This window comes from Girardinichthys multiradiatus, chromosome 15 (genome assembly GCF_021462225.1).
Source record: "Girardinichthys multiradiatus isolate DD_20200921_A chromosome 15, DD_fGirMul_XY1, whole genome shotgun sequence".
Lineage (NCBI taxonomy): Eukaryota > Metazoa > Chordata > Actinopteri > Cyprinodontiformes > Goodeidae > Girardinichthys > Girardinichthys multiradiatus.
In genome coordinates, this window is record NC_061808.1 from 20250239 (window position 1) to 20322327 (window position 72089).

Consider the following 72089-nt stretch of genomic DNA (forward strand, 5'->3'; position numbering starts at 1 on the left):
ACTGTGACTGCTTCCTTCCCAGCTCCACCTTTGATCCTTGCCTGCAAACAAACTCATCACATCCTTACTCACACATACAGGGGTTGGACAATGAAACACCTGTCATTTTAGTGTGGGAGGTTTCATGGCTAAATCGGACCAGCCTGGTAGCCAGTCTTCATTGATTGCACATTGCACCAGTAAGAGCAGAGTGTGAAGGTTCAATTAGCAGGGTAAGAGCACAGTTTTGCTCAAAATATTGAAATGCACACAACTTTATGGGTGACATACCAGAGTTCAAAAGAGGACAAATTGTTGGTGCACGTCTTGCTACGTCTTGCTGGCGCATCTGTGACCAAGACAGCAAGTCTTTGTGATGTATCAAGAGCCACGGTATCCAAGGTTATGTCAGCATACCACCAAGAAGGACGAACCACATCTAACAGGATTAACTGTGGATGCAAGAGGAAGCTGTCTGAAAGGGATGTTCGGGTGCTAACCCGGATTGTATCCAAAAAACATAAAACCACGGCTGCTCAAATCACGGCAGAATTAAATGTGCACCTCAATTCTCGTGTTTCCACCAGAACTGTCCGTCGGGAGCTCCACAGGGTCAATATACACTGCCGGGCTGCTATAGCCAAACCTTTGGTCACTCATGCCAATGCCAAACGTCGGTTTCAATGGTGCAAGGAGCGCAAGTCTTGGGCTGTGGACATTGTGAAACATGTATTGTTCTCTGATGAGTCCACCTTTACTGTTTTCCCCACATCCCGGAGAGTTACGGTGTGAAGAAGCCCCAAAGAAGCGTACCACCCAGACTATTGCATGCCCAGAGTGAAGCATGGGGCTGGATCAGTGATGGTTTGGGCTGCCATATCATGGCATTCCCTTGGCCCAATACTTGTGCTAGATGGACGCGTCACTGCCAAGGACTACCGAACCATTCTTGAGGACCATGTGCATCCAATGGTTCAAACATTGTATCCTGAAGGCGGTGCCGTGTATCAGGATGACAATGCACCAATACACACAGCAAGACTGGTGAAAGATTGGTTTGATGAGCATGAAAGTGAAGTTGAACATCTCACATGGCCTGCACAGTCACCAGATCTAAATATTATTGAGCCACTTTGGGGTGTTTTGGACGAGCGAGTCAGGAAACGTTTTCCTCCACCAGTATCACGTAGTGACCTGGCCACTATCCTGCAAGAAGAATGGCTTAAAATCCCTCTGACCACTGTGCAGGACTTGTATATGTCATTCCCAAGACGAATTGACGCTGTATTGGCCACAAAAGGAGGCCCTACACCATACTAATAAATTATTGTGGTCTAAAACCAGATGTTTCTGTTTCATTGTCCAACCCCTGTACAGCATGAAAGGTTATAAAGATCAAATAGTAAAGTTAAAGAAAAGGAAAAATATAAGATGAAAGGAAAAATATAAAAATAAAGATATAAAGATAAAGATAAAACTATATACAATTATTCCAACAATTTCTATTCAAGCAAGAAGTTTGTTTCTGATAGGAAATCAGACAGACACCACTTTGTTTTTATCCTCTTGCTCTCGGTGGAAGACACACGCGTTTTCTCTCCCTCTCTCCCTGCTGATTCCTGCTTCTGCTTTTGTCTGTATTTTTCTCAGAGCCTCACTTTGCATATCCTCCAAACTTGTAAATTATGGATTTGGACAGCTGGACTCTCAAGGTAATTAATAGATTAATTTTTTTTCAACGGGAAGACAGGGTAAAGGAGACCCTCTTGTCCAGACAGGACGTTCTTCTCTGGATACACAATGGATTCTTGGCAGCAGTGGAAGATTGTGTGCCTGACTATGATGTCGATCGCGGACATAGAAAATGTGTACATATTTGGACATTTGATAACAGGATTTCTGCTTTTTGGAGTTGGTGGTTACCTGGCTTATTGAGTGATTTGCAAAACGTGGGCAGCTGCTCAAAGCTTTCCAAAGCTGCCTGCGATGTTGGATGGAGTCTGTAGAGCGATCAACACTCAGACTGAAATGTTAAGAGAGCAGAATCGCAAGCTGGAAACAATTCTTGAACAGAATCGCAGCCTGGCAGTGGTTGGACTCAGAGGTTAAAGGATATAATTTTGGAGAAGTTGTACGCTCGAGATCTGCGGAAAGTACCAGAAATTTAGCTATTTGGATTCACAATTGAGACATACCAGTAAATCTCTTAAGGTAGTTGGAAATTCACAACTGCCTGAACCAACATTTATTGTTTTCTAAATCTTGCTCCCCAACGTGGCCTTGGCAACTTCTGCTAACTGGCTAAATGTCTCCTGGATGTTATATAAACACGACACTCTTCCTCAGCACTCCCCTACCAGCTGTGTGCTGATAGGACTATGCGGCCGATTGATAAAACTTCCACCTCTCTTCTCAAGGACAATGGCGCTTCTATCAGTGTTGACAGTCTAATTCTTGCAAACACACTCAGACTTACATTCGCACCCTTAAGCTTCCACCGTAGCCTTGCTAAATCTTTACTTATGTGTGTGTTGCTTACCCCTGCTGAGGTTTTTTGTACTATTTCAGACTCTATTCTGCTAAGAATAAACAAAACAAATGTGTGATTGCATTGCTTTTCATAGATTTTCAGATTTCTCAGGATTACCAGCAAAAGCCAAATATTATTAGTATTTGAAAATTTAAATGCAGCTGTTTTTACACCAATGACCAGAGATTTTTAGATTTCTTAGGATTGTATTACAACAATTTCATACCAGTGAAAGCCAAACATTATTAGTTTTTAAAACGTTTGGACCTACCAGTGACTCAGCTTCTCTACTTAGACTTCAGTGACGGTTACTATTTGAATAATGGGACCACAGCTGCCTCATACCAGCGACCTCAAAGATTAATATAAAAATTTTTCTTCAAGCACAGGAGGAATTCCTTACCACAGAGGACTTAATGAGCTAATTACCTCTATTAGAAAGATTGGTTTAGAACCAGCTCTTACTAGTAAACCCCCAAGGATTATTAATGTCATTTGATTTGTTTTTCTGTGTTTGATTTTCTGCATCATTGTAATGTTTTTCCTCGTGTACAGCACTTTGAGTGCCTTGTTGCTGAAAAGCGCTATATAAATAAACTTGACTTAAAAACATGATACACTAATTTAAAAGGAGTACTAATTTTGAAAAAAACATTTTTTAACTTACCGTTTATGTCAAAATGGACTGCTGGAAATTAATTGTACCCTTATAAAAAAAAATTGTTATAAGCAGGTATGCCATCAAATGTTTCTTGTAATTGCTTCTTACATGTGTCCACTGTGGGCTGCACGGTGGTGCAGTTGATAGCACTGTTGCAGCAAGAAGGTCCTGGGTTTGATTCCCGGCCGGGTGTCTTTCTGCATGGTGTTTGCATGTTCTCCCCGTGCATGCGTGGGTTCTCACCGGGTACTCCGGCTTCCTCCCACAGTCCAAAGACATGCCTGTTAGGTTAATTGGTCACTCTAAATTGCCCTTAGGTGTATAAATGAGTGTGCGCATGGTTGTTTGTGTGTTGCTCTGCGATGGACTGGCGACCTGTAAATCTTGCCCATAGACTACTGGTGATAGGCACCATCTCCCCTGTGAACCACTATGGAATAAGCGGTAGAAAATGACTCACTGAAGTGTCCACTGTTTTTTGGACTATTTATCTTTAATTATACAGTACAGACCAAATGTTTGGACACACCTTCTCATTCAAAGAGTTTTCTTTATTTTCATGACTATAAATATTGTTGCTTCACACTGAAGGCATCAAAACTATGAATTAACACATGTGGAATTATATACTGAACAGAAAAGTGTGAAACAACTGAAAATATGTCTTATATTCTAGGTTCTTCAAAGTAGTCACCTTTTGCTTTGATTACTGCTCCGCACACTTTTGGCATTCTGTTGATGAGCTTCAACAGGTAGTCACCTGAAATGGTTTTCCAACAGTCTTGAAGGAGTTCCCAGAGATGCTTAGCACTTGTTGGCCCTTTTGCCTTCACTCTGCGGTCCAGCTCACCCCAGACCATCTCAATTGGGTTCAGGTCCGGTGACTGTGGAGGCCAGGTCATCTGGCGCAGCACCCCATCACTCTCCTTCTTGGTCAAATAGCCCTTACACAGCCTGGAGGTGTGTTTGGGGTCATTGTCCTGTTGAAAAATAAATGATGGTCCAACTAAACGCAAACCGGATGGAATAGCATGCCACTGCAAGATGCTGTGGTAGCCATGCTGGTTCAGTATGCCTTCAATTTTGAATAAATCCCCAACAGTGTCACCAGCAAAGCACTACCACACCATCACACCTCCTCCTCCATGCTTCATGGTGGGAACCAGGCATGTAGAGTCCATCCGTTCACCTCTTCTGCGCCGCACAAAGACACGGTGGTTGGAACCCAAGATCTCAAACTTGGACTCATCAGACCAAAGCACAGATTTCCACTGGTCTAATTTCCATTCCTTGTGTTCTTTAGTCCAAACAAGTCTCTTCTGCTTGTTGCTTGTCCTCAGCAGTGGTTTCCTAGCAGCTATTTTACCATGAAGGCCTGATTCACACAGTCTCCTCTTAACAGTTGTTCTAGAGATGTGTCTGCTGCTAGAACTCTGTGTGGCATTGACCTGTTCTCTAATCTGAGCTGCTGTTAACCTGCGATTTCTGAGGCTGGTGACTCGGATGAACTTATCGTCTGCAGCAGAGGTGACTCTTGGTCTTCCTTTCCTGGGGCGGTCCTCATGTGAGCCAGTTTCTTTGTAGCACTTGATGGTTTTTGCAACTGCACTTGGGGACACTTTCAAAGTTTTCCCAATTGTTCGGACTGACTGACCTTCATTTCTTAAAGTAATGATGGCCACTCGTTTTTCTTTACTTAGTTACTTTATTCTTGCCATAATACAAATTCTAAAAGTCTATTCAGTAGGACTATCAGCTGTGTTCTGTATCCACCTCCTGCACAACACAACTGATGGTCCCAACCCCATTTATAAGGCTTGAAATCCCACTTATTAAACCTGACAGGGCACACCTGTGAAGTGAAAACCATTTCATGTGACTACCTCTTGAAGCTCATCAACAGAATGCCAAGAGTGTGCAGAGCAGTAATCAAAGCAAAAGGTGGCTACTTCGAAGAACCTAGAATATAAGACATATTTTCAGTTGTTTCACACTTTTTTGTTCAGTATATAATTCCACATGTGTTAATTCATAGTTTTGATGCCTTCAGTGTGAAGCTACAATATTCATAGCCATAGGTGATAGGCTCTGGAGACTGCATTTCGGCCATTTCTAATGGAAAATATAGTCATTTATGTCCTCCTTCACAATCAACTGAAAATGTTTTATATCCTGTACTTGCAGACCAAGAGTGGGACAAACAAGAAGACAAGAAACAGATAATTAGGAATATTGTAATTTTATTTACCTTGAAAATTTGTAGGCTAATGAATAATGCCTTCTGGGTGTTGTTAGTGATGGCTCTAAAGAAAGGTCTTTTTTTTTTATTAACCTTATTTTTACATCATATTTTTATGTACTGAACAGATGCACTGAAATTATTCTGTATTGTTACTAGTTTCCAGTAAATTCAGCTTTTTTAATCAAAACACAAACAATAAGCAGTGGATGCAGAGTTCATTTCACATTTTTTGTTTTCAACTAAAATACTTCAACTTCCAAATGAGGTAAAAATAAAAAACTTTTTAATTTGCTGTTTTACTTTTATTTTCATTTAAAGAAGCATCTGAATTATTTTCTGCCTTCTTTTTTAAAGTAGATAACCCTTTTTTGTTTACCAAACTAAAAAGCATTCATGCAGTTCACCACCCTCAAACCCTGGGCAGACTTAAAATGCAAATATAGTTTTTAGCAAAAGAAACATTCTTTTCCACTGATTCCAAACGTACAAGGTTTTCAAGCTTTAGATTCATTTTTGAAAAAAAAAAAAAAACAGCTGCTGTAAACTGAATAATTTTTAAATACAAAGAAATTAATTTTGACTTGTTCATGAAGTTAAATAAAGCAGAGGGCCACATCAGTCAGGATTAATGATCAGCTGCAGCTTCTTCAATGTGAATCCCTGTAGTAGGATTGTTTTATTAAAGTCTAATTACTGTATTAACTTTATTAGCAATGGGCTTGCTGGGTGAAGTTAGTGTTGATCGTGATGGTCAACACCAGGGACACCTGGTTGGAAAAAAATGGTGCTCTGACTCATTGAGTGGCATCTCTTGGAAGAACTCCTCGGTGTCTCTGGCTGCAAACGTGTTGCCGAGCATGATCCGAAATGCTCTTTGTTCGTGAAAATGACCTTCATTCTTTGATCTGCGGTGAAGAGAAAATCAAAAGGAAACAAAATGGAAATATTAGAATGCAATCTGAGATATGCAAGATATAAACGGTTAATTAAAACAAACAGTCCAGGGATAGTTATACGTTTAGTTGCACCTTACCTCTGTGACAACACCTGCAGCGATGGTGGAGCCAACATATCTCAGCATGAAGCGCCCCAGTTCTTTGTAGTCCTTGTATAGCTCTAATGACACCGGCCTCTGGGTCTGAATCTCCACAATGGCGTTCATACCCTTACTCAAACACCTGAACAAGAAACATAAGCACGAGGTAAACAAAACAAAGCCACGCTCATGAAATAATTAGGACACCCCTCTAGAGTCAGTTGGTGTCTTTTTCTATTTGGAAATGTGGGTATTTAACATCAGTTTTAACAATACTGAAAAATTAACCAGATAACCAAAACAAGACATTTTTCCTACAAATGTAACAACTTAGTGCAGCCCCACATTTATTACCACTTAAAATGGCTAAAAATCAAAAGCAGACGTATCACAGCACAGGCACATGATGAAAACATTGTTACTCAGCATTTTTAAGGACGTTTGCCCTGTTTCAATATCAGACATTTAGTTTAGTTTGCTCCTGACTAGAGAATCATGGTAAGAACAAAAGAGCTGTTTGAGGACTTCAGAAAGACAACAGCAGCAGTTTATGAGTCTCGTAATGGAGTTAAAGAGAACTTAATATAAGCCGAAATGGGACATGGTATGGGACGTTCAAAACATCCAGAACCTTGCAAACATGCAAGGTTCTGGATGTCTAAGCAGGTCCACCCTGAAAGCACAGCAAAGTGCTAGAATAAGTCTTCAAAAGCCTTAAAATGTCATCATGGGACCTACAGCAGGCTATTGCTGCTGCTCATATAAAAGTATGAAGAAATGGAAAGTCCTGGAGAGTCAGTTAAAATACACTTTTTTGTTAAAATCTTTTGTTAAATGAGTGAAACCAGATAAAATGTTGATGTTTCCCTCAAATGAGACCATGTTCTTTATCAGATACATAAAAAAATGATTAGACATCAACATGTGAACATTTGTTTGAAGGAACTGAATATTTAATAAAAAACAATTTTTATGTACATCCAGTTTAATGTTTTATACAAATATCTGATATTTACTCCAGAATTTGAAATACATATCAAACATAATTTAAGAACTAAAAGACAATTAGCTGACCAATTTTTCTACCAACACTAATTTACCTTAACACACACTAACACACACTGCTGCATTGTGGTTTTAAATGAGGAAAAACACCATCAGAGTAATTCTGAGCAACAGAGGGTTACATTTATAAACGTAAATGAAATGCAGTGACACTCACTTTGGCTTCCTCTTGAGGATTTCACCACTACTCTTGTGTAGAACGCTGATTAGCTTCGTAATGGTGGCCGGCTCGCTCACTGTCTGGTAATGCAACAGCATCTGCGCAACAAAACACACACAAACATGATCGTTTTTAGGAAGCTCACGCAAACTCGGGTCAGAAACAGCTTGAACATGATGGAGAACTGTGTTTTACTTTACTTGTTGTATCAAACAAAACAAAAGCTCAGACGCCTGGTGGAAAACTTCACATTTCTAAAGATAAAGAGACCACAGCGTAATTAAATGTTCAATTTAATTTCGTAATTGTCAAGGATTTTTCAGGTGCAGTTGTTTTGTTGTTTTTTTAATGGGAGAGAATCAGAGAAAGACACAGGGCAAAGTGCAAGATTACCGCACTTTGTGTCATATCATAATTACAGGCTTTACAAAACTCAAATTTCCAGTTTCCTCGATCCATTTGTTGAGAGCATTTACAGCATGACAGCTAAGCCTCTCAAATTTGTCATTTTTTTTTTTCTTTGTTCTTTTATTATAATTTTATATTTTATATTAATTAACAAAACATACATCCATGTAGTTTCATGTTGGATTTTATTCATTGTTTTGTTATTCAATTTCATATTGATTTACTTTTAGACGATGGAGCAGGTGAAGATAGGAAATAAAAACATTTTTTTCAATCCTTATTTAGGCCTAAATGTTTTTCCAGGACAAATCCTAAACCTTCTACAACAATACAAATAAATTAGAATGTCTTAAAAAAGTTTATTTCAGTAATTGTTTTTAAAAAGTGAATTTTATATAATATAGACTTACATTACACACAGGATGTCAGTTTTTAGGTGTTTATTTCTGTTAACTTCGGTGATTATGGCTTATAGCTCATGATAACCTTTAATATTTGGAGTATAAACTTAAGAAAAAACTAAAGGATTTTAAGCTTATAAATCATCTTTTAAAACAAACGTATATCCATGTACTGTACTGTACTGGTTGGGGCTCTTTTTGCATGAATTACTGCATCAATGCGGAGTGTCATGGAAGCAATCAGTCTGTAGCATTGCTGAGGTGTAATGGAAGCCCAGGTTGGTTTAACAGCAGCCTTCAGTTTGTCTGCATTGTTGAGCAACAATGCATAGATTCTCTATGAGGTTCAGACAGGTAAGACATGTGATTTTGCTGGCCAATCAAGCACAGTGGTCATTAAAGCAGGTATTTGTACTTTTGACAGTGTGAGCAGGTGCCAAGTCCTGCTGGGGAATGAAATCATCATCTCCATAAAGCTTGTCAACATAGATTATGTGCCTCGCCACTCTTTCTCCAGACTCTATAACTGATTTCCAAATGAATGCTTAATTTTATTTAATTTTAAAAGAGGACTTTGGACCAGCATTAGTCTCGACAATTTATTTCTTATCCCGGATAAGACAGTTCTCATGTTTTCTCTAGTTCAGGAGAGACTGTTAAAGCTCAGGTCCTGGAGACGTCGGTGGGCTGTGGCTCTTGAAGCTCCACATCTAGCCTCACGCCACAATATCTGAATGTCCCCCAAACACTTCAATTAGTTTTCCTTCGCAATATTTTCATGGTTTAAGTTTCTGCAGTTGTGCATCTCTTTTTACTCCCAGTAAACTTCTCATTAAAATGCTTGGACGAAGCACTCTGAACAGCCATCTTCTTTAGCAATGACCTTTAGCAATGACCTTTAGAGGCTCATTTTCTTTGTGGTTGGAGTCTGTCTAAGTGTCTGCTGAACAACTGCAGTCTTCCTCATTACTGCACAGACCACAACATAACCTTACTGTACTAAAAACCCTCATTTTTATTGGTGTAGTCTAACATTCACATTTTCAGAGAAACTACCTTTTAGGTTTTCATGAGGTGCAAGTCATATTAATTTCTTTGCATTATGAATCGCTACAAGAGTTTAACTTTTTGAATTGATTCACTGAAATAGGTAAACATCATAAAAAACAGTTTGAGAGCTTAAACGTTAGATTTTTCTTTGTAAATGATCAACCTGAAAGAAATGCCTGTTAACTCCAGCACACTCAGTGTTACCAGACTAAGAACAAGTTGCGATTGTTTGGGGGCACTTACTGGAAAGCCTTGTGTGATGGGAACCTCAATATTGAAGAGCAAAATTCTGGCTCTGAATCGAGTACAGACTCGAATCGGATCTTTGAGATCACAGAACACACAGCCAACACTGGAAGGAAGCAGAATTACAGGCAGACAGAATGCATAACATCACATAATGAAATCATTGTTTCTTGCTTAAGATCTTTACTTAATCTTGATGATGTCCATTCCAGTGACTGTGAGGCTGACATGGTCTCCTGCTACAGCCCAGTCCAGAGCCTCATCGTGAAGAGTGATTCCTGCAGCACATGGCGCAGAGCGCAAGTCAGTCAGTGGCCAGAGGGTGGCAGTGTTTATTATCAGAAGCACAGTCACACAAAGTGAGATAGACAAAACTAAAGCTCAATAAGTTGTGAATTTTATTGCATTTTGCTGCAAAGAAATGTAATTCTAACAAAAAATAAAGTTCAGGGAAAAAACATTAACCGATGCAGATCCTGAGGGGAAAAGTTTGGGCTTTCATGATGAACTCTATGAATAGTGCTTACCTTTAACTGTACAGGTTTCATTGGGAGGCATAGCCAGTATTTTCTCTCCTGTCTGAACGTAACCAGACTCAATCTTTCCAGTAACACAGAAGCCTGAGCCCTGATCTGGAAATTGATTCACATATTTAAGGACATTTAGATAATAAAAAAAAAAACATCAAAATAAAGAGAGCAATTTACAAAATTTTCTCCATGCAGAGGTGATTTTTTACCTTTGAACACATCTGAGACGCACAGTCTGAAAGGTTTGTCTGTTGACCGCTGAGGGGCTTTGAACGCATCTTGAGGGCAAAGCCATAGACGACAGAAGAAGAGGAAGTAAAAACCATGATAAGTAAAAGATTCAGAAATATTACGAGAAGTCTGATCATGTATGGCACTGAATCATTTTCTCTAGTACTGGACAGAATTTGGGTGGTCAGCACTTAACAGTCACAACTAGGTAAAACACACATGCAAAACCAGAAAGAAAACAGATTTAAGGAATGTGTCACTCAATTTACTATAAATGTGCTGGCAAAACTGTGTTTAAGAAAACAGTCTAATAAAATGAAACTAGATGAAAGAAAATAAAATACAAGATAAATAATAAAATTATAAAACTGAATTAAAGCGGCAAGCAGCATTGAAGGCCGTCGCACCTCAGCGCAACTCTTTCTGTGCAGCGACAGTGGGAGGCTGACATCGCCGGCTGAATGCCACCAACAAGGCCGCTGTTCAATTCCAAATGTCGCCACTAAGGGGTACTGTGAGCGACATGTCACATGATCTTCGGTCATGCAGAGTCGTGGTCTGGCGAGAAGCATTTAAAATTTGGGGGAAATCCGACCTTCCAGATGGAAGCTACACTCATTTCTTTCTTAGTAGGTGGGGCTAAAGTGATGTCATCAATTGACTGTGTCAACATGTCCATCATTAACTCATGATCATGTATACTACATTTCAAGTGGATCCGATGATGTATGAGGGAGAAATAGCCCTTGAAGTGTCCTAGGGGGCGCTGTTGATCCAAATTTCAATGTAATCCATTGGGGGCTGACAAAGATCAACCATATTCAGTTTGGAGTGAATCAGACCATGCATGTGTAATTTAGAGGCAAACGTATGGCAGTGGCGTGACATCAGAGTTCGCCACGCACCCTCCAGCTAAAGCCGTCAGTACTGGTGACTGTCTTAGACCATCATGTTATCTGTTACTTGGGACATTTTCACATTGATTAGGTGAAGAACATCAAAAATTGACTCTGTAAGGGAAAACATAACACTTCCTGTTCTGAGGGGGCGGGGCTTTGATGATGTCAGCATCTGATCAGTGAATATTGTTCAGGGCCAGAGGCAGATCAATCTCAGAAGGTTTCAGGTCTCTGTGACTTTCCTTGTAGGAGCTATATCAATTTCCTCTTTTATGGCGAGAAGTCATATTTTGAGGCGTGGCCACGCCCACACGCTTTCATGTATCAAAAAGCTTTTGATAACTTTTGATCCCCAAATGCCTTAAGAGTAAACTGAGTGATTTTCAAGTCTCTAAGTCAAAAGCTGTAGGAGGAGTTCGCTCAGATATGCGGGCTAGAAACGGCCAAAATGGCGTTAAAATGGCAACTTCAATCAAAATTGCCCAACTTCCTGTTGGGTTTGGATCACCGCGCCAAGAGACTTTTTTGTAGGTCCTGAGAAGTTACATATGTGTACCAAATTTCACAATCCTCGGTCAAAGCAGGGCTTGGGGCTAATTTTTTTTAATATTCTAGGGGCGCTGTGGACGAATTAGGCCACGCCCACCGAATATGTCATCAGATGTCTGTTGGGTACTGGACTAGGATCAATCACATTGAATTTGGTGCAGATCAGATGATGTATGTGGAAATGAAAGCCAAACGTATGGCCATGGCTTGACGTCCAACTTCGCCGCGCCACAACGGCCAGCCCTTTTATGAAAAATCACTGTGCTTCAAACGAAGTTAGACCCACTAGTTATCAGTCACCTGACACAGTTTCAAGTTGATTGAGTCTAGACAGGCAGATAGCGACCTTTCCCAATAAAAATAGTGACTTCCTGTTCTGAGGGGGCGTGGCTTTGATGATGTCAGCATATGACCCCATAGGATCGTCGGGAACCCGAAGGTCCTCCTTCATGCCAACTTTGGTGTGATTTGGCGTTTCTTTGGGAAGGTTATTGCATTTTTTCCACTTTGGGCGCGAACGCCATTTTCGTGCCCCGGCCACGCCCCCTAAACATGGCCGAAAACTCACGATTTTGATAACTTTTAATCCTCCATGCCTTAACTGCATATTGACCAAATATGAAGCTGATAGCTCAAAATCCCTAGGAGGAGTTTGTTAAAGTTTGAAGTAAAAGTGAAAAACGGCCAAAAATTGGGCTTTGACCCAAAATGGCCGACTTCCTGTGCGTTTTAGGGCATACCCCCGAGATACTTTTTTTCTTGGCTTGAGGAGCTCTACATGTGTGCCAAATTTCAGATCACTACGACTTACGGTTCGGCCTATCTCACATTTGGGGGCGTTGCTAAGTGGTTTGGCCACACCCACTGACGACGACATTAAGGAACAAGAATTTCACGTGGGGGACAATTTTGGGTAAAATCGTGTGTGTTTTTGTGCATGGCAAAGTCCCCAAATTGCCCCGCAAAGACGCAACGGAAAAATAATAAGAAACCTTACAATTACAAAAGGTCCTTGCAGGCCTTCCTGCTCGGGCCTAATAAAATATTCTGGAAATATCAGCAAAAAATTTCTTTTTTAGCTCTTCTGAAATGTATTTTTGATTTGCACAAACCATTGCAACTCTACAGCTAATTGCTACTTTTCTTGTTTTTTTTATAGAAACAGATTCTCACTGCAATTTGTTTTTTTTAATCATTCAATAACAATAAGCCATGTTTAGGAAAACAAGCCCAACAACACGGCTTTAACACCTTCCTTAAGTTGTCCTGATGTAAGTGAAGCGACATTTACCTACTCAGCAATTTTTTGTTTCTCGTTTTGGAAAATGAGTCAAAGAAATGCTCTACAAGGTTAAGGACATTTTTTACAGGTTAAAACTAATGTTTAAACATCTGAGAAAACTTCTTCTTCTTCAAAAAAGTTGCCTTTGCATGCTGAGAGTTTCAGTCAGACTTGACTAGATATTTAACCTAAAAGGCTTCACAAAAGGAAACCAAACTCCAAGAAGCAGTGCATTTATTTTAGAAAAGGCAACCTGCTCCTAATCTATTTGCAATAAAAAAACTTTTACAATTTCAAAGATTGACAAGTCGAAGTTTTAAAAAAGGAGACATTCTTTGGCAGTAGAATGCTTCTCTGGGTAGCCTGCTATCTATTTTATTATTATTATTTTTTGGGGGCACTATTGGTCTTAATTTTTCAATTTGTTTTCTAAATAGACAGGAGAAATAGGGTGGGGAGAGAGGGGAGGACATGCAGTAAACATCAACAGGCAGGGGCTGGACCCGGGACAGCCTGCGTTGAGGACTAAGGCCTCTGTACATGGGTGGCGTGCGCCACCGCCGTGCCCCCCCAGGGCAGCCTGTGTAATGGAAATTCTCAAAATCTTGATGCAATCATTTGAATCTATAGGCTGGTTTCCCTTTACCGAGTTAAACTATATTCAAAACTATAAGTGTAAGTAGGGTGCAAACAACGTGCAGAAAAAAAATGTGTTTCTTGGGATGGATCTGATTACCAATCTGCTCCAGAAGGCTGGGTCCGGTGTACCAAGAAGTGAGCTCTGATACTGCACTTCTTTTAGTGAGATTTTCTCCTGACAGGCCGCTGGTGGGGATGAAGAAAACATCAGATTCCTGGGGAAACAGATACGTCTTGGATGAAGCAAAAACAGACTAGAAAATACTTTTTTTAGCATCATTTGAGTAGCAACAGTGATACAGATTGGGTCCAAACCCACCTTGAATCCTGCCTGCTTTAGAAAATGGCCGAGTTTTGAGCTAATTTCTTGGAAACGCTCCAGCTGCCAGTTTACCTAAATCATAAACACACACAAAGGAAAAGAAACGAACAAAGTTCCCCCGTCAGCAAGGCAGTAAAATCAAAATTTGTCAGCAACATGCCGGAGATTATAGGAAACAAAAACAACCCACAAATGCAGTTTCATAACGCTGCGTTTTCATTGGATGGAAACATTTCAGAATTAAAGTGTGGTTTATTTATCACACCTGAGTACAGTGCACTTATATATCTCAAACATATATGTAAACATAAATCATGAACAGCTTTACAGGAGTTTCTAACCTATCTTTCTATTACATGAACCTATTCAGACGTGGGTGCGTAGGTGAAGCTGACCTTACCTGGTCCATCTTGTTGACAGCTACAGCCAGCTGAGTGACACCCAGCGAACGCACAAGCAGGGCGTGCTCTCTGGTCTGACCCCCTGCTTCAAAGCCTGCCTCAAACTCTCCTCTGCTGGCATCTACCACAAGCACCGCAACATCAGCCTGGAGGAAAAGACAGAGAAGGCCGTGAGAAACATGGAGATTGAAAAAAAACATGCCTCCTTTTCCTTCCACTTCACAACTATGTGATATGAAGGTGGTCTATTAAATTAAACTCAAATACATTAAAGTGGTTGGTTGCAAAAAACGCAAACTATGCAAAACGTCAAGGGGAGTGAATGCTTTTGCGTGGCATCCAGTCCTGTAAACAGAAACGACATTAACATACAGATCTAAGGATTAACATAAAGGCAAAGAAAAAGAGTGAGGCGACAGCACAGGTGAGCAAAACTACGTGTTAAACTACAAGAAATATGGAAAGTGTAATATTTCAAAAGTGAGACCAACAGCAGTAATTCTGTCATACTCCATAGAGCGGGGGTGTCAAACTCAGTCTGAACGGGATTATTTTATTCAATAAATAAAAACAACTGTGTGGTGTTCAGTGGGGCTGACGTTTTTCATTTCTTGGCAACATGGAAAGTGCTGCAGGTTTCCCTGCTGCGACTAATCCATCACAGGCGCAGAATGTGCACATTCATGTCTTGAAGCAGTGAGTACCTGTTGCAGTGCATTATGGGATATGTGGTGTGACTGGTGTGAACGCTAAATAACCAAGCGATGGGTAATTAGTAAAATATATGAAATTATCTCATGGGTCTGCTGTAGGGTGATGTTCTGTGAAACTAAAGCACTGCAAAAAACTAACAGTAAAGCGTGGTCCAGCAGCAGACCTCTGGTATTTTCTTGTGTCGAATGTGCAGCATCTATCTGAGCATCAGCTAAAGTTTGCTCTAAACTGGGTCATGAAGCAGGACAATGATCCCAAATTTAGCAGCAAATCTATAACAGAATGGCTGAAAAAGAAATGAATTAAGGTAAGTACTCCCAGTCAAATTTTAGATCTCGACCCCAATAAAACACTGAATAGACCCTTATGAGAACCGTGTTCTCATGAGGTCAATTCAATGAACTGAGGCCCCAGTTCTGAGAGCTAGAACCCCTCCATAAGATTGTGAAAGACTGATAAGATCTTACAGAAGTTGATTAGTTCAATGTCATCGCTGCTTTTAGACGGATCTATAAGCTACTGAATCATGCAGTCTTATTTTCCTCAAACTCTCATAGTTGGGGTAGCGTATAAAAAAAATTTAATTTACCCGAGAATGTATAAACAAACACAGTAGATACAACAGACATAAATGTCTTCTTTGGCCCACAGACCATAAACGTGTCATCATGATTAAGGAGACTGTCTGAAACAGAAACCCCTTACTCACTACAGAAAGAGGCTGAACGTGAGGATAGTCATATAGCAAAAAGAGAAATAACACTAATTCTTTACAAAAAGAGACCCGAGAAGAGCACACCATTGCCTGCAAAGACACCTGGTGACACAGCAGCAAAAACCACAGAAATGATGCTGACGGGTGTGGCAACATGTCGGTGCAACAGAGCAGACGGGAGGGGCAGAAAAGATTTGAATCAAGAGTCTTGTAGAGATATGAAAGGGTTCATAAAAAAATCATCTTATCATAAACTCTTGGGTGAATACGTTTTGTTTGCAGCAGAAAATTAAACTGTTGAATAATCTAGTAAGGCACCTTAGCTTGTATCTTAAAATTGCATTCAAAACACAAATTCATTTCAAAGTCACATGCATATCATATTTGCTTATAATGCAAAATTAATTCAAAACAAATAAGAATGCTACTTGTTAATTCAGTTAAGAGTCTAATCTTTTTTATCAGTTTTTTTTTTTTTGTTTTGTCTGTTGTTCATCTATAGACCCAATCATTTTGTAAATGTAATAACACATCTGGCAAAGAATACAAATGAAAAAGGCTGCTTTCACTGTCACAAAAGGATTTTGAATGCTTTTCCCAATGCTCCGCTGTAACAGCACTCATTTAATGGCTTGATTAATGTGCAATGTGCTTAGAGTTCGGCAGGGTGTACCTGTGCAGCTCCTGTGATCATGTTGGGAATGAAGTCTTTGTGTCCTGGTGCGTCCATTAGAGTCACCACCTTAGAGTTTGTCTCAAACTTTGTCATGCCCACGTCCATTGTCACCCCTCTGGAGTAAAACACAGTTAAGAGTTGTTACAGCCATCTGTTCTATATATTTATTTGTGTGTAAATGTTTGTGTAAAGAGTGTTAAAGCTGTATAGACATATCAATCCTGCTATCAGAGTGCTGAGGAATCTAAAAGCCTTTCAATGCATATTTAAAACTAGGCGTGGCTCTCCAATATTGTGCATCTACTTCAGATGTTACTGATGAGTACGGATGCATTCCCACCCATGTCACTTTCTGTTTCTGCAAATATTTCGCTTCCGTTTTGCTCTCGTAATAATAACAGAGAGGCAAAGTGGGGACATGGAGTGCCTTGCAAAAATGTTCATGCCCCTTGAACTTCTTTAAATTTAGTCAAGTGACAAACACAAACTCCATGCTATTTTGTCTGGATTTTATGCAAAAAAACGTGGCTTTTAACCTTTTGTTTTAGAAGTAAAAAAAAACTGAAACGTGTGGCATGCGTTTGTATGCAAAGTAGGGTCAAAACTGCAGTCAGAACTTTGCAGAACCACCTTTTCCTGCAGATACAGGAGCAGGTCTCTCGGGGTGCACGTCTATAAATTATTTTTGACCATTTGTGTTTGCAAAAATGCTCTGGCTAAGTCGGAGTGGAATGACAGTTATGTGAGCATCGATTGTTAAGTCAGCCACAGGTTAACTTAACTGAATTAAGGTCTAGACTTTGACTGGGACATTTAACACATGAATATGTTTTTATCTACACCCATCCATTGCAGCTCTGCCTGTATATTTAAAGTTGTTGTTGTCCAGCTGAAAGAATATCTGTGCTCCATTCTCAAAGTCTTTTGGAACCACAGAAATATTTTTTTGCCATCACCTTCTTCTTTAGCTCCCTCCACAGATTCTCTATCAGATTCAAGTCAGAACTCTGCCTGGGTCAGTCCAAAATGTTCAAATTAGCTCCCATCTAAATCAACATGTTGATTAAAATTTTAAGATTGCTTTAAAACCTAAATCTATCAGGCATACGAATCATTGTGGCCTTAGCAGTATTTAGTGATAGTTTTCTGCCACACATGGAATTTTGCATTTAGGACAAAAAGTTAATTTTGGTCTCACCAGAGCACCTTCTTCCACTTGTTTGTGATGCCCACTCTATGGCTGGTGACAAATTTTAAATGGTACTTCCTTCAATAAGAGCTTCGTACTGCCTCCTCTTTCTGAGATTAAACCACACTCAGTTGGACTCTACTAGTTAGGCGAGTTCTGAAGGTAATTGAATTTTATTCAGAAGTGTGAGAGTAAAGGGGCCAGACTTTTTCAGATTTCATATGTAAAAAATTAAAAAAAACCCATGCTGATGTTTCCTTCTACTTCACAATTAAGCACTATGCATTGGTCCATCACACCAAATCCCATTTTAATACATTTAGTTTTGAGGGTGTGAGGAAACAGATGGCGGAAAGGTTCATGGGGTGTAAATACGTTTGCAAGGCACTGTATTTTCAACAGTAGCACAGTGCCCATCTCAAAACATTTCAACTCGCATTACAAGATATTTTTCTTGTAATAATCATCTTTGTTGTATCCATTCATGTACTCAATTCAATGAAGATGGTGACAATTTGCCAGCTGTGGCTCAAAGAGATGATAGCATGAATAAACTGAAATCTTTGTGCATTGAAACCTTTTTTTTTGCAGCTTTCACTCTGCTCTGTTTGCAGTTTCACCAATCACACAGAAGCTACCTGTCCCTCTCCTCGCCAGTTTCATCCAGAACCCAGGCGTAGGCAAAGGAGGCCTTTCCAGCCTTTTTCGACTCCTGTTCATACTTGTGCATGGTGCGCTTGTTGACGTTCCCCAGCAGATAAAGCAGGTGGCCCATCAGCGTACTCTTACCTGCATCTACATGACCTGCAGAGAAAGTGACAATAAAAGGAGTCAGGTAGTTCTGAAAGAAGGCTGTGGATCCTGAGTGGACATGGGGGGGGGTTGTTAAGAGAGACTCGAGATGAAGGGCGGGGACAGATAAAGAAAGAAGAAGGAATGTGCTGATAATGATGAGACAGGTAGAAGAGGGGAGAAGATAAAACATGGTGAAGAGAAACTGCAGATGGAGGAAGGAAACAGAAAGAGTTGTACAAGTGGAGAGAGGCAGACAGAAATGGGAACAAGGATGGAGGGTGACAGAGGGAGGGGGGCAGTGGTAACAAGAAAGGTTTCATTCTCTATGGGAAACTAGAATCATCTGCACTTCTGAAACTACCAAGTCACTTTTTCTGGTGTAACTGAGAATGAAAATATGATTGAGCAACTGTGCCGGTCTGAAGTTAACACATCTATGCATACCAAACATGGGCAAAACTAAACATGCAACACTAGTAATAAAGGCGCACCTAATCTTCCTTTACATTACTTTTCAGCTTCTGTTGCGAGGGAAGCAAACATGCCCAATCCCTGCATAAAAAGCCAACCATGTCTCCACAGGAGGACATTTTTGTAACTAATTTGTGCATACAGATTTTTTGCTGAAAGATCCTTAATATGCTTTAAGCAACTAAAAAGTTCAACTGCAGAAGCTTCAAATTCTTTTCCTAAACACATGTAGCCTTCATCCTACCTATAACCACTAAATTTAACAGAGGTTTGCCCCCTTGTCTCCTCTCCAGCTCTGCCTTGATGTTGATGGCCTGCCGTGCTTTTCCGGAGGAGCGTCCTGGTGTAACGACAGAGACCTCATCTCCGTTCGATCCTTTCGACAGGGTCTCAGGACGTTTGGAGGCAGCCTCAGAGACCGGAGTCGCATTGTTGTTTTCAGGGCTGTCGCCTCGCCGTGCCGGGCTGGCGACAACGCCATTTTCCCCTAAGCTGAGGAGAATATTTCAAGTTAAGTCAGTGTAGATAGTGATAAGATAATGAAAATTATGAGCTGAGTCACAAATATAAGAACAAGGCATGTCGAAAGGCATCTTTGTAAATTAGAATCTCATTAAAAAGTTCATGTATTTCAGTAATACAATTCAAAAAGTGAAACTCAGATAGGAGCATTAAACAAAGATTTTAGATGATTATGGCTAATGAAAACCTAAAAGTGTCTGCTGGACAGTTGCAATTTACATCCTCCATAAGGTAAACCACAAAAGGTCACTACTCAAGAGTTATAAGAGTGTTCATATAATGAAGGAAAGTTAAGTAGAAGGAAAACGTGTGGCAGAAAAAGATCCACAGGGATAACAGTAACCTTGACAGGATTGCAAAGCAAAGCCCGTTGAAGAGTTTCAAGAAGATTCACAAGGTGAGGACTGTTGATGAAGTCAGTGCACTAAGAACAACCACAGACACAAGTCACATTGCTTGGTAAATCCACCCCCGTACCAGAGACACTGTCAGAAGCATCTTACGTGGTCTAAGGGAATAGATTGTTGCTCAGGGCTTCTAAGTTCTGTTTTCAGATGATGGTACATTATGCATATCTTTTGGAAATCAAAGTCCCAGAATCTGGAGGAAGAGTGGAAAAGCCCGGAATTTACGTGGGGTTTGTTGTGAAGTTTCCACCGTCCGTAATGGTTTGGGTAGCCATGTCATCACCTGGTGTTGGTCCTCTGGGTTTTTCTTAAGTCCAAAGTCAGCTCTGCTTTCTACCATCTGGAGACAAGCTTTATAAAGATGCCGTTTTATTTCCCAGCAGGACTTGGCACCTGCAGAGTACACTGCTAAAGTAGCAATAGCTGGTTTATTGACCATGGCATTGCCGTGTTTGACTAGGCCAGCAAAATCACCTGACCTAAACCTAACAGAGAATCTACAAAGTATTGTCAAGAGGACGATGAGAGGCACCAGATCCAACAATGCAGGCAAACTAAAAGCCTCTATTAAACCAACCTAGGGTTCCATTACTTCCAGTACCTCTGCAGAGCCACAGATTGATCACCTCCAAGCCATGCAGCATTGATGCAGTAAATCATGCATTTATTTGTAATATTAAATATTTAAACTTTCTAAGATGCTTTATTTTGGATTTGCACAAGTTCTAACCCATAATAATGCTAAACACTTGAAATGAATTGCTCTTTGTGTGATGAATCAACATAATTTACAAGTTTTACTTTTTGAATAGAAAATAATACTGAAATAAATCAACTTTTTGATAATATTCTTTTTTACTGATAGACGCTTGCTTTGGAGGGAAGAGGTTCAATATACCTGGGAACATCAAAGCCCATAGTCTGCTTCTTCCCAGAGACGGTCATTCGGGCCACTTTGGGAACCACTTCAGAGTCCAGTTTATCGGGAGCAGCATCTCTGCTTTTGGCTGCAAGAGTAACGAGCAAACAAAAGCAACCATGACTTACCAGTAACAAAAAATACAATTTAACTGGGAGCAGACTTAGAAATGAGCTTCAACGCATGGCTCTCTGTGTTCAGTTTCTAAGCTTTAGTAAGCAGTTTGTAAACCTGTAAGTCAGTAGGGAAACATCACATTCACATATTGTGTGAATTCACAAAACTGCAAACTACATGTCATAACCTAGAAAATGTAGTCAGATATAAACTTCTGGGGTGGAGACTGATATAGTTGATAACCATTGTACTGGTCACAGATGCACATTGGTGTGTATGGTAGATATTTGAGAGAAGTGAGAGTGCAGGGTGCAACCTCCTGTGCTGTGAACCTCCCGTCTATCTGATTGGAAGCTCATATTGTGCAGTGTAGAGACTCGTTGAGGTCATTGCTTTGTCATCCCAGTCCTGAATGGCAACCGGTTCCACTCATATCAACAGGTTTCTGATTCATTCAAGCTGGGTTGCACAACCAAGCCTAATGCACACCGTGTGCATGTGTGTGTGTGACATCCTGGCTCAGAAAGGGTTAATTTCAGAAGTGGCCGTTGCCTCCCATCCATACGTAAATAGATCACTGTGACGCAGCATTTCACAGAATGAATCTCTTTGAAAAGGTGTCACCTCAGCAAGTGCAGAAACGGAGGTGAAAACACTTTTTTTTTTACTCACAACTGAATAAAAGACAAATCAAGTCAGTTAGTTTGTTTCTTCTTAAAAAAAATAAAAGCAAAAAAAGCAAAGAATATATTTCTTCTTTCATATGTTTCAGCAAAATGAACAACTAAATAAATCAAACTATTTTACTGCAACCTTTAACCAGACTTCATGTTTTTTCATGTTGCAAATTTAATTAAAACACATATACCATTACTTAAAGAAATACCCCAAGGGAAAAATGAGAAGATAGATGTGTGATTCAAACGAATATTAATGGACTTTCTCTAACCAAGCATTCTCTGAATGACTTGTCCTGAAATTAAGAAAAAGTCCCTCGCTCTCTGAAAGACTGATATGCAACTCTCTGCACTCTGATGAGGACTTTTTTCCTTTATAAAGTAAGAGCACTACAGTTTGTCATCTATTGCCACAAACAGATTCATATCAATATGTTAAAAAAATAACAGCAGATACTTATTATGTGCATAAGACGTTTAAGGAATATTCTTCACACGTAGGCTGTTAAATAAACCATTAGGATAATGGCTGTCATTAATATCAGGTTTCATCACTCCTCCAATGTGAAATATGACACAGAAATAAGTTCAGTGGGGAATTTCACTACTTCCTGCAGCTGGTTTTTTTTTTCCTTGTCCCTATAAAACTACAAATTCAGATGTTTCCATAACCTGTGATAAAAAGAACAGCAGCCAATCCACATGTACAGTTCTGTGAATAGGTATTTTACTTGTTTCAGATTAAATAAATGTTTTTATTGGAAGACGAAAACCTAATTAAACACAAAGTTTACTGAAGACTATAGCTGTATGTGTCCAGTCTGATATACTTTTAGAAACAAATCATAAAGTTATGCAAGTTTTAAAGCTCAAACAAGGCTGAGAAATAGTGTTTACCCCATTATAGAGTCCTTCTGTCTTAATGTTTAATGTCATGCTACAGCATCTCAATTAGATTTAAGCCTGGACTTTAACTAGGCCACTCCCAAACCTTCCAACTGTTAGAACCATATATACTTGTTGATGTGCTCTGGATCCTTTTACTGCTACATGCCCCAAGTGTGCTTGTGCTTAAGGTTGCATATTGATGACCAGGGACTGTTTTGCAGGATTGTCTGGTAGAGAGTGGAATTCAAAGTTCAATCAATCACAGCAGGTCCTGAAGCTGCAAAGCAGCTCCAGCCAATCAGGCTGCTGCCACGTTTGACTGTATGGCATTGTTTTCCTAAAATGCTGTAATAGTCTTATGCTAAATGTAACAGGAAGCACAGCTTCCAAAACGTTCCACGTTTGTATGGTCACATCACAAAATATTTTCCCAAAGTCTTTGGGGATCGCCAAGACATTTTTTGGTAACTGTGAGACAGAATTCATGTTTTTTGGTCAGCAGTGGTTTTTAACTTGGAACCTTCTCTAACAGCTTGTTTATGCCCAGACTCTCTTATTGTTGAATCATGAAATAAATTGAGGAAGTTGAGGCCTGCAGCTGGTTAAGATGTTTTGGGTTCTTCTGTGACCTCCAGGATGAGTCATTGATATGCTCTTGGAGTAATTCTGGCCACCCCTGGGAAGGTTCACCACTATTGTAGGTTTTCTCCATTTGTGAATAATGGATTTCACTGTGGCTTGATGCCTTAGAAATTGGTTTCTCACCTTTTCGAGATGGATAGATTTAAATGACTTACATATCTGTTTTCTTTAGATCAGGGCATTACAGGTCCTTCTCAAAAAATTAGCATATTGTGATAAAGTTCATTATTTTCCATAATGTCATGATGAAAATTTAACATTCATATATTTTAGATTCATTGCACACTAACTGAAATATTTCAGGTCTTTTATTGTCTTAATACGGATGATTTTGGCATACAGCTCATGAAAACCCAAAATTCCTATCTCACAAAATTAGCATATTATTAAAAGGGTCTCTAAACGAGCTATGAACCTAATCATCTGAATCAACAAGTTAACTCTAAACACCTGCAAAAGATTCCTGAGGCCTTTAAAACTCCCAGCCTGGTTCATCACTCAAAACCCCAATCATGGGGAAGACTGCCGACCTGACTGCTGTCCAGAAGGCCACTATTGACACCCTCAAGCAAGAGGGTAAGACACAGAAAGAAATTTCTGAACGAATAGGCTGTTCCCAGAGTGCTGTATCAAGGCACCTCAGTGGGAAGTCTGTGGGAAGGAAAATGTGTTGCAGAAAACGCTGCACAACGAGAAGAGGTGACCGGACCCTGAGGAAGATTGTGGAGAAGGGCCGATTCCAGACCTTGGGGGACCTGCGGAAGCAGTGGACTGAGTCTGGAGTAGAAACATCCAGAGCCACCAGGCACAGGCGTGTGCAGGAAATGGGCTACAGGTGCCGCATTCCCCAGACATGGGCTACAGAGAAGCAGCACTGGACTGTTGCTCAGTGGTCCAAAGTACTTTTTTCGGATGAAAGCAAATTCTGCATGTCATTCGGAAATCAAGGTGCCAGAGTCTGGAGGAAGACTGGAGGGAAGGAAATGCCAAAATGCCAGAAGTCCAGTATCAAGTACCAACAGTCAGTGATGGTCTGGGGTGCCGTGTCAGCTGCTGGTGTTGGTCCACTGTGTTTTATCAAGGGCAGGGTCAATGCAGCTAGCTATCAGGAGATTTTGGAGCACTTCATGCTTCCATCTGCTGAAAAGCTTTATGGAGATGAAGATTTCATTTTTCAGCACGACCTGGCACCTGCTCACAGTGCCAAAACCACTGGTAAATGGTTTACTGACCATGGTATCACTGTGCTCAATTGGCCTGCCAGCTCTCCTGACCTGAACCCCATAGAGAATCTGTGGGATATTGTGAAGAGAACGTTGAGAGACTCAAGACCCAACACTCTGGATGAGCTAAAGGTCGCTATCGAAGCATCCTGGGCCTCCATAAGACCTCAGCAGTGCCACAGGCTGATTGCCTCCATGCCACGCCGCATTGAAGCAGTCATTTCTGCAAAAGGATTCCCGACCAAGTATTGAGTGCATAACTGTACATGATTATTTGAAGGTTGACGTTTTTTGTATTAAAAACACTTTGTTTTTATTGGTCGGATGAAATATGCTAATTTTGTGAGATAGGAATTTTGGGTTTTCATGAGCTGTATGCCACAATCATCCGTATTAAGACAATAAAAGACCTGAAATATTTCAGTTAGTGTGCAATGAATCTAAAATATATGAATGTTAAATTTTCATCATTACATTATAGAAAATAATGAACTTTATCACAATATGCTAATTTTTTGAGAAGGACCTGTATGTGTTGTCATTTAAGACCTGTAAGCCTTCTTCATGTTGTTAGACAGGTTTCATTTAAGTGATTTCTTGATTCTACATTTCTGGCAGCGTAGTCAGGCCTGGGTGAGGCAAGTGAAGTCAAACTTTTGGGCTTCCTAAAAGATTATGTTAATCAATATTACTTTATTTCATGTATTTAAAAAATGGGATGGGGAGATTCGTTTCTCCACATAGGAACAGGTGGGTTTGAATACGTTTATACATTAGTACATGAAATCAGTATTTGAAAACTAAAATTAAGTTTACTCGCTACCTTTGCCTGATAATAAATTTGGTTTGATTATTTGAAACAAGTACGACAAAAAAATCAAAAACAACATATCTGCAAAGGGGGCAAAACTTTTTTGCAGCACTGTAAATAAACGTATTGGAAACTATAAGCGGAAAAAAAATATCTGATTTATTATCTAAAAAAGTGTACTGACTTTCATTTTGACACACCTTAATTTACTGACCCCTTTCTGGTCAGTCAGATATGACATATTATTTCCACCAACAATAAGAAACATCATCTTCATAACCAACGAACATGTTGCTCAGTGAAAACGTGGTAATGCAAATAATGAAGCAGTAACAGGGTTTTTTTTTTCTTTTTGTTTATCTTTTTTAGTTGCTGGCCTTAAGGCAGTGTTAACTGCAGGGTGGCTTTAAAACAGCTCGTCTGCACATCCATGCTTTAATGCCCCGAGCAGGATCTCTTTTCACTGTTTGGACTATGAGGAAGACATTTGGCATGCTCCCATCCAGGATTTCTTTAGAAAAGGGGACCCTTGCAGTTAGTCATCTGCGTACTTTGGCCTGAGGGCCCAACTTAGAACGGCGCAAAAAGGAGCCCGCCCAGGATATGCAAACATTGAGTAACCCTTCCCCCCTCAAATAAACACAAGAGGGCAGATAAAAGTTAGAAGAGGCAGTTGTAAGAAAAAGAAAACACTGTCAAAGTATGTACAAAAATGATGAAGATGCAAAATATGGAAAGAAGTATATACATGATGAAAGAAATAAAATGAGCAAATTAAAAGTATCCTTTACGTTTTGCTTAATTTCAGGTAATCTTGGGAGTTTTTAAAGTTCAGTTCGGTACTAACATCCTGTATGATGCCGTTTATTTCCATACTTCAAAACTTAAAATTTATTTACGGTAGTTTATTCACTTGCAAACGGCTTCTCGTCTTAATAAAAAGATGAGAGAAAGGAGAATTTAAGAAATAGACTGTGCCTACCACCGGAGGCCGCTAAAGGCTTGGTAAGACAGGAACTGGTATAACACAAGTCTTTTCAAGAGAGGAAACATGTTGGGGAAAAAGTGGGGAAACATCTGAGTCAATACTTGTAGTAATGACTTGAAATGCATGTTTACACTATCGCTACGTTCTTTCTGACATAAGAAAACTATTTGTTTAATTCTAGCAAGTACAGTTGGAACAAGATATTCATATTCACAGCATAAAGATACTTTTTTTCTTAATGTCTGACCTTTATATCAGACTAAATCTTTACTGTTTGAGGTCAGGTGGTATTCTCCACAATGAATATACTTCAGATCATTTTTACTACTTTCTTCATAATCAGATGTTTACATACACTAAGACCAGACAATTACATCATGGCTTTATAAGCTCCATTTGAGTTAGGTGGAGCATGTTTGATATATTAAGGAAACACCATGAGCATATTGCTTCCTAGTGTGACTGAATGAAAAAAACAGAAGAGCCAAGATAGGAGGAAATCAGAAATGTGGACCTTCGCATAGTCTTGGAACAATTTCCAGATGCCTGAAGGTGCCACGTTTATCAGTTCAAGCAATAGAGTATAAACACCATTGGCATGTCCAGCCGTCATACGGTTCAGAGGAAGATGGCCTCCAAGTCCTAGAGATGGATGTGTTTTAATGCAAAATGTGCATACTAACTCCAGAATAAAAGCAAACGACCCTGTAAAAATGATGGCTGAAGCTGGTAGAAGAGATTCATTGTCCAGAATCAAATGAGTATAAACATTGGATGAAAGGCCACTGAGAGCGGAAGAAGCCAACACTTAAAGTGTTATGCAATCATGACCATTGTTACATTTGGAGAAAAAAAAAAGAAAGAAAGCTTGCAACCCTGAGAACATCATCCCAACTTAGAAGTACAGGGGTGGCAGCATCATGTTGTGGTTGTGCTTTGCTGTAGGAGACTGGTGTACTTCAATAAAAAGATGGCATCATGAGGAAAGAATGTTAAGTAGAAAAACACCTCAAAACATAAGCAATGAAGATGAAGCCTAGGCACAACGAGGTCTTCCAAATGGACAATATGGGATACAGCCAAAGTGGATTTGGGACAACATAATCAATGTTTGGGAGTGGCAATCACAAAGCCATGAACCTGTCCCTTTTAGAAAATGTGTAGGCAGAGCTGAAAAGTGTCTGTGGGAGCAAGGTGGCCTGCAAACCTGACTCAGTTGCACAAGTTCTGTCTGGAGGAAAGGGCAAAAACACCAGCAAACTATTGTGGCCAAAGTCAGAGTTTAAAGGCAATGCAACCAAATACACAAGGAATGTATGTAAACTTGGGGATTTAAAGAAACTCTTTAGAAGATATCTTTAAAAAATATTTGTTTCTCATTGTTTTGACATTTAGCAGAAATAACCCTGACTGACCTAAACAGTGTAGTCTGATTCAATGACAGAATAAGAAAAATAAAATGTTCAGTGCCTTTTCGAGCGGTCACGGTAAATACATGGTTTCAACTGTACAGTAATGAAATTAAACTTATATCTTGTCTGGTTTTTTTTTGAGGTTTTTCTACTTTTTGCAGCATAAACATTTGAAAATCTATGACATCGCCTGGGAATTCAATTTCATTCATATTGAAACACTGAAGACATGAATGAAAATGATTGCTAAGGAAATGAGACTGGTGCCTGAGGGAAAAGCTATAAGCAGGACCTATGTGACCCCTTTTCAAAATGAGTCACACATACATAAAAAAGACATTACCATCTGTGAACATGTCACAAGTTTTCTTAACATCCCCTTCTCCCACTCCTACTCAGCAGACACTCACCTTTGAGTCATATCTTCTTTAAAACTCACACCTACTGTTATTAAATGTATACATAAAACCTAAATGAAAGTGCTGTCCCCAAACTGTGCCCCACATTAATTTCAACAGGTTTACAAAAAAATCCAAAATATTTTAAATATGATTCTAATCAGCTACTTTCTCTTTATTAAGAGCTCAGTGGTGGCCTATCACTTTCTGGAGATTTGCTGATGTCAGTTTTATGTTATATTTATTGTTTCACTACTTGGTAAACTCTTTAGTAAACTCACTTCCTAATACTCCCAACTGCCAACACTGTAAAAAAATTATTTATTTTCTCCAAACCAAGAGAACCAACATGGAGCCACATCTCTACATCACTTAAATCCTCCTTCCATCATTCTCTGAATATCTGATTCAAGAACAGTTTATTTGCAGAGATGACACTTTTTTCATTGTTATCCATCCAATCTCTTGTCCTAAAATCAGCCTTAGTTATAAACTGAATTTATGAATTCAGTTTACAATAACATTTGATCTGTATTTAGAAACAGAAGTTCACTTGAGAGTTACCCACGCTGTTCCAGGATGGATTTATAAACAATAATTGGTAATATTAAAATATAACACCATTAAAAATACACTATGTGACAACTGAAATATAATTTTTGGAAAACACATAATTAGCTTGTTATTACATTGCTAATCCAACATTTTATTCATATAATCTCAATGTTTTAATCCTAAATTAACCAATTAGAAGGGGAAACTAATAACGTTGAGTTTGTACTTGGAAGCTGAAAGTTGGAAGTCCCAAGACTTTTCAACTGGGTTCAAATTCAACATGGCTGCCACACATATAGTGCAAGGGGAAGGGAAATGTTTATTATGTTTTCTATTGCAATAAAAACAAATGTAAAACGTTTGAGAAAGTCTGATTTGTGTATTAAACACTTAGAATGGAGAAATACAGTGTTATTGGTGCCATAACAATTAGCAAATACAACTGGCAACTGGCAAATCTGTGCTTTGGCACCAATGCTTAGATATTAGGCAAGCACTGATCCTGGTACAGCACTGGCAGCCTCCACTCTAGTTTCTTTTCAGAAACTCAGAACGACCATGGTAACTGCAGAAGGAGCCAGATTCTTAAGGGGGACATGGCTGTCAAATTCCTTCATCTAATGTAGTCTTTGCATGAAAATGAGAGGCTTCGGAAAGTAATGAAAGCATGGACATTTCACAGTAGGATAGGTTTTACACTTCTGATTGTTACTTAAGTCTAATGCCTCATATGTCTAATTATCTACCAACGTCATCTGGCATATTAGTCAGAGGTTCGGCAGAGTAACTATATTGTTACTTTGTACTTTCTGAATTACAGTTTCAACACTATTTAATTTTATATACGGTACATTTTTAATGCACTGCTGCACGGTGGTGCAGTTGGTAGCACTGCTGCCTTGCAGCAAGAAGGTCCTGGGTTCAATTCCCGTTCGGGGGTCTTTCTGCATAGAGTTTGCATGTTCTCCCCGTGCATGCGTGGGTTCTCACCGGGTACTCCGGCTTCCTCCCACAGTCCAAGACATGCCTGTTAGGTTGATTGGTTTCTCTAAATTGCCCTTAGGTGTATGAATGAGTGTGTGCATGGTTGTTTGTGTGTTGCCCTGCGATGGACTGGCGACCTGTCCTGGATGTACCCTGCCTCTCGCCCATAGACTGCTGGAGATAGACACCAGCTTCCCCGCGACCCACTATGGAATAAGCGGTAGAAAATGACTGACTGACTGACTAATGACTGACTGACTATTTAATGCACTGAATTCATCAAAAAACTGTTCAAATCCAACATCTCTAAAAACATTAAGTGCGGGTTAGTAAAAATAATTTAGTTACTGCTTATAAATCTGAAATGTATCACTAGTGTAACTCATGAATCCGAAAATAATAATAATTAAAGCTGCAAGCAGCCTTGAAGACCCTCGCTCCTCAGTGCAACTCGGCCTGTGCAGCGACCGCGTGAACCTGGCATCGCCGGCTGCACGCCACCAATGAGGCCACTGTTCAATTCCAAATGTCGCCACTAAGGGGTACTGTGAGCAACATGTCCATCATTAACTCATAATCATGTATACTACATTTGAAGTGGATCCGATGATGTATGAGGGAGATAAAACAGTTGAAATGTCCTAGGTGGCGCTGCTGATCCAAATTCCAATGTAATGTAATAGAGCTGTTTAGGGGCTGACAAAGATCAACCATATTCAGTTTGGAGTGAATCGGACCATGCATTAGTAATTTAGAGCCAAACGTATGGCAGTGGCATGACATCAGAATTCGCCACGCCATCATAGCCACACCCTAAAGCCATACCAGTCAGTACTAGACACTAACTTCATCAAACTAACATCATGTTATCTGTTACTTTGGACATTTTCACATTGATTAGGTGAAGAACATCAAAAATTTACTCTCTAAAGGCAAACATGACACTTCCTGTTCTCAGGGGTGGGCTTCGATGATGTCAGCATCTGATCAGTGAATATTGTTCAGGGTCAGAGGCAGATCAATCTCAGAAGTCTCTGTGACTTTCCTTGTAGGAGCTATATCAATTTCCTCTTTTATGGCGAGAAGTCATATTTTGAGGCGTGGCCACGCCCACACGCTTTCATGTATCAACAAGCTTTTGATAACTTTTGATCCCCAAATGCTTTAAGAGTATACTGAGTGATTTTCAAGTCTCTAAGTCAAAAGCAGTAGGAAGAGTTCGCTCAGATATGCGGGCTAGAAACGGCCAGAACAGGGTAAAAATGGCAACTTCATCCAAAATGGCCGACTTCCTGTTGGGTTTGGATCAACGCTCCAAGAGACTTTTTTGTAAGTCCTGAGAAGTTACATATGTGTACCAAATTTCAGATTCCTCGGTCAAAGCATGTCTTGGGGCTGATTTGTTTTAGGGGGCGCTGTGAACAAATTAGGCCACGCCCACCAAATATGTCATCAGAACCCAGTTGGGGACTGGACTAGGATCAATCACATTGAATTTGGTGCAGATCAGATGATCTATGTGGAAATTAAAGCCAAACGTATGGCCATGGCGTGACCTCCAACTTCGCCGCGCCACAACGGCCACGCCCTTTTATGAAAAGTCACTGTGGTTCAAACGAAGTTAGAGCCACTAGTTATCTGTCTTCTGACACTTTCAAGTTGATTGGGTCAAGAGGGCCAGAGAGGTACCTTTCCAAGTGAAAAAAGTTACTTCCTGTTCTGAGGGGGCTTGGCCTTGATGATGTCAGCATATGACCCCATAGGATCGTTGGGAACCAGAAGGTCCTCCTTCATGCCAACTTTGGTGTAATTTTGCATTTCTTTGGGAAAGTTATTGCATTTCTTCACTTTGAGCGCGAACGCCAAGTTCGTGTCCCGGCCACGCCCCCTAAACATGGGCAAAAACTCACGGTTTTGCTACCTTTTAATCCCCCATGCCTTAACTGCATGTTGACGAAATATGAAGCCGATATCTCAGAATCCCTAGGAGGAGTTCGTTAAAGTTCGAGGTGAGTAAAAGTGAAAAACGGCCAAAAATCGGCATTTGATCAAAAATGGCCGACTTCCTGTGCGTTTTAGGGCATACCCCCAAGAGACTTTTTTTCTTGTTTTGAGGAGCTCTAGCATTGTGCCAAATTTCAGATCTCTACGACTTACGGTTCGGCCTAACTCACGTTTGGGGCCGTGGCTAAGTGGTTTGGCCACGCCCACTGACAACGACATTAAGGAACAAGAATTTTACGCGGGGGACAATTTTGGGTAAAATTTGTTGAGTTTTGGTGCATCGCAAAGTCCCCATATTGCCCCGCATAGACGCAATGGAAAAAAGAATAATAAGAATTCCTACAATTACAATAGGCCCTTGCAGTTTTCCTGCTCGGGCCTAATAAAACATTTTATTTAAAAGCGCCTTTCATTACACTCAAGGACACTGTACAAGACAAGTTAAAAAACAGCAAACAAAGGACAAAAAAACAACAAAACACCAGCAATTTAACATAAATGCCAATTATGGACAGCAGGAAAGATGAAAACTATGCCTATCCTTTTGCAAACATTCTGCTTCTAACTTGATCAAAGGGCCAAAGCGAGTTATCAGACTAAAGAAATTGTATACCGATAAGTTTTATTTTCAACTGCAAAAGGACCATTTTGCTCTCCATCATAACTAGAAGCCTTTCTAGTCAATGCAGTATTTCACACTGGCTCCGTGACACTGTGGCAAGACAGGGAGCCCTCCACTGTCGAGCCTGTTTTTGACCGATGACGGAGCACACACGTGTGAATTTCAATGGGGGCAAAATTCATGGATGATGGAGCTGCTGTCGGATGCGTGAACCGATCCTAAACGCAAAAACGCATCCAGTGTGAACTGCCGCAACGAATGACGGAGCGAACATGGAACGTAGTCAGTGTGAACTCGGGGTAAGGTTTTCGCTTTGCATAACTGAGTTGGTTCTGCTGCATTAAACTATCTGGACAAATCTAACCACAATGTCATATTTTCTCTAACGTTTCCATATAATTTGCATAACTGTGCTTATTTTCCACTGAGGTGATTTAATACTACAAAATGCATATTTCACAGCTCTCAAACTTCATTTTTGTTTCAGACAATGAAATGTCTTAAATGAATAAAGTTGGAAAGCTAAATTCCTCTGCACCTCTGAGAGCTTATTTTGATCTAGAAACAGCAACATGCAATAACATTTAAGGTACCTTGCTAAAGCTCCTAATCTAAAACTACCAGCAGCATGAAATGAACAGGAAAAGACTAACCATTTATTGTCAAATATGACTATGGAATCTCAACCTGCATAAAATTACTCCTGACAAATTAGCCCTAGACTATTTCCTAAGAAAAGCTTTAAGAACACCTATTTGTAAAGCATACTGGTGTTAAACTAAAATTCTAATTTTTCCATAAGTCAAAGCCAACATTTCCCTCTTAGTCAATTTGTCCTTTTGCATCATACACCACAACAAAGTAGCAGCGCTGCTGACATGTAAGAACAAATGCACCTGCGTTCTTCTGACCACTTGCTGAGAGTAAAAATGGTATTTTCCAGTGTTGGCACCACTTCACATATAACAGTGTTTGTGCAACATATACGCCTTGCAGAAATGCAGAACCTGTAAAGACGCAAAATGATTTGATCTGCCATAGCCTTTGTCAAAGCTGTGAAAGTTGAGAGACATGATCAGATTTTCCTACGTAGGTGGTGTAAAAGAGACACACACATACACACAAACAAAGCAAGATGATCGGCTGCTCTGCAGAGCAGACGTGTGCTTGGGCTGACATTTTCTCCAAGACTGCAGCTTCCTGCTCAAACCCACACACTAACTTGCTTTCAGATGCAAGGACAGAGCAGTTGCTGGACACACCCACTTATTAATGAGGTACGTGCTCATTTCTATTTTGCCAGATATAAAAATGGCATAACAAACACATCATTAACCACTAAACAGACTGTAACTACATCAACATTACTTTTTTCCAAAACTTGACCCCTACCCAACACCCATCGTTGCACTGTTCTATGAAACAAAACCTGTCTGACAAGTCATTTTTGCCCCTATCTACACTTTAGTGTTTATTTTTCCCCCCAGCCTCACCAGTCTCAGTCTGACACCCTGGGGGTCGATCATACTCAGATTTCTTCTTACTCAGTATAAAGTTGACATACACACACACACACACACACACACACACACACAAACACACACACACACTAAACTTGGTGCTCTTCACCCAAACACAGTTCACTTGGTGCAAGAAGGGTTTGATATTGGTTTTTATCTTCAGAACCCAATACCGCCTTGACAACTAAATGTGTGAAATGTAAGATTTTAAGGTGCAGAAAAACATTCATTTGGATTCAGTTATTTTACAATGCATTGCAAAAGTATTCACTATAACCACAAACCTCAATATATTAATTAAGATTTTATGTGATGGACCATATTGTAAAGCAGCAAGGAGGTCAATAAGAATTCTGGAGGAGCTTCAGAGAACCACTTAGGTGGGAGAATCTGTTGAAAGGACAACTGTTGGTCATGTTCTCCAGAAATCTGCTCTTTATGGAAGAGTGTAAAAAGAAAGCCATAAAAAGCCCTGTTTTCTGTTTGCCACTTGCCATGTTGGAGATGCAGCAAACAGGTGGCAAAAGGTGATCTGGTCAGTTGAGACCAAAACTAAACATTTTGGTCTCAAAACATCATGTAGTGTAAATCTAACACTTCACTTCGCTCTAAACACACCAACCCCACAGCAAAACATGAGGGTGCTAGTGTTATGCAGGACGACCACCATAAACAAACTACCACAGCTACAATGTAATGGTTTAGATCAAAACATATTCAGGTGTTGCAATAGCCCAATGTCTAGACCTTAATCCAATTCAGAATCTGTGGACAGACTTATCATATAACAATCTTGGGGGTTGAGTACAAATGCTTAACACACTGAGCAATTGACCAACACTACCTCTTCAGTGCAAGGCTTCAAACAGGATGTTCTCAGATGGAAGTGGCCACTGCGCTTAGAGTGTCATCAGCAGGTTGCAACAGAGATACGGGGACACTGGAAGAGCCACAGAAAAGCATAGATGTGGATATTCTTTGGCCACATCCTACACTGATAATAAACCGGATAATGAATGCCACTCAACTCCAGCCACATTTAAAGGAGGTGAGAGGCACCCAAGTGTCATGCCAGACCATTTAAAACCATTTACATCAGCATGGCCTGTGTGCTAGACGACCTGCAAGGGTACCTGACCACACCACCAGGCACAGGCATCATAGTCTTGGATGGGTAAAGCGAGCATTTAGGCTGGACGAGGGACCAGTGGGCCTCAGTGCTGTTATCTGAGGAAAGTCGACCTAGGCAGGTGTGTCTAGTCAATACAGAACTAGCCCACACTTTGTGAATGGTTCAGTGACAACCTATACTACCTGAATAACAACATCACTTATCCAGTCATTGTGCCCCTGCAATAACAACACAGGCCTAATTTCATCTTCATGGAGAACAGCTCATCACGGTCGGCTGCAGGAGATTGGGGTACCTTGAATGGAGTTGCATGCACTTTCTCCAGACCTGAATCCCATTAGAAAACTTATGGCATCTAGAAGCTTGCAACTCTGTACCCCAGAACCTCAATGACCTGAGGGCAGCCCTTCAAGAAGAGTGGGAGGCCATGACCAGCAGACAATAAGTTAACTTGTGACCATCATGAGACGTCGTCGTCAAGTTGTAATTGATGCTCAAGGATCCTGAGACGTTGACATTTTGTTGTTGTGGTACACCCACCACTGTTGTTGGCTATTGTTCCAATATATTGTTTGAAATGAGGAAATCACCATACCATGCTTCTACTTAAATGTCCTACTTTCATGATATAATGTCAATGTACCGTGAACCTTATACGTATTCCACAAATTTCACCCGAAAGCCAAATATCCCTAACTTTATGTGAGTAGTGTATAATTTTTAAGAGTTAAAAGTGGTAGTGAAACTTTTGCAAAGCATTGCATTGTTGTTTTTTTTTTTTGTCGTTTTGGAGTACTTTGTGTTCAGTCAGAAGAATTCGGCATTTGTTTCTTTAATAACTATTAAAACCATGCAGAAATATAAAAAGAATTGTGTTGAACACTACTGCAGATAAAGATGGTATAGTTTTTAGGATTTCATTCGTGCCCGTAGTGAATTTCACCGTTGTAGATTTTAAATCAGAATAATCACATGTTTAAAACTGTTAAAAGTTTATTTCAAAATTGACATAATTCCTCAAGCAGTAAAATGAGATAACACCCAAAGCATATCACAATAATTGCCTTTAAAAGGCATCAGTTTTGTTCGTAAACACATAATTTTTAGTGCTCGCATTCCAAATGAAATCCATCATTTCATATTAAACACTTAAAAGCATTAACTTGTCTGTTCGAATATGTGTATGCACGTGTGTTTGTGCATCTACGTTCTTGTTCTCTCATGGGAAAATCTCCAGGTGTCCCCAAAACCAAAATGTCAACCTCATGATCTCGAACGCAGGCAGCAGTAAACCAGCACAATGGTTAACTGATCCATATTCCAATCGCTGCAGCACACCTGCAAACAAAGCCGACCCCTTCTTTCCCTTTTTCAGAGTTCATGCAGGCTAGAAAAAGGGGTTTGTACCAGAAGAGAGTTGCTTTAATTTTCAAACTCTTTGTAATACTGCAAAAAATAAAAAGCAATCTGGTGCCAAAGAATACAAAAATAAGACTCCAGCTTTTGAACTGCTGAAGGACAAAGGTAGGCAAAAGAGAATACGGAAAAATGTCTAAAAAGTCTTCACAAAGGCTACGCAAGGTTTCTGAGCAAAAAACAAAAAAACAAAAACCAAGCTACCAGAGTTGTTAGATTAGTTTAACATTCCTTATCTGTATGTTAACATAATACTATTAAAAAAGAAATCTATTATAGAGTTTTAACAGTTTTGTCTTGCAGTGATCAGATTATTTCATCCTGTTGGTCCCAAAGGTGTAAGTCTAGCTGCTTTGATCAAGTGGTTCATGATGAACAATGCTTCACGGTGCTGATTTTTCCAAGTTCTTCTTTTTGTCCAACAAAAAAATACAATGTTCTCCATTACAAATTGGATAATTTAGCACCAACGCGAGCCTTTCCATGAGTCTATCGTGTGAAAGCTTTGCTTTGATTGGCTCGAACGATGTCATCAGGTGAAGGAGAATCAAAACGGAAAGGCACAACAGGGAAAAGTGGGGGAAACTGCTCTTTGGACTTGTTTTGTGGATTGGGAGGAAATGACTGATAACCACTCTTTGCCTTCTGGGCTTGTGTTTTTCCTTTCAGTAATTTTCTCCTCCACCTCTGTCGTCTGTGGCACTGAAATGACAATGTTATTGCAAAAACTGAAGGTTTTGCAAAAATGGACAAATCCAGCCCCGTGCCCAGAGGAGTTGGAGACGATGGAGGGGGCAGGTCGCCGTCGAGCTGGTGAGGGCTCGTTCTGTTCACCTGGTCCATGAGCGTGCTCAAATTGAAAGGTTGACCTGGCTCAGATGGCCTGCAGAGCTGATGGGGTGGTTTGTGGTCGAGCTTGCGCTTAGTCCCACCCTGCTTAGTGCATTGTGCCAACATATCAGCCCTCTCTGGTTTTGCTGGTGACACAAGGGAGCTGAGGGTGCATAGCGACCCATTTGAGGTGGTTGAGGTTTCGCCTTTATGTTCAGATGCTAAATGTGACAAAGAAAGCAGCTGAGAGAGGCCAGGTGGTTGTTTCAGTGCACTTGCTCGAGATTCAGTGCTGACGGGCAGATAGGAGGCAGAGGCACTATTAGTTTGATGCTGCTGGGCTAGATCTGACAATGTGACAGTCCCAGGCAGGGAAGATGGGGACGACAGCGTGTTCAATAGTCTTTCAGTGCTTTGAGATTCAGAGTGAATCCTTCTTATTTGATGCTGCGAAGCAAGGTCAGAAAGAGAGGGCATAGCATTCCCCTGACACCTCAAAGAGTGTACCCCACTACCAGGAGTCAGTAGTGAGTTATTTAAAGTTGGACTTTTATTTGAATGTTCTTGAATTAAATCCGCCAGTGATGGCCCTCCTTTAGGATCTACAACTGAGAGCTGACTGGTTTTCAGGACAGAACTGAGGCTTCCAAAGCCAAGAGGAGGAGTCAGAGTGGAGCTTGCTGTTGATATGTTAGGACTGTTTAGTGACAGAATACTGAGTGAAGCAGAAAGAATGGAGCGAGTAGATGTTTGCGGTGCTGAAGTCATTTGTAAAGATGCCAGCGTTCCAAGTGAAAAACCACTCTGATTAGACACAGCTGACAGCGGTGAATTAGATGCCAATGTTAAGGTGCTGGAGGAGGAAACATCCAGCCCTCGCTCTGCATCATCTACTCCTGCTTTACTCTTCTGTTCATGCTCAGACATGAGCTGAGCCAAACTGCTACCACAGCTGATGCCTAGACGAGCACTCTCAGGGTGAATGCTTTGGCTGCCACAGCTGCCGTTCACCGGCTCAGGTTTATGTTGCAATAAGAAGTTCTGTATGTTGAGTGCACTTAGTTGTTCAGGTTTATGTGCCTGGGATGTGTTGTCTGTGTGAAACAAGCGGGCTCCTTACCTTACAAAAGCCAAGTGGAGATGTCGAACGGAAGGGAAGAGGGGGATCACAGAGAAGAAGGCGGATGAACCACACCATCAATACGGAGGAGAGAAACAGGAAGAAGGCACTTTGTTAATTATCTGCATGATATGAACGTATCTTCAACTGAGCCCATGCTGAAAAGTTCTAAGAACACAAAACTAATAATAAATATTCCCTGAAATCTTTCTCCAAGTATCTGAATACATTTGAGCCTATGGAATATTAAAACAACAAACATACCCTTTTCCTGGCATGAATTTAAAAAAATGATAGATAAACATAGAAACATATTTTGGCAACACATGAACATCTTAACATGTTGCTAGAATGTATGAATAAATAAAGAGATGCAAGAGATCAACTGGTGGCAGGAAACAGGAGATTTTTGTCTTGAACACTAAAATCCGATCTTTCTCCAGTACAGGTACGGCTCAAAACATTTTAACATCATGAAAAACTTCAATATCTTTTGCCACTCATTTCAGAAAGTGAAACTAGACCTATAGATTCATTACACAAAGAGTAAAATATTTCAAGCCTTTATTTATTGTAATTCTGATCAATATGGCTTACAGAAAATGAAAACCCAAATTCAGTGTCTCAGAAAATTTGAATATTGTGAAAATTTGAATATTGGAAACTCACTGTGTCACACTCTAATCAGCTAGTCTAATCAGTTGTGCTGTGCCGTAGTATACTCATACAATGTTAAGTGGAAGGAAAAAGTGCGGTAGGAAAATGTGCACCAGCAATAGGGATAAAAGCAGCCTTTAGAGGACTGTGAAGCAAAATCCATTTAAACAATGGGGGAAGCTCCACAAAGAGTGGACGGAGACTGAAGTCAGCACATCAAGAGCCAATACACATACACAAATCCTACACATGGGCTACAGATGTTGCATTCCTCATGTCAAGCCACTCCTGAACCAGTGAAAACGTTAGAAGCGTCTCACCTGGGCTACTCAGAAAAAGAACTGAACTGTTGCTCAGTGGTCCAAAGTTCAGGTGAAAGAAAAGTTTGCATTTTATTTAGAAATCGAGGTCCCAGAGTCTGCAGCAAGAGTGGAGAGTCAAAGAATCCATGTAGCATGAAGTCCAGTGTAAAGTTTCCACACTCAGTGATGATTTGGGGAGCCATGTCATCTACTGGTTTTGGTCCACTGTGTTTTATGGAGTCCACAGGCAGCACAGCCATCTACCAGGACATTTTAGAGCACTTCATGCCTCCATCTGCTGACAAGCTCCCATCACTGCCAAAGCTATCAAAAGGTGGTTCACTGACCATGTTGTTACTGTGCTTGAGTGGCCAGCAAACATGCCTGACCTGAACCCCATAAAGAAATCTATGGAGTATTGTCAAGAGGAAGATGAGAGACGCCAGACCCAACACTGCAGATGACCTGAAGGCTGCTATCAAAGTAACCTGGGCTTCCATCACACCTCAGCAGAACCACAGGCTGACTGCCTCTATGCCACACTGCACTGATGCAGTATTTGGTGCAAAAGGAACCCCAACCAAATATGGAGTGCATAGCAATGAACTTTTCACAAGCCTGGAATTTATGTTTAAAATATCTTTTGTTATTGATTTTATGTAATTTTCTCATAATCTGAGACACAAAATTTGGGGTTTTCATTATCTGTAAGACATAACCATCAGAATTACAAGAAATAAAGTAATTAAGCACTACCAGGTCACAGTAAAGAATACTCTTTAGTGTGGAAGACGAAATTGTTGGAAGAAATATATGCAGCTATTTTCAGTAGTCGTGTAAAGTCGGATAAAACACATCAGGTGTAAGTAGCTCATTCACGCTGTGACAACAATCAGACTCGGAGAGGTGGTAATCATGTCAATCATTTAACATTTCATACTTTTGCAGTTTCGATCATTTCAACTTTTCCGGGTACGAATAGCAGCCATCTGCCAACGGACCTCAATTGGTGGCTGGCCTGGGCAACATTTTGACAAACTGACCTCAGCACCCAACAAACAAGGCTGAGCATATTACAACAAAGTTGCTCTGGTTTTATTCCTTTGAGCTTTCATTCTATGTCATCTAGCATTCTGGATTTAAAAACGCTGGCAGATTTTTAGAAATACCAGGATAAAAGGTAAGGATCTACATTGTCTAGGGAATGCTCATAGAGACTGAGAATGCAAATAACAATGTTAACCAATGAGCGCTAATCCATAATATAAGAGACGATCATTTTGTCTTTGTTTTTGTCTTTGTAAAAGTGGTATTTTGACAACTGGTAACTCTAATTCATGAACAACAGAATTTCAGATTATAATCCAGTACCGACGTACCTTTCTCAGCCACAGCCTCCTGTTTGGTTCTCTGTGGAAGAGGCATCTTCTCCTGAACAACTCGGCCAACTAACTGCATGTCTTCAGCTGCACTTCTGGTAACCGGGGCTGTTTTAGCGTCTTCAGACAGCACTGCGTCCAGTGCCCTCTGTGGGTCAAATCCGTGCTTCATGGCAGCGTGGGTCAAAACGGAGTCTGGCACCGCATCTCCCAGTACTGCCCGCATGTGGTCCAAACAGGAATACAGCTTCGCTAAGACGTGAGAGACACAAGACAAATATAAACAATGTCCAATGAAGATTAAATGTATTTAATATAAAGATTATGAAAAATTACAAAATAACTCATTTATGGCAACCGTATGTGGTTGCAATGGTGTTTTTATGAGTACCTTGATTAAGAGGGTCAAGGTTGACATCAACACAAGGGGACATGGGAACATCCTCAACTTCATATTCTTCCTCCTCTAAAGGCTCCTGTTTTGGTGCTTGCAGTTCTCGGCGTGAATAAATGAACTGATTTGCTAGATAAACACAAATATTATTAAGTAAAGGCTGATTATGAACCTGTTACATAGTAAACAATAAATAATTGTCAGTGGTTCAATGCAATGCTATCTCCACTGCTGCCACATGGTAGCTCAGGAGGATTAGCCATACATGGTCAATTTTGAAGATTTTACTGTCCTATAGATCTGAACAGAATTAGACAGTATGTGACTGAAACTAAATCCATCTACAGCAATGTATTATATTGTTATAAAAAGTAAAATTTTAATAATATTTCTTTATACCCGACTATAAATTGGATTTGTTTGTTTTGTAAAGCGTCTTCAGGAGCTATATATGAATTGGAGTTCTATAACTTGAATTCAATTAAACCGTTCTCAGCAATTCTTTAAAAATAAATTTGACACAGCTGTAAAATATGAAGCAAACAATGCCATTATTTTCTCTATTTTATATTTGGAAAATCAAAACAGGAAACCTCAGATCCTGACATTTATGTAAATGCAATGTTCATATGTGTATTTCAACTGAGTATTGTTGTGGCAAGAAACAGGTCAAATATTTTACTGTGAGTCCAATAAAGTTCATCAAGCTCTCCAACTATTGGACATCCTGAGGTACAGTCTGAAAACAGTGGGATTTGTTAGCTGGTTTGGTGGCTAACTGCTCTTACCAACACAATATTATAAAGTTATATATTTATCTTAATTATCAGTTAAAACATGGAAAGATGTTCATTGTTTGAAGAGTAACAAACTGCCAGAAGGGCCAATAAATAGTTTACATTGGCCACTTTCACTACATTTTTATATCCCCGGCCATATTAGATCCAAAGTGTTTCTGCACATCACTGATCATTACCACACACATTGCTTGTTTACGAGAAAGACAGGTAACTTTTTTTCTTAAATGAGCTGACTGGAGGTTCGCCAAGCATCTAGCCCAGCTAATTAACATTGGCTTGTTGGATTCACAGGGCACAATAGTGAAAAGGAATAATATTCTTTGCTACACGTTTACATAAAAAATACTGCTATTAAATTCAAGAGGTGTTTATTCTACATTTTAAGTCTTCTACCACTGAAAATTTGTTTTAAACAAAAAAAATTTCTGAAAATTACTATTTGTATTACTAGTAGTAGTACTACTAGTAGGAGTAGTACTAGTTTATGTTCCATCTTACTACTCATTATAAAGTTTAATTGATTACCACTGAAGAATTTTGTCTTTATTTTACGAAATATCTTTAGTTGAAATTTATTTGTAAATGATTTTCATGAGTACATGAAATAGCACAATGATTTTCAACACAGTGACTGTCAACACACTCAACTGTATAAAACGTCATTAACACCATTATTATAACTAATATTAGGCTAATATTGTTTTTTGTAGCAGTAAGAATAAATGTGGCTTTTCTGTAGCAAATACAAGTCATAGAATCATGTTATAATTTTTATATTAAATATTTATGTTTATTTGGTGATACTCTGAAGTAGTGTTTATCATCAAAGTAATCACACTAAGGATCCTGTACCAGCCAGTGGCTATACTTTACAACTGGTAATTCATAATAAAATATATGAATGCAATAATATATTTTTGGAAAGTTTATCCATCTTGAAAGTACAGACAGTTTTTTTTCTACATACTCCTTTATTCCTAGTTTTGCATCGATGACGTGCCTTATACAAATATTGCTTGTCAACCCAAGGAACAGTAAATCCTAATAATTATCTATAACCAACCTGTTGCTGGTGAAATACAGTAGTCATCCTCCACAGACTGTCCATACATGTCATCATCTTCAAAGTCTAAAAAGAAGAAAACAAAAATTGAGTTAAACATGTGTCTTTTATCGTTTTTCTCAACAACATACTGGTTTACAGACTAAAGCTGTGGTCCGTTTTGACAGCTGTCACTTTGCTTTGTAGAAAGTTCTTGAAAATCAACAACATACATAGCCTGGGATTTAGGTTGGTTACTTTTGTGAACCGTACTAGTACCGGTTTCAGTCAATAAATTTACAGGATTTCCTGACTTAAAACTAATCTATACAACAGTGAATACGGAGATCCAGCCGTCTTTGACCAAAAATTAAATAGTTAGCAGCTGCTAGCAATGTTTAAAATGATAACATGTCTCTACCTCTTCTTACAGCAAGTTTTACGATATAATAATTCAAATAATCTCTGTAATTTGGTAGAAAGGTAGACCCTAATTAGGCTGAATTTGGTTCCAAAGTGACACGACAGCAACATTATGTTGCCAGCTGCATAAGCTAGGCTTAACCGTTAGCAGCACAATTGTAAACAGTGAAGTTTAGCTTAGCGGCTAGCATGTTTAGCACGACGAGGCCTAGCATTTATGTTTAAACAGGTACCAGCTCCATGTGAACGCTCTCTACCTTCATCGTAGTTGTAACCACGAACATTTCTATGGCGAGACATTTTGCCTGTGAGTCCCTCCTATCTGTCCCGGAGAGAAAGTTATTCAGCTAGCAGACATGTGCATCACCACCACGGCTGCAACTGAGTACGCTTCTGTGCAGCCTATAGCAGAGAATATGTGGCTTAATTTGGCAGCTACAAAAATAAATATAGTATGAAATAAAAACTTCGATTTATTTTACAACATTTACGCTCTTCGCTTGACAGCTAAAACACCCTATTATAGCAAAAAAGTCAAACTTCTTGATTTTTTCATCGCCGACGTAACTTCCTGTTACATCGACATGACCTGGAACCAGTTTAACTAAAATAGCTTTACCATGATTTGCACAGCTTTTAGACTGTTTCAAACTGACCTCCGGCCAGGGTCGATTTCAGAGTCTAAAAATAAATTAGCATAAATTAATAAACGTAGAATATATACGTGCAAACTGACAGCAATATTCCCAATAACATTATATATATTTAAGTTTCCTCAGTCCCATGTAAATGATAATATTTTTTTCCACCAAATACAATAGCTTTTGGGGGAGGGGGGTATGTATTTGTATAAAAAATAAACTCTGCTGTAAAGAGAAAATAGCCAAAGGAACTTAATGCTTGAAGCCGTCATTTCATGAAAACCCTCTGTGCTCATATGCTGGAGCTAATACCTTTGACGATAAGGATAAGGATAAAGATAAAGATAAAGTCAAAAATGCCAAAAGTAAACAGTTTCTTGTCTGCTAGTGCAACTACTTACAAGTCTTCATAGGCCTTAAAGTATCTATATCCCAATTTGACTGGGCCAATCACAGATGTGAAGCATTTGATTCTATCATTGGAGAACCTCCATCCGAGCCTAAGTCTTTTTCAGCCTCTAGCAGGTATTCTTCCAGGTTTGCTCTGTATCTCCACCTATCTTGCCAGAAAAACTTTGACCTGTTTCCTTGTCCCTGCAAAGAAAAGCATCCCCACAGCATGGTGGAGATGGTGTGTTCAGGATAATGTGCAGGACTAGTTGTTTTTAAACACATTGAGTCCCTTCTTACAAATGTTTTCTGTGTCCCCTGAATGGCTCGTGGAAAATGAGCCATTCAGGGGACAGATTTTACAGATTTCTTTCTTGAAAAACTTCCTTCTTGCCAATTTTCTTAAGACAGCATAGCTAATAGTTTTTTGTCACTCACCTGAGCTGTGGATTTCTATAGCTCCTCCAGGGTTTCCATCAGTATTTTGGCTGCTTCTCCGAATAATAATCTCCTTGCCAGCTTAGTCAGCTTAGGAGGATGGCTAGGTCTTGATGGGTTTGCATATGTGCCATGCTCTTTCCTCTTGTTTAAAGATAGGCTGAACAATGCTATGTTCAATGTTTACAGCATGTGATATTGTTTTATAACCTAACTTTGCTTTAAACTTCACTATCGCTTTATGCTTGATCTATGTGGCATGTCCCCTGGTTGCCATATCACTGATCATTAATGTTCTCCAACAAACCTCTGGGGCCCTCACAGGTCATAGTCACAGGAGGACTTCTTTGCTAACATAGTGACTTATGTGACATTATGTTGCTGTAGGATTTCCTTTAAGGGTAACATAATAAAGAAGAATGAATACATATGAAACCAAACCTTTTCAGATTTTTATTTGTAGAAGGTTTTGAAACCATGCATACTTTTCCATCTACCTCATGGTTATGCACTACTTTGTGCTGCTGGTCTCTGTAAAAGTCCTAATAAAATACATTGAATGTTATGTTTGTAACATATGTTTGTAAATGTATAAATCGTTTTGCAAGGCAATGAAAACAATATCAGTTCAAGAGGTCATGAGCAGAGTGCAGAAACAAGTTGAGAAACACCACCTGCATGCAACAGCCTTTTATTGAGCCACAATGATTTTGGGGGGTGAATGTCTCAATCATTTTGTCGAAGGTTATGCCCTCTGGTTTAGAGACCAGCCCATCTGAGTTCATGCCATACTCCGTACACAAACAACCCAGAATGACATCATTTTTTCCAATTATCTTTGCATTACAAGCAACTTATTGCCTCCTTACCACAAAAGGAAGAAAATTTGTTGATTTTTTTCAGACATTTGCATGCATTTGTTTCTTCATACTATTCAGCACATAGCAAGTTACAGTCACAATCTATTGATGGGTGTTTGGAGATTGACGTGTAGTTGGAGAGTAGCATTACATTCACCTACAGTAGCTCACATGTGGGGATAAATCAGAAGATGAAGAAAATGTCAAAGAATAACATGATACGATCAGTGCTGCAGGTGAGATATACTCCTGCACATCTGCACTGTGACATGTAATGTGAGTCTTGGCGTGTCTCCCTAATCTAAAAATAGAGCACAGAAAAAAAAAAAGAGAGGCTTTTGCTTAGGTAATCATTAATAACTTCTCAATTTATGACTTATTTTTCAAATGACAGGTTGACAAAGAATATATTTAATTGACTTAGGTCACCGGGGCGGTATCATTCATATCAAGAGAGGCCGCTGGCTGAGGTGTTTACTATGTGTTGTGCACAGTTCACCTTGGTTAAGAGAACATGTGAGCGTGTGTGTGTGCCCTTTGGGTGGGTGGAGGTTTCCCCTCTCAAAATTCCACTTCCTGCGCTTTTGAAGTTGCACATCTACATGTGAAAATAAACAACTGCTCTTGCACATATGGAGCACATACGTACAAATAAGACAGACACAAGCCTTGCTCACTTTACAGGGTCACACAGGTGACAAGGAGGGAACTCTTCCTTGTGCATAAGCAAAATGTTTCTGGGCCATTTTAAAACACCAACTGCATGAAAGAGAACTCGACAGGTTATGGAACATATTTCCTAAGTGGAAAGATATATTTACAAGAATGCAAACACTGAATTGATAGAGTTGTTTTTAGCTTCAATCTATGCCAGTAGTTGTGCTTACAGCACAACTATAGACATACAGTAAAATGAGCAAACAAAACCTGACAAAAAAAGTATCAAGCAGGATTGAAAATAGATAAATTTTATGTTTTTGGGTTGTTTTTGTTTTTTTAAGTCTCAGAGGTACATCAATGAAAATGTGCTATGATTTTGTATGCCATGCACTGCAGAGGCGTGATTTTTCACACCTACGTGCATCTGAACATTAGTTTCCCTTTGAACAGCTTTGAAACTCTACCTGATCAAATCTGTGCTGAAGACGTGGCCACAGAGTTCAGGGAAAGCCATATCAATGAATCAGTGGTATGACAGGACGTATTCCTGAGAAAAACAATGGTGCAAAGATGAATTGGATTAAACAGATGGAACAACAGATTGCTAGAAGAATGAGCGGATCAGTGGAATATTCTAGTGCATTGTTTAAGTGGTAGGAACGTTTCTAAACCAATGTTTGTGTTGTATACTTATCATTTTGTTATCCTGTAAGTTTTTTTTAGGGGTATGAATATTATTAAAATAATCAAGTGAAAGCAGAAGAAGGCAAATCCATCAACAACAGCATGTAAATTTGAACACAGAATAATCCTGTTGCACTAGCAGAAGACAAAGCTACTGTGCATGTGGTGGGTGAGGGGTGTAGGCTGTCTAAAGAGCTGGCACTGGATATGAGATAATGTTTTACATAATTTGCCGGGGGCAGCAGACATTATGGGAAGTCTTTTACAGGAACTCACACTAAGGAAAATGCAAAACATGCACCACTGATAGTCAGGTTCTGACAACTAAAGTCAATAAAGAAAAAAATATGAGGCCCTCAAAGTTGTAAGTAATAAATTAAAAGCATAATCAATCCAAAATACTCATATGCTTTAAATCGTTTCACATTTTGCTATGTTACAACTGCTAACTTCAATTTATATTATTTGGATTTTATGTCATAGGTTAATACAAAGTGGTCCATATCTAAAAGGAAAATTACTTGTGATTTTTAAAATTACAAAACAAAACAAAAAAGTGCAGTGTGTATTTGTATACTGCCCCCTTACTCTGGAATACCAAAATAAAATTCAGCACAACCAACTCAAACGTCACATAGTTTACAGAGTACCTGTGTCGAATTTAATCTCAGCGTAAACACAGCTGTTCTGTGAAGACCTTACCAGGTAAGTCAGTAATAAAACTGTGGAGGAGATTAAAGCAGGGTTAGTTATAACACAATGTCCTAAACCTTGACATTCAAAAGGAGCAATGTCTATCATCCAACAACTGAAAGTGTATGATACTACTGCAAACCTACCAGGAATGAGCTGCCCACCTAAATCGACAGGCTGAGCTAGGGGAGTGTAGCCATGGTAACCCTGGAGGAGCTGCAGAGATCAACAGCTCAGGTGGGATAATCTGTGGGCAGAACAACTCTTGGTCATTGGCACAACACATTAGATCTTTATTAAAACAGTGGCAAGAAGGAAGCATTATGAAGTACTTTTGCAGTTTGCTACAGGCCATGTCAGGACCACATCAAACATGTGGAAGAAGTTGATCTCTTTAATTAAGACCTAAATTCATCCATCCTCACTACAAAACATGATGGTGACAGTATCATGCTGTGGGGAAGCTATTCTCCACTAGGGACAGAGAAGCTGGTTTATGTGGGATAAATACAAAAAAAAAAAAAAAAACTACCCACCACAGTTTTTAGATTTTTCTAGTACAAATTTGAATAGTGCACTTTCCTTTTATTTCCTGTTTTTGAACTACGTTGTCTTGGTCTGTCATCAAAAATCCCAATAAAATAAACTGGAGTTTGTGGTAATAACTTGACAAAATGAGAAAACGTTGAAGGGTTATATATACTTTTGGAAGGCACTGTAAATAATTAAAGCTATGAGATTAGTATACATTATGTGTTTGCAATATATTATTTACTAGATAACTAAAAGATATTGTAGATTATGTAAGCTGTTGAGCACTTATAAACATTTAATATATGCCTTTCTTAACAGTTATCTGGCAGCAAATGTATCTTCTTAACCACATAGCCATACAAAATCACATTGACCAGCTGTTTGACTTGGGATAAGCCTTTCCTCAGTGCCCAGCTTCACATAAACATATGAGTAGGAAGAGTCTGTGGCATACCCACAACTAACAACGCACATGGTTTGCTGTCCCAGCTCTGGATTTGAAAGCTTTATGGGACGATACCTTGGGGTCCAAGAGCTGTCATTAAAATCATTCAAATGAGCTAACCTGTGCACACAAGGCTTTGCAAAGTGGTCGGCCATCACAATGCCTGCCATCAACCTGTCCAATCGTGCCCATGCAAATGTCCCAGGCTAAACAGTCAATGAGTCTCAGCACTTCCTGTTTGACCTACTATAGGCAAATTTGCATAGCCTTGTTCCCTTCTCTCAATTTGGTTTCAGATAACAAGGTGCAGTTTGAAAATATTACCCTCGAGGAAAAGGTAGTGTTTTATAAATTTTAAGATTTGTGCAAATTAACAGCCGAATTCATAAAAGCAGAACTAAAATTGGTTAAAAGTGGGATATACCAAATTTTATTGACTTTATATGTGAAGAATGTGGTATTGTGATCTCGCATAGCCGCTATATAATTAGGAATTTGAATGGAATAGAAATACCACCTCCTCGAGGCATTGGTGGTAAAACATGTGCACACGGGTGTGTATTGAAGCCTAGAAGTGATCGCATCCAGGCAACAGTGACGCATTACATCATGAATCTGTGATGATAATCACTGGAAATAAAAAGTTGACTCAAACCTTTGTGCAAATGTTCAATGTCTGGATTTGTAAACACATTTTTATCTCCTCATTTGTAAGTAATAACTTGTGAGTGTAGTGTAATAATTTGTCTGCTTGGATTATAAGTACATTGTATGTTGCATCCAAAAGTGAAACTTTCTATCCATGGCAACATGTACAAGCGCATGTGTGTACCTCATGTGAGTCCTCTATTATAATCGCCTATCCTGGAACAATAGGCTGTTCTGGGGTGATGATAATTACAAGTGACCAGGATAATACGGTCGCGTATGGAGGAACTAATACAATGAGAAGACACATTTATACAAACAAGCCATTAAGCCCCCTTCTTCCTGCAATGAATGCGTGAGTAAGGACAGTCTTCACAAATGGAACATGTACAATTTAAGCAAAACAAAAATAATCAGATCACAAAACGAGTCTGCAGTCGCTGGAAAAAGAAACTAAATTACAAGTTACACAAGATCATTATTTTCTTACTCATTCTCCACAGAAAGCGGCTGAAAAACAGGCTCAACTTGCTCCATATTGAGATATGGATCATTTGCATTATTCGAGAAAGAACTCAAAAGGAAACTTTAGGAACAGCTCATAAAGACACCAAAGCTATGAATTACACGAGCAATAAATTTCCACAAATAGTTTTAGTGCCACTGGATTTCTTTAACTTTGTTTGTATAGGCGGGTTTTGTCGCGGGATGATAAGACAAGGTTTTGTTGCAGGTTTTATCACAGGAAAACATCTGCAACACTAGCGGGGGCACTCCGCCGAACAGGTGGCTCAACGCTGGAAGTAATCTAACTTCATCTTTCTTGAGTGCAAACCTATTCTTGTTGGCCCAAACACATCACTTTCCTTCTTTATTTTGAAGGAAAAGGAAGAAGCAATTTAATTTACTGAAAAAAAGCTTATCGCGGACGATGAGGCAGAGAGCGCTTGAGACAAGGCTGAAGTGTAGCGAGGCGTGAGCACTTCAGTAACACTTTGTAAATGTTAAAAATATCTTCAGTTCTTGCATTAGTATTGAAGAGTAAGCACAGGATATGTTTGTGAATATATTTATTTACAAATAAAGCCTTGAAATGTTTTAAAATAACACATTTTGATTACTAATATGTTTTTTACAGTGTCGAAGAAAATAGTCGGACTGCAAGTGAAGTATCGTATCATGGACATGCGCAGTCGAACGCGAGAGCTGGGAGCGCCAAATTAACCGGGATGCTAAGGGGAGGGAGGAGCCCCCCTGCGAGTCCGCAGCAGTTTAAATTAATGTCAGCCTGCCTGCTCGCAAGGAGAACAAACACTGCACTGATAGTGAAAGTACACGCTCGGCGCAACCTGCTGCAAGCCGCTGGCTAAACTTTACCATGACTCGGCGGCCGAAAAACAGGTAAAAAGCAGATAAACTACTCCAACCTCTCGTTTCTACTCGTATTCCTCTTGATTTTTTTTTGCAAGTTATTGTTTTCCTCCACTTAAAGCTGCTATTTCTGTGAGAAACCACAGCGTTTAAAGCGGCGTCTTTTTGTGCCTCGCTCATATGTTTTTTTTTTTTTTTTTTTTTTATATATAGCTAATTATCTCAGCATTTTTGTGCGGTGTGTGTGAGAGCTTTTTTTTTTTGGCATTTGTTGATGGTGAGCTTGTCGCGCTCGCGCCAATGACAGGTGGTGGTGGTCATCTGGCATGTGCGCTCCTCACTGCTGTCAGTGACACGCACACATGCACGCTCTCGCGTTAACGCCACGCTGTGAGCGAGACGGTGCGTGGACACCGGTGGAGCTGACGCTGAATGATCACACTTTATTAAAACAGCGTGTTGGTCAATATTTAAACGTAGAAGCTGTTTCAGATGTTGTATTTGATTCACAAAAGTTTTTAAGGAGTCATTTTAAGCGCCTCACGGTGTGCTGACCAATGCCCAGCGGCTTCACGCTGTCTGTCGTTATTCACTCTGTAGATTACATGAGTATCTATGAAGACGACTTTTCTAAACCCGGTTTGATTAAGTTTGCAAGTGTTTCGCAGCATCTATGAAAGCGAGGAGCGCACTCTGCTATTTTGGAAACTGCGTTTTCACAGCGTCCTCTGCAGTACCTGCGCTATTTTTTTTCCTTATTAGCCAGTTTTTGAGAACAGAGAACTTAAAATAAATTGTATTGATTAGTTGTATACAGTTTCCCCATCTATTTCTGCCAATTAGCGTGCTTTAAGCGGGCATATGGATAGCTTTTGCTCTGTTTTTCATGGTTCTCAGTGCTGTTTTTGGTCGGTTTTAATATATTGATGTGAATGCTGACTAGTCTTATTATAATAGAATTGTAAGGATCAAATGACAGATCATTCCCGAATCACATAGAATAATATTTTCCTATAAACACTCTAGTCAGCTCTTTTATATTATTTGTCAACTTGCAATATTGTGCAATGCTTTTTGGGTGAAACAGAAACTTTAATGTTATTTTGCTTCAAACTAAAAATTATAAAAATGTAGTTAAGTCTTTAGAGTTAGATTTGTGTACTTCTCAACAATGTAATCACAGTTCATCATAGTCACACCTTTTACCTAATGAAAAAAAGGAGAACAAGGGAGATAATGCACAATAAATACCCCTCACATACACACACACTGTGGGATGTCTGTTCACCTGTTGCTCCCTTGCAAGCACCCTACCTGACTTCCACGTTAACAGTGTTCAACAATCTGATTGGTTAACCAGTTCCTTGTGTTTGTGTGTGTGTGAATGTGTGTATATGCATGCATTTGAGGTTGTGATGTACAATGCCATTGCAGGTCTCAACATGCCGGGGTCACAAAATGATGATCACATGTGCCAATCCCAGTATCTGTGGAAACCAAAAACACTGGAACCTGTTCATCCTTCTCCTCCCTCCCTTCTACTTGCTGTTCTTCCCTCTTTCTTTTTTCTTTCCTTGTGAGTGTCTAGGCTCAAAGCCAGCACCCAAACCTTCAAGAATGACTGGTTCTCTGTTTTTGCCACCTGATGAGTACAGACTGGTTTTTAAAAAAATATATATTTTTATTAACTCTCCAAGCAGATGATTAAAGAGTGGCATGTTCTATTTTCCACATTGTTATCTAAAATCTTACTACAATGTTTTTCACGCTGATTAAAACAACGTTTTAAAACAAATGCGTCTGTTTTTGTGTGTGCATTCACAGTGTTTACAGTAGCGAGGAAGATGAAGAGGAGACAGATGTGTACGAACATGACTATGACGGGACTCTTGCCAAAGTAGGAAAACGCCACCTTGGAAAAACGCGCTGGACTCGTGAAGAGGTACGTAAATAAAAAAGTCCAAAAAGTTTAAAATCTTTTCTTTCTATTGCAGTGACAATCATATTTTGCCTTATTCAGGATGAGAAGCTGAAGAAACTGGTTGAACTTCACGGATCAGAAGATTGGAAACTAATTGCGAGTCTATTAACTGTGAGTTATAGTTCGGGGGTGGGGGAGGGGGGGAGGAGGGGTATGTGCAGGTAATACACTCAAAAAAAACATATAATTAAAAAGGGTCAGCATGGGTTTGCCAGCTGTAGTTTTAAAACACGACGATCCTATTAGTATTGATGGGTGGTGTTCCTTTAGTTTCCACACCATGGCTGTCTGTGGTTTTTTTTCAGGACTACATTTTTCCAAACAGTCAGTAAGTGGGGAAAAATTATTCACCTACCCTGGTAGCAGTGCAACAAGTGGGGGAGGGGCATTGCTGCATTACTCTATACTGAACACATCCAAGGAAAACTCCAGTCATCTCAGTTATCTCATTAAAAGGACTTTAAGCCATTTTGTGGAAAGTTTGAGTAATTTTAAAGTGCATATTGGTAACCAACCATTGCCTACAACGAAGTCATTATTTTTCTTTAACACTTTGCTTGATTTGATTTACATGTGCAAAGTACCCCTATTGCAACAGCAAAATGACTTTTTTTCCCTCTCCAAACCTTCCAGAATCGTACAGATGTGCAGTGCCAACACCGGTGGCAGAAGGTTCTCAACCCAGAACTCATTAAAGGGCCCTGGACCAAAGAAGAGGACCAGAGGGTAAGAAAATTCAGCATTTTATGAGCACCACAAAGCATTAAGTCTGTTTGAAGTAACAGTTTTACTCACAGGAAACAGGCTGTAAGAATCAAAAACAATTACTTTATGTTCCTGAGTGATTAAAGTAACTACTCTGCAGCAATTCAGCCATCTGCTGTTGCACATTTTGAAGGTTACACAACATATAACTTGGTTAATCTCAGCCAGTGGAGTATATGGATTAAGCTAATTCAAATCAGTAGTATTTCCACCCACACGATGCCACTGTAATGATTAGCAGAGTGGCTTACATTGCACTGGAAAATCCCTGCCTGTTCACCAGCAGGTGTTCCCAGTCACCCCCATTAGTTAAATAGAAAACCGAATTATGGGCAAATTTAAAAAAGTTAAAGTAATTTCTCTTTTTGTGTGTGTTCTCTTCCTCCCTCTGCCATCATATTTTTATACACCTTAACTTCTCCCTCTGCTCCCTGTAATTACTCCATCCTTCCCCTTTCTCCATGTCCAACCCTTACTGCTGACTTCCTTTTCACTCTGTTCCTCCTCCTCCTTTTATTGGCTTTGCACTTTTTTTTTTCTCGCTCTCTCCCTCAAACACAAAACGTGGCAGGTGATCGAGCTGGTCCAGAAGTACGGAGCCAAGCGCTGGTCAGTGATCGCCAAGCACCTGAAGGGACGCATCGGCAAGCAGTGCCGCGAGCGCTGGCACAACCACCTGAACCCAGAAGTCAAGAAGACCTCGTGGACCGAGGAGGAGGACAGGATCATCTACCAGGCACACGAGAAGCTGGGAAATCGTTGGGCAGAAATCGCCAAGCTACTCCCTGGCAGGTGAGGCGGAGAACGAAGAAGGCTTTGGGGGAGCAGGAGGAAAAGGAGAAGCTGGATGAATCACAGAGCCTTTGCTGGTTAGCTGCGCAATGCTGCGGTTAGGAAGCTGAAAGAGAGGACACTCAAGAAGGGAAAGCAAAATGACAATTAGACACTGAGTGTAGGGCCGGTTGGTTTTTAATGAAAAAAATTTGTAGAGAATATCAACAGATAGAGAGATAGCTCTAAGATTATTGTAATTGTTGTGTTCTGATAACCTTATCAACTGCATGCATGGGTCTGTGTGTTTGACTGAGACTTTCTTTATCTGTGTTGGCCTGCATGTGTCTTGTGTTGATAAGTTTCTCAAGCAGCGCTTATGGACCTCAGTAGTTCATGGGTGTGCTTTTAAAACAAATATCTTTCATTTAATACATGTTTTCCCTGCAACTTACAGGACTGACAACGCCATAAAGAACCACTGGAACTCCACCATGAGGCGAAAGGTTGAACAAGAGGGTTACCTTCAGAGCACGTCGAAGACCAGCAGCTCCTCACTGTCCATGAACCACGGCTACATCAAGACTACCAATCACGTCATGAGCTTCCCCCACCACTCACCGAGCCACGCACAGCTGCCTCCTGTGACCTACAACTACATATCTGAAACACACAGAGTTAGTGGGCTTTACACTGAAATTTAAGACTATTGTGGCAAATATAAAACAATAAAACTTCTGACATCCTGAGATAAAATAATTTCTACGGTAATGTTTTTTATTTTTTTATTCAACAGCTGCCCTTCCCAATGGCTGTGCATTTAAATATCCTGAACATTCCTCAGCACGGGACTGCTGCTATACAAGTAAGGACTTTGAGCAACTCATAATAATCATTTTCAATATTCCCTTAAAGCAAAAACAATATGTAGTCAGTCACATGATGGTTATTTATCCATTAGGTTCCTTTGTTTTGTTTAGACATACTTAGGAAAAGTTACAGAGAGAGCCACGAGTAAGATGTGATTGACATTATCCTCAGAAATTAGGTTAGATGGTCTTTTTAATACAAATAATGAAAGTATGCGGTTTTCCTACTTAAGCTTATTGAAGCACGCCATACCTGAGGGACTAATTGTACTACTGTAGCTCTGCTGTTTTAGAAAAAAACTTGCAAGTAGGCCTGAGTTTGTGTAAGATTCTCACACTACAATAACCTGGAGTAAAACTATGCCGTTTTATATGAAAATAAAAAATAAAAATACGTGATCTCTGAATACGTTTTAACGTCTAATTTATTTAAATGAGTAAAGACACAATAATACCTACTTAAAACAGATTGCCTCAATAATAGACATGGGGTACGTTCTATATGAGTATCCATGTTTTCCGCCTTTGGATATTTTTCCAAACAGCCGTAAAGTGTAGGAGCCTTCTTTCAGCCAGCCAACCGGCAGTGCCGAGCATGAGGTAGGTAAGAGGGAGCGTTTCTAGTCTATGTTTCAAACAGCCAGAGGAAACATAGGTCATTCCGCAACTTTTTTAGGCATCTCATTAAAAGACCTTTTAAGCGGTAAAATTTTAGTGGCCATGAAAGTTTTTGAGAACCAACCAATGCCTATGTGCAAGTCCTCCTGCAGTTCAGTTCAATTTAATTCAACTACCGGTAACTTAATTTCTAAAGCTATAGTTACATCAGATGTCATCCACATTTCAAGACAAACTGTTCCACTTTAATAGTATCAAATGATATAGAATCCAACTCAATCCAATTTTACTTCAAATCCATCCAATTCAGTCCAATACCAGGCAAACATTGAGTCCAATTTGATCCAATTGTACACAACCCTAGTTAAACTACAGGAAAATTAGGTCCTCTTTTTTTTTTTTTTTTTATATCCCAAAACAGTTCTATATTATCTAGCAATCTGGGAAATATGCATGAGTGGAATGGGCCAATACAGGAATGTGCTAATATTTTACTCCAATGATGTTCTTCTAGAGACACTATGGTGACGATGACCCTGAGAAAGAGCAGAGAGTGAAAGAGATCGAACGGCTGCTCATGGCGACAGAGAACGAACTGCAGATCCAGCCATCACTATCAGTAAGTAAAGACGTCTGTCTGGGTATGAAATTGTGACAGCACGATTTATGCGTGTGTATTTTTGACCCCGGCTTTAAGGACAGTGGTCGGACGTGTGTATTTGCGTGAATGATGAGGAGGAAACATCTGGGGGGTCTGTTTCTGCAGAAGTGATGAAACAGGACCTTATCACCATTTCTTTGCTGTGTGTGTGTGTGTGTGTGTGTGTGTGTGTGTGTGTGTGTGTGTGTGTGTGTGTGAGTCTGAGCCCTTGTGCAACTCTATTCTACTCAACACTTCTGTTGCTCTTTAATTTAAAGTTCCCTTTCTTCTTCTCTTTTTTTCTTATTTGTTAAGCATTTACACATTCTTTTCCAGGCTTTTCTACCCCTCATCACGTTTTCTTTTTCACCTCTCCAGATGAATCTGAGCTTTCCGGCTTGGGCAACCCAGAGCTCTTTGATCAGCAGCTCGGATGGTGCTGCAGCGTCTTTGTCTCACCTCCAGACTGCCGCACCGGCGCTGCCTCTCGACCAAAGCTGCCTACCTGAAGAAAGCGCCTCAGCAACACGAGCCAGCATCACCAGCAGCAGCCATCGCAGCAGCCCGACATTCACAAACATATTCCCAGACTTCATGGAATCTGTCATTGATTCTGTAAGTTTCTGCAATGCAATTAAAGAAGCATAAAACTGTTTCCATATAAATTGCATAGCCTTAAAATTAGCTGTATAGAGTTTCTCAGGCTTGGGTCTTGACCCATATTTTGCTGCCCTGTTTCCAGAACCTCCCCTTAGAGGGCGAGGCCGTCACCAGTCGTTTCTTGGATAGGAGTGTTCTGAAAACAGGCAGGCTCACCTGCTCAACTCCAAAGTCCTCACCAGTCAGAACTCTGCCCTTTTCTCCCTCGCAGGTAGTTAAAGTAGTTGAAAGTGATCAAAATCCATCCAATCACCAGTCCGTCTTCCCACAATATTGGCACAAATCATTTAGAACTAGTGATTCTCACCTTGATCCACCTTCAGTAGTGGCACCTCCTTTTTTTACATCATGATCTTCCAAATTTCCACCAGCCTGAAGCACTAACTGTTGAACGCCCTTGATTAACTCTTTTCCTCTCGTTTGTTTCAGTTTCTCAGCCAATCTATGAGTCCAGAACACTCCATTGACACTCTACAAATGAGCATGCCGGTGGACACCAAGCCTCTTATCGACCACTCCCTCCGACCTCAGAAAGAGAATGAAATGTAAGTTAGTTCAGTTTTCAACATTTTGAAATGCAGATTTGATTCTGCGTATCTTTTTAAACACGGTTTATGTCTGCCTTTTCAGGTTCCGAACTCCAAACATCCGTCGATCGCTCATGGAGTCGAGCCCTCGTACACCCACTCCTTTCAGATCAACTTTGGGCCTTCATGGGTCTCTCAAACTACATGTGAGGGGAAATAAAAAAATAACATTGCTTGAGTTTTAAATTTGTCACATTAACTACTCATACACAAAATGTTTTGAGCTAAAAGATTTATTGATATTCTTATTGCAGAGTACTACTTTGGAGCAGCAGATGGTTGAGTCTATCAAGCAGGAACCGATGGAGTGTGCCATTGAGCAACCTCCTCTAAAGAAGATAAAACAAGAGGTACTTTCCAAACAGCAAGATCATGTACACGCCTGCAGCAACAAAAACAACTTAAAGAGAAATGTAGGACTATCTGAAGGGTTTTCATGTGTACGTTGTGAGAACTTGTTGAAAGGTTATTTCCATTTTCTTTAATTACCTTCCATGCAAATAGTCTGAGCTGATTTGACGTTGGTAGGCATCTGTGATCAATACACATGTTTTGTGGTTGTATGGTCACGTGCGGTGTATGACATAGATGTGTTTGGGCTCTAAGGTGGAGTCCCCGTGCGAAAGGAGTCCCTGTATGCAGTGGGAGGGACAAGAACTCAACACACAGCTCTTCTCCCCCAACGCTTCCGCACAGGAAGTACCTTTAAGTCCACATGTGAGTTTACGACACTCAAACCTTCTGACTTTAATTATTCAAATGTTATTTCTAAAATCAAAGGAATTTTCAAACTTAATTGTTTTTCTTAACCTTTAATCAGGACCTACTTACCAGCTCATTACTAAGTGAGGATGGACACAAACCCTACCACCTCCCTCGCAGAGGCATAAACAGCCCACTACAGGTATGTACATAATATCAAGCTAATCTAGTACAAAAATGACACTTCATTAAATAAACAAGCAGTACTTTTATGTACAAAAACTGTTGAGCACTGCAACCATAAAACAGTGCGAATCAAGTCTACATTACTTGTTGCAACCTGAAAAATTAGATTTTACTTCTTCCTATTTGTTAAATGAATCAAAGCCAAAGAAAGTTGAACAAAAATGGACAAATGGGATAATCCTGTAATTCTAAGTTGGACAACAGAACCTGCGGCACATTTTGTCTCTTACCAATGTTCGGGTGTTCAGAATAATGACTCAGAATCTGTCGAAAGTGGCGTCAGAACGGCAGAGAAAAACGAAAATCGGCGTTGATCAGAAAAGTCCTAAAATATGTACATAATACACCACATAAAATATGTACATAATACACCACATAAAATATGTACATAATACACCACATAAAATATGTACATAATACACCACATAAAATATGTACATAATACACCACATAAAATATGTACATAATACACCACATAAAATATGTATATAATACACCACATAAAATATGTATATAATACACCACATAAAATATGTATATAATACACCACATAAAATATGTATATAATACACCACATAAAATATGTATATAATACACCTGTAAAGTTGCAATGATTTTTTTAAATGTGATTTATTCTTGCGAAATAAAGTGTACATAAAATCTTATTGATCAGTTTCTTCCAAACATATGAGCATGAAAATTAAAATAGAAAAAAGGAATGTGTCTGAAAACAAAACTATTCTAGCTTCATGGTAGCAGTGTACACGTATGTACTGGCACATTTTACACATACTGTACATAATAAATAAATAAATGGTGTGTGAGAATGTGAGCTTAAAAGATGCTGTTGCCTATCAATCAGGAATACTCATCAGTGCCAATTTATTTCCTTTCTACAGCAGCAGCAGCTCAGTTCTTGGGAACAAGCGACCTGCGGGAAGACAGAGGAACACATTCTGGCCTCTGAGCAGAACCACAAGTACATCAACACTTACCCCACGAGGACACTGGTGATGTAGACATTTGAGAGAGGGACAAAATAAACAGTCGGAGGGGGGCGGGGGCGCTGATCTGGAAACGTCAACACTCCCTGCGCTGGACTCAGCGTCGCAGGTTTTTTAAAATATTTGTTGTGGTACAACAGTTGGGAGAGGCTTTTACGCCATCGGTGTTTTTACACTCAAACTTGTTGGATTTCAACCAACCAAAGACTAAACACGTGCTTTTTCTTTTTTTTTTATCTTTAAGTTGAATTTGAGTTTCATTCATATATATGTGTATATATATATATATATGTATGTATATATATATATATATATATAAATGTCCATCCTTCCATGTTTGCTCTGTTTTTTTTTTGTTACTGTTGTATTATAAATGGGAAAAGGTGACTATATTTGCGTTGGGCTGTATTGTTGGTTCCGAATTTTGATATTAATATAAAGAACAAGTTAATTTATTTGTTTGTTTGTTCCTGTTTGTTTTTTATTTTTGTTCTGGATTATGAATATGTAATTGTTTTACAATCCACCAATTGAGCAGTGTTGTAATTTTAAGTATTTAAGCCCTGTTAGCATTATCATATATCCAAAGGCATAATACGGATTTCCAAACTGACCTCTGAATTTTATTCATTGAAATATTTCACTTTTTTTTTCTAAAGGGTGTATTGGTCAGCTGGAAATTTCAGGTGTTTGGTCATATAAACACTTAATAAGAACTGCTACGTCTGTTCTTATATCATGGTTCAAATCTGGCCAACTTTAGTATTAACTGGTTACCACATTGTGATCTTTACGTCACAGCAAATTAAGTTTTCATTTCAAATTTTCGACGCATTTCTGGCTTTTACATTTGGGACAAATGTATGGAAAAATGAATATCTTTATGGAAAGAGACAAAGAGAGACTACACTATGCATTTCACAATCTGAAATGAGCTTCACCGAGTAAGAGTAAAAACCAAGCTGCTCTTGACTTTCTGTAAAACGAAAGAATAAAACACTGATGTTTTTATATCCTACTACAAACAAAAGCCCTCTAGAAACTTTTGTATCAGTTAAAAATAAAACTCTTAATAGTTTTGTATTGTTTTTGTAAAGTGTACTTCATCAGCATTTTGTTTTCATACAGAGATTAAAGTAGCCATTGTCAAACACTTAACAGACATTTTTTATACTCTTATGCCTTTTTTGATACTAGCTTCGGACTTTTAAAAAAAAAAGCATTTATACATGCCAAGTTTTCATGTTTTTATACTTTTGTATACTGCCAAGCCAATAAAGTGTGCTGTTTTTATGAAATCTTTGTGTTATTGAGTGTTACTTGGGTGAACGCTTCAAGTTACATAGTAACGCTTATGATAAAAGAACAATACGATGAAGATAAAGTATTTCCATTTGTTCAAGTTGTAAAATATTGTAAAAGTTTATAATTGTCTAAAGTAATTTCTCTATAGCGAATGAATGATTCCAGATCTGGTGTTTCCAAAGTGCAACCTATCTGTAGTATTCAAATTTCTCTGAGCTTTGTAGTATTCAAATACTTTCTCCACCCCTCTTATGCTCATACGGTCTCGTCGATACAAAGGTTTTTTGTCATAAAACTGTGTAGTGCATATCATAAAATTTTTCTTCCTTCTGCTGCTCACTAAAAGGTTGGGCAGTTTATCAGGCAGTGAAGAAAATAGGCAAATGTTCTCAACCGTTGCCTCTTTTTTGTTTTTTTTAATAACGATAAAGGGACACTGCTTGTGTGCAAAAGCAAATGTTTTAGCACATTGTGGACTCCCTCAAACAGAGGCCGCTAACACATGCAAGCTGATCCTGAGAAATGTGAAAAGGTATAAAACACTATGAGCTCCACATTCAGTCTCTTGAGGGGACTGCTTTTCCTGTGAGGGCTTGCAACCTAAGGGGCCCTGACTCAGTCCTGTAGCTATATTTACACCCCTCCCCTCCGCACCCCCTCCAGCCATCTGCACCCCCACCTCGCCCCGAGCTACCACAGTGCCCTCAAATATAGATTCCTATCTTGAGTCAAACTCTCAGAGGGACACATAAACAGAAATGACATTCATCAAGACAGACACTTGTTGCAGGAACTGCGATATTTAAAGTGGGGACCAGAAGAAAAAGTTTTCATCATGACAACAATAATGCTTGTTGACAAATGAATCTTTTTATCTGGCGATGTGAATTGAACTTACTGTAAAAACGGTGTAAACAGGCAGACACAACAGAATACAGTGTCTTGCAAAAGTATTATTCCTTTGAACCTTTCCAAAATGTGTCACGTTACAATTTACAGTAATGTAAAAAATACAATGTGAGAAAAACAATTTGGTTATGAAAAACGATGCAGATTCTAAGAAATGAACAACTCTACAAAAATATTCTATAGACTGTTAAAACTGCTTTTGTATATTTGTGCAAAAACAGACTTTGTACAAAAATGTTTAAACCTGTGCAAAGAATAGCAGAAATGTTAATGGTTATTGGGTTTGTTGGGAGCAGTCTTACAGATGCTGGGAGGAATAACCTACGATAATGCTCCTTTCTGCATTTACGATGCAGCAGCCTGTCACTAAATGAGCTCTCCAGCGCCATGGATGGGATGGGAAACATTGGCCAAGAGTTTTTTTTGTTAGAGTTCTCCTTCCTCCCACCACCTGCACTGGGTTGAAGATCCACTATATTGCCAAAAGTATTCGCTCACCCATCTAAACAATTGAAAGCAGCTGTTCCAATCACTTCCATATCTACAGGTGTATAAAATCATGCACCTTTGGCATGCAGACTATTTCTACAAACATCCGTGAGAGAATGGGTCGCTGACAGGAGCTCGGTGAATTCCAGTGTGGCGCTGTGATAGGATGCCACCAGTGCGACAAGTCCAGTCATGAAATTTTCTCGCTCCTAAATATTCCACATTAAACTGTCAATAGTATTTTAGTAAAGTGGAAGAGATTGGGAACGACAGCAATTCCGCCATAAAGTGGTAGGCTATGTAAAATGACTGAGCGGGAGCAGTGGATGCTGCATAGTGTGCAGAGGTTGCCAACTTTCTGCAGAGTCAATTGCTACAGACCTTCAATCTTTATTTGGCCTTCAGATTGGCTCAAGAATGGTGCAATGGATTGGGTTCCCATGGCCGAGCAACTGCATCTAAGCCCTACATCACCAAGTACAATGCAAAGTGCCAGATGCAGTGGTGTAAAGCACCCGCCACTGTACTGTACAGCAGTGGAAATGCATTCTCTTGAGTGGCGAATCGCACTTCGCCATCTGGCAATGTGATGGACATATCTGGGTTTGGCAGTCGTCAGAAGAATGGTACTTGTCTGACTGTATTGTGCTAAATGTAAAGTTTAGTGGATGGGCAATTATGCTGTGGGAATTGTTTTTCGGGAGCTGGCATTGGCCCCTTAGTTCCAATGAAAGGAACTCTGAATGTTTCAGCATACCAAGAGATTTTGGACAGTTTCAAGCTCCCAACTTTGTGCACTGTGATAGAACACCTTTGGGATGAACTGGAGAGGAGACTGAGAGCCAGGCCTTCTTGTCTAAGATCAAAATTCCCATGAACACACTCCTAAACCTTGTGGACAGCCTTCCCAGAAGAGTTGAAGCTGTTATAGCTGCAATGGGTGGACATCATATTGAACATTATGGATTAAGATGTCACTTAAGCTCATATACATACACATACAGTACATTTGGCAATATACTGTACATACTATGACAGAGCTGGCTTTCCTGATGAGGTTATCCAACCGTTTCCCCTCAGCTGTTGATAAGCTTCTGCTCTAGCAAACTACACCGCAGAAGATGACTGATGCCACCACAGAGTCAAAAAATGTTCTCAGGACCGCCTCCTTTTCTGCTGAAGTCTTGAATCTTGCTCCAGATTCTAAATAGGATTTATTTTTCTGGACTCTTGCTGAACTATTTAACTCATGAATGCATGTTCTTTAGCTCAAGGTCAATGGTTCTTAACCATTTCTGGCTGCATGTTTATGGTTGTTGTCCTACTGGAAGGCTCGCCCAGTCTAATGTCTTCTGCTGCCTCTTGCAGATTTTCCTTTACGATTCTCAGGTATTTAGCTCGATCAATCTTTTCATCAACTCTGATCAGCTTTCTTGTCTCTTTTGAAAAAAAAAAAGCATCCTCCGTAGCAAGATGCTTCCACCACAATGTTTCACCATGGGCTTGTTGTGTTCAAGGTGTTAGTGTTTCTACCACACAATATTTTGCATGTAGGCCACAAACTTTAATTTAGGTCTCATCTGCCAAGATTACCTTCTTCCACAGGTTTTCTGTGCCCCGTAGATGGCTTGTGGCAAACCAGTCTTCTGGTGGCTTTGTTTCAACAATAAATTTTGTTCTTATAATATATGGTACATTGTTCTTCAATTATGCAATACTTTGTCCTGATCTGTCACAACAAACTCCAATACAATACATACAAAATGTGTGAAATGTGATAAATGTATTACAAAGGTATTACAAAGCACTGTAGCTTTAGTTGGATCAGTTTTGCCCTATTTTGTTAGCTTTGAAATTTTCTGTCAGTGAACGTGTTTTTTTTTTGTCCGACTGTGTGTGTGTCTGTATCTGTGTATGTGTGTGTTGTAGTAAGAGGAAAGAGCAAGAAGCAGACTTTCACATTGGGAATTTCACCATCTTCTGCTATACCCAAAGAAAAAAAAATACCCCAAACCTCATGAGATTCACAAACACCTGCTTCCACTCTGAGGTGGCAGCTGCCTCTGTGTGAGTTTGTGTGTATGTTTAAAAGTTGGTGGTTAATTGACAAAAACAATATAATCTCAAATGGCTAATGTAAGGAAACATTTTCAGAGCTAACTTGACTAAAAAGCTTAAACCTCAAACATGTTTAATGCATTTTATTTAGTAAAAAAGTACGGAAATTAACGATTTTTGTTAAGTGGTAATGCAAGACATTGTGAACTTGGTTACAGGGTATTAATGCTGCAGAGTGTGATCTTTTACAAATTTCAGTTATTCAGGTGTTTCTCAGTTAAATGAGGTCAAGTCAAAGCAGAAGTTCACCTTCACTACTATTGCTTTTTATTCCATCCTCCTTTCCCTTTTCAAATCAAACATATCTGTCGCAAGCAGATTGGCTCATAAATTCAGTTTGCATGTCACAATAGATTTATAGTCGGATGTTGCCGAAATGTCAAGGTTCTGAGCACAAAAACACACTTTTGCCATGAATTTACAAGTTAGGCAGGCGTCCCACCCCCCAATGCGTCTGCATAGCGGATTCTGGGCGGATTTCTTCATTCCCTGGCTGATGTTGTGGTCACAGATATTCAGGCGAGGGCAGCCACACCCTGCTGGCAGCGGTCAGGTAGGAGGGCCGGGCTGAGCTGGGCTGGGCAAGCCTGATAACTACATGTCCTCTTCCATGTTGCAGAAATAGGGGGAAAAAATACAGAGGTCAAAGAATAAAAAGTGATGAAAGGATGAAAAGAAAAAGGGATGGCTAGTCAGTTTTTCTGTACATTTTATTCATGCACCTTAATTGAGAAAATATTGCACTTTACATCAATCAAATCTTCCATTGAAGATCAATTAAATTTTTAGAAAACCTTTTGCATTGATGTACATAAAACAGCCAACATTCTAATTGTTGCGCCTGTTTACAGCGAGACTATAAATTGTGCACAAGGTGTATTTCTCCATTAACGCCTCAAACTTCCATCTAAAATCTGCAACAAAAAAAAAAAATCAATGAAATAGAATTAGGATTCAGTTTTTTATAGATCCAGATGTGTCTTCTTGCTAAATCGTGAATGTTTAGCCATGTGTGCTTTATTTGAGGAGAAACAAAGATCTTAACTATTTACTTCTTGAAAATACCATGAAGCTTTGTATGTGAAGGTTATGATGCCTTTACAAACTTTATTAAAAAATGCCTTCTCTTAATACATGTAGCTGGTAAATATATACATTTGTATTCCATATGACTGTTGTGGTGCTCATAGAAGGACAATTAGGATTTATATATATATGGCTTCAATATCATTGGTCATGTTGGTGTCAGAATTTACATGAGATATTTGCTATCTTGGACAGAAAAATAGCCACCATTTTGTAAATAACTGTAATGTCTCGGTAAGATATTGTCAATGTCTTAACTGTCACAATAAAACTATTGTTTTAAATGTTGCAATATTGCAAAATATCAGTAATATCACTATGTCAGAGATGCTTGAGTTGAAGCAAATTCAATTAAGAATCACAGATTGCATCATGTCATGTGGTACTGTAGAGTTGTGAGTAAATCCATGATATTTTCCCAACTTTTCGGGGAATTAAACAAATAAGGAATGTTAAGGCATTATTACCTTATATGTAATACAGGGCGTGTGAGGCATACTCAGCAGAACAGAAACCTATAGCAGTTAGTTTCCTTCTAATTTTAAAATGCTGACAGCTGATTAAACATAAACTATTTTTAAGTGATGATTACTTTCTTGTTGTAGTGTTTTAAAAAATAAAATTTAAAACCAACACTTGTCACATACTTGCCACTGGTTTCAGTGGTATTGCTAGTCACTGTCATGGTATTTCATATGTTGACATGGATGTTTGTCTATCTAGAAGTTCTTTTATGTAGGTCCAAAGGCAATGAAAAGCAGATTTTGTGAATTTTTGCCACATCTATAAAGTATATGTGCCGCTTATGTTGCAGACCTATTTTGTATAGTGTTTTTTTGGGATGAAAAGTGTTTTTAATATAACTTCACTGTCTCTTTTTTTGTTATTTTTAATGATCACCTGGCCATAGGGATGGATGTCCAATGCTATGCACTGGCTATGAGTGACCTCACCATGTCAAATAATTATTAGTTGAAATAATTAGAAAATAGGTCAGGGTGCCCTGCTGTTGTAGCAACTTTAGTCATTCTGCATGCAGAGTTCACTGAATCTTCATCGACAGATAGAACATTTGTATAGAGTAGCATGAGATAAATTCATGTTATTTTCTGGTCATTGCATTTCACATTTGATTAGCTTTTATGTAATGTCTGAATCAGTGGCGCTTAACAATTATCTACATAGTGATGCTTACCTAGCTAGATTTGTCATGATATGTTAAAGTAAATTTGATAAAACATGGTGACCATTTTGTAAAGCAAGTACATTACGGGGTAAATAACAGGAGTTGTAAGTATGCCTCCTCAGAGCCCCAGTTGATCATGACAGATGGCCACTCACACAGATTCTGTTGGAGGTTTCTTCCTATTGAAAGGGAGTTTTCCATTTCACTTTAGCTGCATGCATGTGTAGGATTAGGCATTGTTGCAAAGTTAACAACTTGATTTAATCAACTGTCCACTGTTACCCCATGCTCGATCAGGACTAGGAATTATTCCAAAGTAAGTCATTCGATAAAATCAGCTGGGTTTCCAAAAACAAAAGAAAAACACTTTTACTAATTGGCATAACAAACTGAGCTTGACTGCATTGTTACAATTAGGATGGAATTGCAGCATAGTATTTGCTTCTAATCTTTTATGCTTTCTGTAAAAATCAAAAAGCTCTTACTTCTCTATTTTATTAATTAATTTTCACAATATGAGTATGTACCTAGTTTACATACATGTTTTAATTAGGATTGTGTGACCTAAATGGCATGAGAAATTTTATATTTGGGCAAATATAATGTTCCTCTATAGATGACGAAGAAAATCTATCTTTCATAAAGCAAGGTTTTGTGATCATGTAATGTTGTATTTGAACCTTTTACATGCTTGTAAAATTCTGCCCAGCTATTTTAATTACATGGCAATATTAATGCTTATAACCTATATCCTCTGTATGTCTACTGAATCTATAGAAGGCTGCATGAGTGTTGTCTATCAGGGTTCCACATACAGTACTGGCCGTTTTCATTTATCCGTTTGCTGATAGAGGTATAGGTGCAGGGCCCCAGCTCTGTGTGCCACCATGACACACAGAAAATATATACCATGATTTGTGTGTTCTCACTGGCTTCCAATCACTCATTGCGCATGTATGTATGTACTCTCACATACATTTGATTGAGCAGATACGTATTGCCACGTGGACCAGGAGGGACTGAGGTTGGAGATATAGGAGGTTAAGAGGGGTAAACACACACACACAGACACACAGAAAGAAAAAGACACGTACACACACAGTAAGATGGCGAGTGGTGCTGAGGAGATTAGACTAAAGCGTAACAGTGGTCCTTTCAGATTTGGGTGCCTTTCGTGTGGCCGTTTGTTTGTTGTTCTTTTAGGAGCAAAAAATGGATAGATCAATGTGTCTGCTGCAGATAACTCAAAACAATAACTGTAAACATCTCAGAAAGTGGGTTAGGACTGCCCAAGTGGTGCCAAATAAGTGAAAGTGAATGGCAAATTTAAATCACTAAAATATTTTTCAAAACTAAACAATATTAAATAATCTAGAAGTTAGTGGCAGCAAAACAATAAAACACACTTCAGAGGCTACATTTTTGCATGATGCATAATTTTAGTTCAATATTTCTACCTGAAATAACAAGGATAAGGATTTATTCTGTATTTTGGTGATTGTATAGCCTTAGTTATCTCTCTACAGACTGTATTCCACAGATACACTGCAGTTCACTCATATACCTTCACACACACACATAAAAACTGTGTGACACCCCATTCTTCCTACTTAGGGTTTATTTTTGACCATTTTTCCAGAAGCAGTCAGACACTAATGTTGGGCAAGTAGACCTGGCTAGCAGTCTCCAGGCCATCTCATCCCAAAGGTTCTATATCAGATTGAGGTCTGGGCACTACAATGTGTTTGTATAGCACATAAAATCCCAACATAATACACAGAAGTATGTAGCTTTAATGTGGCAAAGTATGAAAAATTAAAGTGTAATGTATACATTCTCCAAGTAATATATACAGGTCCTTCTCAAAATATTAGCATATTGGGATAAAGTTAATTATTTTCCATAATGTAATGATGAAAATTTAACATTCATATATTTTAGATTCATTGCACACTAACTGAAATATTTCAGGTCTTTTATTGTCTTAATACGGATGATTTTGGCATACAGCTCATGAAAACCCAAAATTCCTATCTCACAAAATTAGCATATTTCATCCGACCAATAAAAGAAAAGTGTTTTTAATAAAAAAAACGTCAACCTTCAAATAATCATGTACAGTTATGCACTCAATACTTGGTCGGGAATCCTTTTGCAGAAATGACTGCTTCAATGCGGCGTGGCATGGAGGCAATCAGCCTGTGGCACTGCTGAGGTCTTATGGAGGCCCAGGATGCTTCGATAGCGGCCTTTAGCTCATCCAGAGTGTTGGGTCTTGAGTCTCTCAACGTTCTCTTCACAATATCCCACAGATTCTCTATGGGGTTCAGGTCAGGAGAGTTGGCAGGCCAATTGAGCACAGTGATACCATGGTCAGTAAACCATTTACCAGTGGTTTTGGCACTGTGAGCAGGTGCCAGGTCGTGCTGAAAAATGAAATCTTCATCTCCATAAAGCTTTTCAGCAGATGGAAGCATGAACTGCTCCAAAATCTCCTGATAGCTAGCTGCATTGACCCTGCCCTTGATAAAACACAGTGGACCAACACCAGCAGCTGACACGGCACCCCAGACCATCACTGACTGTGGGTACTTGGCACTGGACTTCTGGCATTTTAGCATTTCCTTCTCCCCAGTCTTCCTCCAGACTCTGGCACCTTGATTTCCGAATGACATGCAGAATTTGCTTTCATTCGAAAAAAGTACTTTGGACCACTGAGCAACAGTCCAGTGCTGCTTCTCTGTAGCCCAGGTCTGGGGAATGCGGCACCTGTAGTCCATTTCCTGCACACGCCTGTGCACGGTGGCTCTGGATGTTTCTACTTCAGACTCAGTCCACTGCTTCCGCAGGTCCCCCAAGGTCTGGAATCGGCCCTTCTCCACAATCTTCCTCAGGGTCCGGTCACCTCTTCTCGTTGTGCAGCGTTTTCTGCCACACTTTTTCCTTCCCACAGACTTCCCACTGAGGTGCCTTGATACAGCACTCTGGGAACAGCCTATTCGTTCAGAAATTTCTTTCTGTGTCTTACCCTCTTGCTTGAGGGTGTCAATAGTGGCCTTCTGGACAGCAGTCAGGTCGGCAGTCTTACCCATGATTGGGGTTTTGAGTGATGAACCAAGCTGGGAGTTTTAAAGGCCTCAGGAATCTTTTGCAGGTGTTTAGAGTTAACTCATTGATTCAGATGATTAGGTTCATAGCTCGTTAGAGACCCTTTTAATGATATGCTAATTTTGTGAGATAGGAATTTTGGGTTTTCATGAGCTGCATGCCACAATCATCCGTATTAAGACAATAAAAGACCTGAAATATTTCAGTTAGTGTGCAATGAATCTAAAATATATGAATGTTAAATTTTCATCATGACATTATGGAAAATAATGAACTTCATCACAATATGCTAATATTTTGAGAAGGACCTGTATATCATTTTCTAAAATGCTAATTAATTAAAAAATATCTTCTGTATTCTTGTGGTTATCATAACCACTTTGTTTCCATATTATTACTATAAAGTAGAGCGTGATGTTTATACCCTTGAATCCCACAGTGTTGTGAGCTAAAAGGAGTTTTTATGAAGAACCACAAACAGAATTGAACACACATCCTCGCAGCCCTCTGGTGTTGAATGTGCGGTTGAGTTTCTCAGCTAGGTTTCTGTTTTTCCCAGTACCACCCTTAAAAAAACTCAACATACATGCACACTTGTGGCAGACACTTCCCCTTAGACCTCATTCTGTCTGCTTTCACACTGGTTAAGTCCAAGTTTTCTTCACTTACACCCATGATAAAAAGAGAGAGAGAAACTTGTTTTGTTTTAACTAACTTCAGGAACTTCTCAGTCGAAAGTGCAAAACAAAATACAGAAATTCTCACACTGTAGGGGAAGATGAGCACTATAGTGTCAGTGTTTGTCCCAATATGCATGAGGTTGTGGGTGTTGATCTACAGTAGGTATGTTTGGGCATTGGATTGGGGGAAAATTATCGTTTGGTGACATTTTGGGTCTTAAGGATTTTCGCTTGGACAGACTCACAAGTATGCACACATTTATTTTGCACAAAATGACGTGTTGTCCCGCTCAGGCTTGGTCCAGCTTCCCCATTCACCTGGGTAAATAGAGCAGAAGGAAGAGGCTTTCAATGGAGCCCACCACACACAAGCACACACACACACACACACACACACACACACACACACACACACACACACACACACACACACACACACACACACACACACACACACACACACACCACACACAGTCAAGCAAACCCCCACCCCTCTATCCACCACTTCCCAACTCTGCAACAGCACACAAAAACACACTTAAATTCTTCATCAATTTTACATCCAAACACACACATCTACTAAAACACACCCTCTTCTTCTCTTCTTTCCTCTCTTCTGTCCACTTTATTGTTGCCTCTAAATGATCCTGACATGTCAATTCACAGGACACGATCATGCCTGATTGCCTCAATTTACAACATAGGCTCCCCCATCCTTTACTGAATCTGCTCTGCATCCCCCCCTGCCCTTGGAGGTAATGGAGTGAAAGTTGTGTGTTTGTCCATGTCAGTGGGCAGGAGTGGGCAGAATTGTGCCAATAAGCAAACAATAGGCAGACCTCAAGCCAGTTTGTGGTCTACAGTCCAAAGCGCAGCCCGGCTAGAAAAGCAGGCACACACCTAAAAGTATGAAAAGAGGCGCACACTTTGCGAAGACACCTATTATAATACAAATGTGAATGAGGCATCACCACTTTCTGACATCATCCTCAATTCAAAGTTAGACGGCTGAAGCAGGCAAGTGTTCTACTGTGGGGTCAAGCCTGTGTTTGTGTAATACAACTGTCAGAGAAAACATATGGGAAGGAAGGGAAGCTCACAATGGACAAAAACAAAACAAAAAACAACAGCACAGCTGCTGATGGCTTGATGCAGCTTTTATGAAACAGTTGTAAAACATAATCCAACAATCTGAAAAATAATTCTTTCTAAATTAACAAAGTACTTGGTCAATGAAATATCAGAAATATATATCTTCAACTCTGAGTGTTCTTTACATATCTAGGTACATCTGAAAAAATGCGATATCATGAAAAAGTTCAATATTTTTTCTCTGTCATTTCAGAAAGCGAAACTCATACATCATATAGATTCATTGCATATAGAGTGAAATATTTTAAGCCTATAGTTTTGATGATTACAATTATTGAAACACCAACATTCAGTGTCAGAATGTTGGAATATAACATAGGATCAATCTAAAGGATATTTTAAGCAGAAATGTAAGGATTCTGAAAAGTATGTTCATTTCTATGCACTCAATACTTGGTTGGGGTTCCTTTTGAATTAATTACTGCATCAATGGCATCGAGGGCATAGAGGCAATCAGCCTGTGGTTCTGCTGA

The 72089-nt window shown here is 39.5% G+C and overlaps 2 protein-coding genes across 4 annotated transcripts; one reads left to right on the forward strand and one right to left on the reverse strand.

Annotated features, from left to right (window-relative positions):
* Positions 1-5393: 5393 nt before the first annotated feature.
* hbs1l (HBS1-like translational GTPase) lies at positions 5394-43954 on the reverse strand. Of its 2 annotated transcripts, XM_047387938.1 has the most exons (18): positions 43634-43954; positions 42975-43040; positions 41109-41240; positions 40718-40969; positions 21019-21127; positions 19436-19683; positions 18564-18729; positions 16734-16851; positions 14631-14777; positions 14228-14302; positions 14006-14123; positions 10518-10586; positions 10306-10410; positions 9966-10056; positions 9776-9884; positions 7671-7771; positions 6446-6590; positions 5394-6317 (listed from the first exon to the last, which is right to left on the reverse strand). In XM_047387938.1, the coding sequence occupies exons 1-18, from the start codon at positions 43674-43676 to the stop codon at positions 6306-6308; spliced, it is 2106 nt and encodes a 701-aa protein (XP_047243894.1). In that variant the 5' UTR covers positions 43677-43954; the 3' UTR covers positions 5394-6305. The 2 variants fall into 2 exon arrangements, with proteins under 2 accessions (XP_047243894.1, XP_047243896.1); XM_047387940.1 differs by lacking the exons at positions 5394-6317; positions 6446-6590; positions 7671-7771; ... (9 more) ...; positions 19436-19683; positions 21019-21127 and adding an exon at positions 35988-38374.
* A 6582-nt stretch (positions 43955-50536) lies between these two features.
* myb (v-myb avian myeloblastosis viral oncogene homolog) lies at positions 50537-60881 on the forward strand. Of its 2 annotated transcripts, XM_047387257.1 has the most exons (16): positions 50537-50770; positions 52565-52682; positions 52761-52832; positions 53355-53447; positions 54058-54278; positions 54715-54934; positions 55054-55122; positions 56259-56363; positions 56763-56999; positions 57127-57255; positions 57474-57589; positions 57675-57777; positions 57886-57981; positions 58238-58348; positions 58452-58535; positions 59479-60881. In XM_047387257.1, exons 1-16 carry the CDS (start codon positions 50748-50750, stop codon positions 59596-59598), a joined length of 1917 nt encoding a protein of 638 aa, XP_047243213.1. In that variant the 5' UTR covers positions 50537-50747; the 3' UTR covers positions 59599-60881. The 2 variants fall into 2 exon arrangements, with proteins under 2 accessions (XP_047243213.1, XP_047243214.1); XM_047387258.1 differs by lacking the exon at positions 57127-57255 and having other exon boundaries at positions 50546-50770.
* Positions 60882-72089: the final 11208 nt, after the last annotated feature.

Excerpts from the sequence above, each read along its gene's own strand:
- myb (XM_047387257.1), top strand. The coding sequence starts at position 50,748 with ATGACTCGGCGGCCGAAAAACAG. Across the intron at positions 57,590-57,674 it reads CCTCAGAAAGAGAATGAAAT|GTTCCGAACTCCAAACATCC; the intron begins GTAAGTTAGTTC and ends CTGCCTTTTCAG. Across the intron at positions 58,536-59,478 it reads GCATAAACAGCCCACTACAG|CAGCAGCAGCTCAGTTCTTG; the intron begins GTATGTACATAA and ends TCCTTTCTACAG.
- hbs1l (XM_047387938.1), bottom strand. The coding sequence starts at position 43,676 with ATGTCTCGCCATAGAAATGTTCGTGGTTACAACTACGATGAAG. Across the intron at positions 40,970-41,108 it reads CCTTGACCCTCTTAATCAAG|CGAAGCTGTATTCCTGTTTG; the intron begins GTACTCATAAAA and ends CTCACGTCTTAG. Across the intron at positions 9,885-9,965 it reads ATGGACATCATCAAGATTAA|TGTTGGCTGTGTGTTCTGTG; the intron begins GTAAAGATCTTA and ends GCTTCCTTCCAG.